Source organism: Salmo salar, chromosome ssa29, assembly GCF_905237065.1.
Source record: "Salmo salar chromosome ssa29, Ssal_v3.1, whole genome shotgun sequence".
NCBI lineage: Eukaryota > Metazoa > Chordata > Actinopteri > Salmoniformes > Salmonidae > Salmo > Salmo salar.
In genome coordinates this window covers 28,852,645-28,924,733 of record NC_059470.1, presented here as the reverse complement: position 1 = coordinate 28,924,733, position 72,089 = coordinate 28,852,645, and the positions used below count along the sequence as shown (strand labels likewise).

At 42.4% G+C, this 72,089-nt stretch overlaps 1 protein-coding gene, 1 long non-coding RNA gene and 1 pseudogene across 4 annotated transcripts; 1 reads left to right on the top strand and 2 right to left on the bottom strand.

The window, feature by feature from the left end:
- Positions 1–14,076: 14,076 nt before the first annotated feature.
- On the top strand, positions 14,077–22,734 carry LOC106590555 (protein transport protein Sec61 subunit gamma). Of its 3 annotated transcripts, none has more exons than XM_014181666.2 (4): positions 14,077–14,233; positions 21,447–21,550; positions 22,066–22,168; positions 22,577–22,734. In XM_014181666.2, the coding sequence occupies exons 2-4, from the start codon at positions 21,457–21,459 to the stop codon at positions 22,584–22,586; spliced, it is 207 nt and encodes a 68-aa protein (XP_014037141.1). In that variant the 5' UTR covers positions 14,077–14,233; positions 21,447–21,456; the 3' UTR covers positions 22,587–22,734. The 3 variants fall into 3 exon arrangements, with proteins under 3 accessions (XP_014037141.1, XP_014037140.1, XP_014037138.1); XM_014181665.2 differs by lacking the exon at positions 14,077–14,233 and adding an exon at positions 20,634–20,657; XM_014181663.2 differs by lacking the exon at positions 14,077–14,233 and adding an exon at positions 20,646–20,930.
- Positions 22,735–22,803: 69 nt separating this feature from the next.
- Positions 22,804–70,787, bottom strand: LOC106590551 (thiamin pyrophosphokinase 1-like; annotated as a pseudogene).
- Positions 39,334–43,008, bottom strand: LOC106590553 (uncharacterized). Its single transcript, XR_006762725.1, has 5 exons — positions 42,938–43,008; positions 40,968–42,147; positions 40,751–40,813; positions 40,105–40,236; positions 39,334–39,998 (listed from the first exon to the last, which is right to left on the bottom strand). It is a non-coding gene; the product is annotated as an uncharacterized lncRNA (long non-coding RNA).
- Positions 70,788–72,089: the final 1,302 nt, after the last annotated feature.

Here is a 72,089-nt window from a genome sequence, read left to right as displayed (position 1 = left end):
CATTGAACAAGCATGGAAAACATGCAGACAATTACACTGATGGAAGCGACAATCTAGCCGCAATATTAAAGCAATATTAAAGCCCCCCCAATTAAAAAAATAGAAAAAAAAGAGAGACACCACAACACTACATAAAGAGAGACCTAAGACAACAACATAGCATGGCAGCAACACAACATGATAACAACAGAGTAGCAAAACAACATGGCAGCTGTACAAAACATGGTACAAACATTATTGGGCACAGACAACAGCACGAAGGCCAAGAAGGTAGAGACAACAATACATCACGCGAAGCAGCCACAACTGTCAGTAAGATTGTCCATGATTTAATCTTTGACTGAAGAGATGGAGACAAAACATTCCTGTTTGAGTGTTTTTTCCAGTCGCTAGATGCAGCGAACTGAAAAGAGGAGCAATCCAGGGATGTGTGTGCTTTGGGGACCTTTAACATAATGTGACTGGCAGAATGGGTGTTGTATGTGGAGGATGAGGGCTGCTATAAGTATCTCAGATAGGGGGAGTGAGACCTAAGGATTCTCTTGTCATCCATGAATACACGCCACTGACGATGCAATAAGACATATAAAAATTCCATAGATGCTGTTGCACCTCTAAAAACAAAAAACATTTGTCACAAGAAATTTACTAACTGGTATAAAAAAAATATCCGAGCCCTGAAGCAAGTCTCCAGAAAATTGGAACAGAAATGGCTGTCCACCAAACTGTAAGTCTTCCGACTAGCTTGGAAAAACAGTACCATGCAATATTGAAGAGCCCTCACTGCTGGTCTATCAGCCTACTTTTCCACCCCTCCCCCAACTGGAGACAATTCATTTTGATGGTTGTACAGTCATCTCAAATAAAACTGCGAAGGACCACAGCGTTACTCTGGACCCTGGTCTCTCGTTTGACGAACCTATCAAGAATATTTCAAGGGCAGTTTTTTTCAATCTTCGTAACATTGCAAAAATCTTTAACCTTTTGTCCAAAAATGAAGCAGATAAGCTTATCCACCCTTTAGTCACTTCTAGATTAGACTACTGCAATGCTCTACTCTCTGGCTACGTGGATAAAGCACTAAATAAACTTCAGTTAGTGCTAAATATGGCTGATAGAATCTTGACTAGAACCAAAAAATATGATCATTACTCCAGTGCTAGCCTCTCTACACTGGTGTCCTGTTAAGGCTAGGGCTGTTTTCAAGGTTTTACTGCTAACCTACAAAGCATTACATGTACTTGCTCCTACCCATCGCTCCGATTTGGTACTCCAGTATATACAGTGCAATTAGAAAGTATTCAGACCTCTTGACTTTTTACACATTTTGTTACGTTACAGCGTTATTCTAAAAATGGATTGAATTCGTTTTTTCCTCATCAATCTGCACACAATGCCTCATAATGACAAAGCAAAAACAGTTTGGAACCACCAAGACTCTTCCTAGAGCTGGCCGCCCGGCCAAACTGAGCAATTGGGGGCCAGGAAGGTGACCAAGAACACTATGGTCACTCTAACAGAGCTCCAGAGTTCCTCTGCGAAGGACAACCATATCTGCAGCACTCCACCAATCATGCCTTTATGGTAGAGTGGCCAGACAGAAGCCAGTCCTCAGTAAAAGGCACATGACAGCCCGCTTGGAGTTTGCCAAAAGGAATCTAAAGGACTCTCAGACCATGAGAAACAAGATTCTCAGGTCTGATGAAACCAAGATTGAACTCTTTGGCCTGAAGGCCAAGTGTCACGTCTGAAGGAAACCAGTCACTGCTCATCACCTGGCCAATACTATCCCTACGGTGAAGCATGGTGGTGGCAGCATCATGCTGTGGGGATGTTTTTCAGCTACAGGGACTGGGAGACGAGTCAGAATCGAGGGAAAGATGAACGGAGCAAAGTACAGAGAGATCCCTGATGAAAACCTGTTCTGGAGTCATCAGGACCTGAGACTGAGGTGAAGTTCACATTCCAACAGGAGAACGACCCTAAGCACACAGCCAAGACAATGCAGGAGAGACCTGAAGATAGCTGTTCAGTGATGATCCCCATCAAACCTTCAAATCAAATGTTATTTGTCACATACACATGGTTAGCAGATGTTAATGCGAGTGTAGCGAAACGCTTGTGCTTCTAGTTCCAACAGTGCAGTAATATCTAAGTAATCTAACAATACCCCAACAACTACCTAATACACACAAATCTAGAGGGGCAAATGAGAATATGTACACATAAGTATATGGATGAGCGATGGCCGAGCGGCATAGGCAAGGTGCAATAGATAGTATAAAATACAGTATATACATGTGATATGAGTAATGTAAGATATGTAAACATTATTAAAATGGCATTATTTAGAGTGCATTGTATAAAGTTACTAGTGATCCATTTATTAAAGTGGCTAGTGATTGGGTCTCATTGTAGGCAGCAGCCTCTTTGAGTTAATGATTGCTGTTTAGCAGTCTGATGGCCTTGAGATAAAAGCTGTTTTTCAGTCTCTCGGTGCGGTGATACAGCCCGACAGGATGCTCTCGATTGTGCATCTGTAAAAGTTTGTCAGGGTTTTGGGTGACAAGCCAAATTTCTTCAGCCTCCTGAGGTTGAAGAGGTGCTGTTGCGCTTTCTTCAGCACACTGTCTGTGTGGGTGGACCATTTCAGTTTGTCTGTGATGTGTATGCCGAGGAACTTAAAATTTTCCACCTCCACTGATGTCCCTTCGATGTGGATAGGGGGTGCTCCCTCAGCTGTTTCCTGAAGTCCACGATCATCTCCTTTGTTTTGTTGACGTTGAGTGAGAGGTAGTTTTCCTGACACCACACTCCGAGGGCCCTCACCTCCTCCCTGTAGGCTGTTTCGTCATTGTTGGTAATCAAGCCCACTACTGTTGTGTCGTCTGCAAACTTGATGATTGAGTTGGAGGCGTGCTTGGCCATGTAGTCGTGGGTGAACAGGGAGTACAGGAGAGGGCTGGGCATGCACCCTTGTGGTGCCCCAGTGTTGAGGGTCAGCGAAGTGGAGATGTTGTTTCCTACCGTCACCACCCACATTTAGCTACCTCCTATAAGTGTTTATCATACCAAAACATAACCCAGAGACATGGACATTAATGAAAATTGTCATTAGACTTTGCCACACCAAAGTGGGAAAATGTGTGAAATTTGGGATGCATACTGTGTCTTCAATCATTATGTAATCCATATTTTGCTCTTATTGTATTTTTTTATGCTATTTTTATTATGTTAATTCAGAATGTATTATTTTATTTTTTACTGTGAGCGATAAAACCAAATTCTGTTGTCATTGTCACTCCCTGTGATGACAAACAAATGCCATTCTAGAGCTCAATGCCACGAATACAGTTGATATTTTTTTATTTCTATACATCAACAATTTTGCCTCTGAAGTAACAAGCTACAAATTCATGTGAAAACAAATCCGTTTCCATCGTTTATTCATTATTTTATACATTTACATTTACATTTACGTCATTTAGCAGACGCTCTTATCCAGAGCGACTTACAAATTGATGCATTCACCTTATGATATCCAGTGGGTGGGGGGGTGGGTAGAAGGATTACTTTATCCTATCCCAGGTATTCCTTAAAGAGGTGGGATTTCAGGTGTCTCCGGAAGGTGGTGATTGATAATATGTTCCTCCAGCCTTAATATCAAGAACACTAATGCTAAGCAAAGGGATCTAATAAAGGTAGAGGAGCTAGAATACAAAAGGAGGAAAGGAAATGGAGAGGAGCTATAATAGGAAAGAAGGAAATGAAAGGGAGAGGAGCTAGAATAGGAAAGGAGGAAAGGAAAGGTAGGTGGCAAAGAAAAGAAAGAAAGGGAGCTAGGATATGAGGAAAATAAATAATTAAATGAACCAGGAAAGTAGAAAAGGAAAGGAAACAAAAAAAGAAAGCAAGGAAAAGGAGTAGTAGAGGAAAGGGAGTTAAGAACAAAACGGAACTGAACAGCATTTGCAGTAAACGGTTTCTGTTACAAAATGTTTTGGACTGGACAACTCTATTTCCTGGGGCACTTTCACTAGGCAAACGTTGTGGAACGTTGAAGATAGAAAAGTTATGAATAGAGCATTAATAATGTCGTTGGCATTATTAAATTGAAGACTATTATTTTATCAAATAAATTCTCTGTAATTATTATTACGTGATTAAACTAATCATATAAATATAATTAACTAGGAAGTCAGGGCACCAAGGACAATCTTCAGATTACAAAGTTATAATTTTCCTAATATAACTCTTCAGATATTTCAATCTGATCAATTAGTCTTCTAATTAATGAATTATTCTTTACCTCACGTTAGTCTCATTCCGGACGTCGTAAATTGCTGGTTATCTGCACGAACCCAGCCTTCACTACGAATCATCAATTGTCTTAATCATTTATTTACTAACTAAATAATCACAGAAATGCATAAACAAACAAACAGTAGATATGGTTACAAGGAAATGATAAGGGAGGTTCCCTATTGGGCTAAGCCGATATGGTGGCTTGGTGGACAAAGGGAAGTGGGTGTGGACTGAGAAGGGCGGGAATTACAAGAGTCACTACACAGTTAATAATTATATTGATTGAAATGCTAATCCTTTGCACATGAACGCTCACTCATTCGGGAATAATTGCAATCAATATATATTTATGCTCAGTGTGTCGTCGTGATCTCTGTTGGAATCGTCTGTCTTTCTGTTGGAAAGTTCATCTGATGCTCTCTACTTCCATGAAGTCTCTCGTGGTCAGAGTAACATTCAGAAATGTTCTTGTAGAATAGATGTTTCGGCAGTTGTCGGTCTTCGCATTCCATGGTACATAATTCCTAGCGCAGACTAGTAATTAGTATAGAAGATTTGCTCTTATTCTGTTGGTATCGATAGTCTCAGAGTTTCAACAACCATTACAACCTTAGCTTATACTGAGGGTTTTTGTGGTCTCTACTCAAACCTTTGCCCTCTTGGTGACCGCATTACGCATGGTCTGAAGAGGATTTCTTCAGGTGGGGGTTTTATTCGTAACAGCAGAAAGGGGCTGTCCCATGATGCCAGATCAATGTCTGTGCACATGGGGCGGGCCAATGACTTAGTTCAACTTTGAAGGGAATACAATTTTCTCACATTAATGGTTCAACATCCCCTTACATAATTTCATTCATTTTATACAATAATTAGATGCAAACCTCATAACGGAGGCTCCTGTATAAACAGAGTTATGGTAATGTGGCCGTATTGTCTTTCCTGAGGTCACAATCATAAAACAAAACAGACCGGGTCGTAGCTGGCTTCTCCACCGACCGTTTACACATTCTCCAAAACATGGATATTGTTCAGTTCTCAAGTTCTGTGATGTAGAAGAAGTTCCTTTGTTCTACTGTGAAACTCTCTCTATATATACTGCCTGGCCATGAGGAGAGAGTCCCCTCTAGGAATTTACGATCTGAGATAACAGAGCCTGGGTGTAGGGGGAAGAGAGAGGTGGTGAGAGAGAGAGGGAGGGTACTCGCTATACCCAAAGAGGGCCACGTCATGACAGCTGACATTTGTTATTCTATAGTCAGCGAGGCATGTTTGTTCCACACAATACATGTCTATCTAAAGGTTCCACAAAAAGTGTCAGGATAAGTTAAGGAAAATGGATTTCAAGACAAAGCAATTCATAATGCTGATTCTGGTACAGAATATGGTTGTGACTGAATACCGCAGTTTCACTCTAAAAGTGTTGGCTTGTGTGAACTGCCCATTTGTGTTTCCCAGGTGAGGCTGCTTCCCAACTTCAGACAAACCCCAGGTCAGGGCATACTGCATGGTGACTATTCATGTATTTCCCTGTGAAAAGAGCAACACAAAAAACACAGGAACGTTTAGAATAATTACTGCTTTTCAGTAGTAGATGTTAATTATGTAACGTAAAATAGTAAGAGAAATCATTCTTTGTACTCTACATTCTCTCATCTTATATTACTGAATGGCATGTTAGTGGGAAGACAAATAATCCATATTGAACAACAGTGTTTGGCAGCACTGGACGAGCCTGAGGCTGCAGGGGAAACTCACTGCTGGACTATGCTGACCACTGTCTCCCATCCCATTTCCCAGAATGTTGTGTAAACTTTGAACATTGAGATATTAAAGACATGATAGATCAGACGCATAGTATATAAAGTAGTGAGAAGTTAATGGTTCTCTGAAGTAAGACCGAGTGGCTGTGGAATGTGCTGAGTGGACGGGAGGGAGTCACGGGAGTGCGATAGGTGATACAAGAGGACATCTGTGGATTAGGCGAAGGAGGGGTTGAGGTCTGGAGGTCGGGTCAGATCCCCTGAAGGGAGAAATAATGGTTTATTATCCTGTTGCCCTCTTCCTGTGGAACCATAAGATGTAAGGATTGTGTCTTAAGTGGAGTATATATACTTGTGATGGTGAGAACGTCTTTGTCTGAATTAAAGCTGTAACGACCCTTTGGGAAGAATTGAACTTGGTTCAGCTTCTCTAGTATCAGTGAGTTATTTACTCAAAATTAGAACCTGACAGATGGCGAGCTTGCCAGGAGTACACCACGATTTGTAGTCAAACCAAAGAGTCCAGATCAGTGGAGCAGAGCTGGCAAAAAACAAGGTACGCAAGTTCCTATATCTGTTTCCACTCATTTTGACATCTTGGGGAGATGAGAATCGTAGGTTGAACATTATAGGATACGGACCTGGCGAGCCTGAGATTAATTCAGTAGGCCCATTGTGTAATGACCGGTCGTAGCTTTATGGTAGATAGTAAATCCCTAGTAGGTTGGTTCCTGCTAGTACTATAAAGTAAATGGTAAATCCCTAGTAGGTTGGTTCCTGCTAGTACTATAAAGTAAATGGTAAATCCCTAGTAGGTTGGTTCCTGCTAGTACTATAAAGTAAATGGTAAATCCCTAGTAGGTTTGTTCCTGCTAGTACTATAAAGTAAATGGTAAATCCCTAGTAGGTTGGTTCCTGTTAGTACTATAAAGTTTAGAGTAAGTCCCAGAAGGTAAACTCGAGCAGGCTAGTACCTGTAGGGTGAGTCCTAGGGGGTAAATTTTGATTGGGATAGTTCATGTGACTACTATAAGAATAGGCTGGAACCTGCAAAGAGTAAGTCCTATTGGGTCAATTCTGGGTGGGGTTGGTTCCCTGTAAATCTGTAACGAAAGGGTAGAAGCCCAGTCGCAGTGGCCGTGTGTCACGCCCTGACCTGAGAGAGACGGTTTGTTTCTCTATGTGGTTAGGTCAGGGTGTGGGGTGGGGTGGGCATTCTATGGTGTCTATTTCTTTGTGTTGAGCTGAGTATGGTTCCTAATCAGAGGCAGCTGTCTATCGTTGTCTCTGATTAGGAATCATACTTAGGCAGCCTTTCCCCACCTGTAGTTGTGGGATGTAGTTTTTGTACGGCTTGTTAAGCCTGCAAGACGTGATGGTCGTTATCATTGTTTCATATTTTGTGTTTAGTGTTCTGATTTAAAATAAATACAAGGATGAACACTTACCACGCTGCACCTTGGTCTACTCCTTTTGACGATCGTGACACCGTGAGAGCGCAGTGTGTGCGTGAAAAGGAGGTTAGTTTTGTGCCCTGTTGGGGTGGTGAACCATGGCAGATTATGTGGAAATAGGAAGACAAGTGTGAATCATTTTGGTGATGTGTGTTATCAATAATAGGGATATTGGAGGCAATACGGGAAAACGCCATTAAGTCGTCCGTATTCTCCAGTAATACATTTGCAGACGTTACGGTATCGGTTCTAATACAAGGTATTAGATGCCGTGACCAATTAATTATTATCCGGGGAAGTGTGTAGTGCTATCTTAGAAAATAGTTAATAGAATGTGTATTATAGAAGGGAGTGAAGAAAGCTAACATACTCTGAACACCATTGGGAGAGTTTAGGGAATAATAGCTATTGATATGGTGACAAACGGCTCCGATTTTCCCTGTAGAACGGAGCTAGAGGATTTTAATGAAGCCATGGAGGCTCTGAATGTCACGATTACCAGGATCAGTAGAAAGGCAGAGTCAATTGCGGGAGACAGAGGTCCGGTAGATCGTACTATTTAATAATAATCCGGAAAACGCAAGAAGCCGAAAGGCACAGGGCGCACACAATAATCAAAAAGGGAAACACGTTCCCAAAACAAATGATGCACGGGGCGCAGCCCGGTCAATAATAGAAAATAGGGAGCAGTGCTCACTAACGTCTATCCTGAAATGACATCTAACAATCCCGCACGAAATCCTGAACTGAAAAGACACACTAAATACCACCCCCACTAATGACAGACAAGAAACAGGTGCGGAACAGACAGACAAAACCAAAAGACACAGAAACATGGATCGGTGGCAGCTAGTAGGCCGGCGACGACGACCGCCGCCCAAACAGGGAGAGGAGCCACCTTTTGTGGATACTGTGACACTGAAAGAAGCGCATCAGCATTCTACCAATTCGGCTGGAATAATCAAAAGCTCAATTTTGATGCCAGCATTCAATCAACAAAAAATGCATCACGATAAACCCAGAATGAGTACCAGTACGCTGCAACAGAAAGACTGGGAACGGGAGTGTATTGATAAAATGTGCACTTCTGCTTTGATGACAGGTTTGAACCCCGTGATCAAAACGTAATTACGGGGGTAGTGGATTTAATTCAAGAGGTTGTTTTGAGAGTGGAATATAACTCCGCTCACTTCGCAGACGTGCGAGGGGTTAATAAGGTCACAGGGAAAAGCACTAACTATAGTTTCAATGGCCAAGATAAGACAAAGAAACGTAGCGGAAAAGCATCAAGGCGTAGGGAGACAGAGTCCTGTTTTAGGTGTGGGGCTATTGGTCATTGGAAAAGGGAGTGTAAAGTGGATATGGAGCCTGCTGTATTCGGAGAAAATGCTGCCAGGCAAGCGTTTGCATCGTTTTCAAAAGGGCAACAACAAAGTAGAAGGAATGGAACTTTCACCTAGAGGTGTACAGTCTCTGTTTGATCGATAAGTGGTTCATAGAGATTACAGTTTCTATGTGAAGGAAGGCGTATGAGATCACGTTTTAGCTAACTTTTTAGTAGAGGCCGGGGATTAAATATTGCGGCTTCCTTACGATGAGAAATTGTCTAAATTTGCCACAGGAAAACGTATTTTGGGTTGAAGAATCTAGGCAAAATGCCAGGGGAATGGATTCTAAAGGTAACACATGTAAATTAGATGGCCAAACTCAGAAAGCCTTGTTTTTTTTTGTTATCATGAGACATTTTATGTGATTTTATTTTTAAATAGATTTACGTTTTATGTTGTCTAATTCTGTAATAGAATTCTAGTGTAAGGGCTGTCTTCAGGAATGGACCAAAATGCAGCGGAGTTAGTATTCATCTTTCAATTTAACCTGTTATGGCTAGGGGGCAGTATTTTCACGACTGGATAAAAAACGTACCCGATTTAATCTGGTTACTACTCCTGCCCAGTAACTAGAATATGCATATAATTATTGGCTTTGGATAGAAAACACCCTAAAGTTTCTAAAACTGTTTGAATGGTGTCTGTGAGTATAACAGAACTCATATGGCAAGCAAAAACCTGAGAAGATTTCATGCAGGAAGTGGCATGTCTGACAAGGTGTCGTTCTTCTTGTCTCTGTTTATTGAAGAGTGAGGATCTTAGCTGTCCCGTGACACTTCCTACGGCTGCCATAGGTTCTCAGAAGGCGGCAAAAAGCTGAATCGTGGCTTTGCAGGCTCTGGCTGAAACAAAGTAGCGCGTTTGGGTAGTGGCTGGTTACAGTACTGTGAGACTCAGGCTCGTGCCCGCGTCGACCGAAAGCTTTGTTTTCTTTCCTCTGTTTAGCTAAATGGACATTCCCGGTCGGAATATTATCGCTTTTTTACGAGAAAAATGGCATAAAAATGGATTTTAAACAGCGGTTGACATGCTTCGAAGTACGGTAATGGAATATTTAGATTTTTTTTGTCACGAATTGCGCCATGCGCACGACCCTTCTTTACCATTCGGATAGTGTCTGGGACGCACAAACAAAACGCCGCTATTCGGATATAACGATGGATTATTTTGGACCAAACCAACATTTGTTATTGAAGTAGCAGTCCTGGGAGTGCATTCTGACGAAGACAACAAAAGGTAATCAAACTTTTATAATAGTAAATCTGATATTGGTGAGTGCTAAACTTGCCGGGTGTCTAAATAGCTAGCCCGTGATGCCTGGGCTATGTACTTAGAATATTGCAAAATGTGCTTTCACCAAAAAGCTATTTTAAAATCGGACATATCGAGTGCATAGAGGAGTTCTGTATCTATAATTCTTAAAATAATTGTTATGCTTTTTGTGAACGTTTATCGTGAGTAATTTAGTAAATTGTTAGCAAATTCCCCGGAAGTTTGCGGGGGGTATGCTAGTTCTGAACGTCACATGCACATGTTTTTTGATATAAATATGAACTTGATTGAACAAAACATGCATGTATTGTATAACATAATGTCCTAGGTGTGTCATCTGATGAAGATCATCAAAGGTTAGTGCTGCATTTAGCTGTCTTCTGGGTTTTTGTGACATTATATGCTAGCTTGAAAAATGGGTGTCTGATTATTTCTGGCTTGGTACTTTGCTGACAATCTAATGTTTTGCTTTCGCTGTAAAGCCTTTTTGAAATCGGACAGTGTGTTTAGATAAAGGAGAGTCTTGTCTTTAAAATGCTGTGTAATAGTCATATGTTTGAAAAATTGAAGTTTTTGTATTTTTGAGGAATTTGTAATTCGTGCCACGCCTATCATTGGATATTGGAGCAGGTGTTCCGCTAGCGGAACGTCTAGATGTAAGAGGTTAATTAGAAAGAACACTATAACAAACAAAACAAGGAAACTGACAGCCAACAGTCCTGTCAGGTGCAAACACACTAAACAAGAAACAATTACCCACAACCCCAAGGAAAAACACACACTACTATATAGGACTCACAATCAAAGGCAACTCAACACACCTGCCTTCAATTGGGAGTCCAACCCCAATTAACTAACACATAACACAAAACTTCTGCCACGTCCTGACCAAAACTAATACAATTATGCCCTCTGCTGGTCAGGACGTGACAGTACCCCCCTCCTCAAGGTGCAGACCCCGGAATGCACCTTAAAAAAAGAAAACACAAAAATCCCCAATACCCCAACAAAACCAATAAACAATACCCCTAAACAATAAGGGAGGGAAGGGAGGGTGGCTGCCGTCAACGACGGCACTGTGCTACACCCTCCCTCCCCCAACCCACCTATCCTGGAGGTGGCTCAGGTGCGGGACGTGAACCTCGCTCCACCTTCGGCGTCGTCCACTTCGGTGGCGCCGATAGCTGCGCCGGGAAAACGGGCCACTCGAGCTGACCCTGGCAGACGGGCCACTCGGGCTGGGCCGGAGGACAGGCGGGCCACTCGGGCTGGGCCGGAGGACAGGCGGGCCACTCGGGCTGGGCCGGAGGACAGGCGGGCCACTCGGGCTGGGCCGGAGGACAGGCGGGCCACTCTGGCAGACCCGGGCAGTCGGGCCACTCTGGCAGACCCGGGCAGTCGGGCCACTCTGGCAGACCCGGGCAGTCGGGCCACTCTGGCAGACCCGGGCAGTCGGGCCACTCTGGCAGCTCCGGGCAGTCGGGCCACTCTGGCAGCTCCGGGCAGTCGGGCCACTCTTGACTGGCGGACAGCTCTGGCGACTCTTGACTGGCGGACAGCTCTGGCGACTCTTGACTGGCGGGCAGCTCCGGCGACTCTTGACTGGTGGGCAGCTCCGGCGACTCTTGACTGGCGAGCAGCTCCGGCGACTTGACTGGCGAGCAGCTCTGGCGACTCTTGACTGGCGAGCAGCTCTGGCGACTCTTGACTGGCGGGCAGCTCTGGCGACTCTTGACTGGCGGACAGCCCTGGCGACTCTTGACTGGCGGACAGCTCTGGCGACTCTTGACTGGCGGACAGCTCTAGCGACTCTTGACTGGCGGGAAGCTCTGCCAGCTCCTGACTGGCGAGGCTGGGCTGGCACACTAGACGCCTGATGCGTGGGGCTGGTACTGGACGTGCCAGCCTGGAGACACGCACCTCAGTGCTAGTGCGGGGAGCGGGCCTGGGGCTCCATCCTTGCCCCGCAAAACTGACCTTGTGCCCCCCCCAAAAAAAATTGTTGGGGCTGCCTCTCGAGTTTACTTAAATCTTCCATAGCCCTGGAAACGCTCATCCTTATCTCCGCCCACATCTATCCTTCTTCCTCGTTCCTCCGCTGCTTGGTCCTGGTTTGGTGGGTAATTCTGTAAGGGCTGTCTTCAGGAATGGACCAAAATGCAGCGGAGTTGGTATTAATCTTTCAATTTAATTAGAAAGAACACTATAACAAACAAAACAAGGAAACTGACAGCCAACAGTCCTAGTCCTGTCAGGTGCAAACACACTAAACAAGAAACAATTACCCACAACCCCAAGGAAAAACACACACTACTATATAGGACTCCCAATCAAAGGCAACTCAACACACCTGCCTTCAATTGGGAGTCCAACCCCAATTAACTAACACATAACACAAAACTTCTGCCACGTCCTGACCAAAACTAATACAATTACGCCATCTGCTGGTCAGGACGTGACATCTAGAATGGACGAAAGGGTGGAGGGGCCACGAGGAATTAGTATAGGGATTACCAAACCTAAAATGAACTTTTAATTAGGGGTCACGAGGAATTAGTACAGGGGTTACCAAACCTAAAATTAACTTTAAAATGTTTTATGTGGTGCGGTGGTGAGATAATGTCACTATGTCTAATGGTAGTACATGCTAAATAAAGGAATGTGGATTTACAATTAACAGGTTTGGTTTATAATTAATACTTTTGGATTGCTGATTAAAATGTAGCATAGTTAATGCTAACGAAATGTACACTCTCTTTTCCAAGAGGGGGTTTCATTATTTTTCGTTGGAAGGTCCCCGGAGACTGTGGGGGGGGAGCAGTTAGTGATATTCGGCAGTTTTAAGTATAAAAGTATCTGGATTAGGCCATAAATGAGTTCCAGATAATAAGTGAGGCCTGTTCATGTGTGTTCTGGACCTACGCTTCACCAGCACGCACGCACCATTTACTGGTTACGAATGTGCGTTAGTGGTGTGTTGATACTGTGGGATTTATTGGATGAGGTCTTTTCAATTCAGTTAAATTGTGTATGCAGAAGGATGGAAATGTTTTGAAAAGGTATTTAAATGGTTTCTGAAGGACAGGGGAAGAAAAGGGAGAGGAAATATTTTAATGGCATCGAATGCTCTGTATCTGACTTTTCCTGGTGAGGACTGACCAATCTCACTACAAATTATCGGAACAGGGGGATTTAATTATAAAATGAATGACAAACACCAGTCTCTATCCAAATTGTACCATTACTTTAGGAGATTATTATTATTTCCGTAGGGAGTTGTAAATAGTTGTAATTCTAAATTGATTAGTTATTCGAATTTGTTTCTTTTTGATTTAACATGTTGTTTGTGAATCACGTGTTTGATGGGGTAAATGACCAGTTCCCTGAGGTCCTGGTCTTTGGGTAAATATACAGAGGTATTGTGTTCAGTCTGCATTTAGAAGGGAAAATATATGTTAATAAGGGATGACTGTTACTTCAAATGGATTGTGATATATGTATTGCTGATTTCATTTTGTGTTTTTGTTTCGATACAAATTTCCCCAGATTGGGATACTGGAGTGTGGGATTCTGCAAGGGGTTAGGGTGCTAACTTCATGATCTGGTAACTCTTCCTAGAGGTCGACAGTAGAATAGGGGAGTGTGGACTAATTTTGAAAATGGTTTTAGCAGTAACAGTATGTTATGCTTTTTGACATTTGTCGTAGAGATAATGTTATTAAGAAAAGGTTAATGTAATAATTTGTCATATAGTCAATGCTTGTCTGGATTTCCTGAAACAGAAATGAAATGAACTAAACTGATGTTATGATCTGTGTTGTTTTAGGTTGTCATGGAAGGTGACGTCAGATCATGTCTTAATGCATGGTAGGAATAATTTGACCACAAACAGTGTGTGTGAGCCTCAAAACCCTCCCTAACCAGCTGAAGGAAGAAGACAAAGGTGTGCAATGCGACAGTGACTTTTAACACTTCAATCTGAGTCCGAGCCATAAACGGGGACATAGTGCTTTGAGCGTGTGTGGAATGAGCATGGCGTGAGAGAACGGCTCAGGTGAGAGACTCGTGTACATGAGAGAAACGGATGTATCTACTTGGATATTAAAATCAGGACATTATCAAGTACCATGATTTGTGACAAGCAAAAGATACATGTGCCGTTGGGAAGATGAACTGTAAACGATATCTGAAAAAGACACGCTAGAATGATAAGTGCCGGGGAGGGGGGGGGGGGGGGTGGTTGGTCTACACATTGTGAACAATTTAGACTAAGGATGCATTGAGATACTGATCTTTCATTACCAGGCCCCTCGTGACAGGACAACAGGGACAAAGGGGGGCTGTAATGAGAAGAGTTATTACCGGCAATAAAAGGTTGTTTATAAATGAATGTTCTAACAGGGATGATGTGTGCTAAATTGAGAAGCTGGAATTTGAGTCCTAGACTCAAAGTAAGCACTAACGGCTGTCATTCTAAATTTGGGTTGGATAATTTTATAAAATGCTTCAGTTGTGATTTGGATACAGCGAGAGAGAGTTGCTACCGAACGGTGAGGGGTGGGGACGCTGCTAAAATGTATTTGGCCGAGAGAGTCAGCAGAAACCTCCTAAAGGGAGGTGGTTTGTTAGGGAAATCAAAGCATGATAGCTTGGGATAACCACAAACGTTTTTTTTGTCTCTTTTGTTTCACCATGTAATTAGAATAATAATGTTAGTCACATTAATGAGTGGGGCTAAGTTATTAAACATGTACTTTTTTTCTCTTTCCTTTTCAAGTCAGTATGTTCAAGTCAGTATGGAACATAAGAGTGATCATTGTTCCAGAGGAGGGACAGATGTATATTGACTAATTGATTTGAGAAGGTGAAAGTATGTTTATAAATGTAGAAAATGCATTAAGAATAGTAACTAGTGTGTTATGAGTTAGATGTAATGATAGGAGTATTATTTCTATTGCAGAAATCTCACAATGAAAGCAGTGTGTGTGTGTTCCCTCTGATACAATATGTCAGAGGTCGGCAAACCTGTTCCTGAGTGCTGCAGGCACTTCATGTTTTTGATTAACTTTAAGGTATTATTATTTTCATTTTCGGATGAAAAGCGTGCCCAGAGTAAACTGCCTAATACTCAGGCCCAGAGTCAAAAATGTGCATATTATTAGTAGATTTGAATAGAAAACACTCTGCAGTTTCAAAAACTGTTTGAATGATGTCTGTGAGTATAACAAAACTCAAATGGCAGGCAAAAACCTGAGAAATCCAACCAGGAAGTGGGAAATCTGAGAATTGTAGTTCTTCTTTTGAATCCCTGTGGGGTCACGTTGCACTTCCTAAGGCTTCCATTGGCTGTCAACAGCCTTTAGAAACGTGTTTCATCCTTCTCCTGTTACTGGGCAGAAAATAGGAGCTCAGTCAATGAGTTGACTGCCTGAGGACAAAGGACTTGGTTATGCGCGAGCCCGCCAGCACGCCCCTCCTTCTTTTTCTTCTTGAATGAATACGCTATTGTCCGGGTTGGAATATTATCAACGTTTTATATTAAAAAGACCCTAAGGATTGATTGTAAACAACGTTTGACATGTTTCTACGAACGGTAATGGAACTATTTGACTTTGTCTCTGGTACTGCCTTTGGATACTGATCTGAACGCACAAACAAAACGGAGGTATTTGGACATAAATATGGAGTATTTCGAACAAAAATAACATTTCTTGTCGAAGTAGGATTCCTGGTAGTGCATTCTGATGAAGATCAGCAAAGGTAAGAGAATATTTATAATACTAATTCTGAGTTTAGTTGATCCCAGAACTTGGCGGGTATCTGTATAGCTTGCTTTGATGGTTGAGCTATTTTAAAATCTGACACAGCGGTTGCATTAAGGAGAATTATATCTATAATTCTTTCAATAACTGTTGCAAATTTTATCAACGTTTATGAGTATTTTTGTAAATTGATGTGCACATTCACCGGAGTTTTGGTGGGAATACATTTTCTGAACATCACGCGCCAATGTAAAATGGGGTTTTTGGATATAAATATGAACTTTATCGAGCAAAACATGCATGTATTGTGTAACATGAAGTCCTATGAGTGCCATCTGATGAAGATCATCAAAGGTTAGTGAATATTCTAGCTGTATTTTTGGTTTTTGTGATGCATGTCCTTGCTTGGAAAATGGCTGTGTGGTTTTTCTTGTGAAGTTTATGTCCTAACATAATCTAATTTTATGCTTTCGCCGTAAAGCCTTTTTGAAATCGGACAATGTGGTTAGATTAACGAGAAGTTTATCTTTAAAATGGTGTAAAATACTTGATTGTTTGAGAAAATGAAATTATGAGATTTTTGCTGTTTTTTATTTCGCGCCATGCTATTTCAATGGCTGTTGAATAATGTGTCCCGCAGGTGGGACGGTCACGTCCCACCTAGCCCATAGAAGTTAACCAACCTGGTAGACCAGGTGTGTTGAATTAAGGCAATAACTGAACTGATCAAATAGCTCAGTAGTTCAGGATTTGGGGGAGAAAAATGAGGATAGGGGAAAGAGAAACAAGGGTTAGGGGAAAGACTGTGGCGAGCATAGGCAACTAGGCCAAACACTTTATACAAAGAGCTGTGGCAAAGTAATGTATGGCAAGTTGTGATGCCTTGAAGAAGCTTCTGTCTTCCTTTTATACTCAACAATGTCTGTGTTTATGCATACCCGTGAAAGGCCTGTTGTGGTAATCATATAATTACCTGATACTCAACTGTACATCAAAATCCCACAATTGGAACTTCAGGTTGTTGTACGTCGCTGTCTCCACGTTGAAGACGATTGCTGTAAAACACAATGACAGAGATGAAACACCTTGAAATATGAGCACACAAGAAAGGAATGCCCTTTAATAATGATCCACTCTATTTTTGACATGTGGTTTGACTGAAACTTGACCTTTCATCACAAGTATAAGGTCATAACAAGGTGAACGAGTCCAAGCATCTTCTGAAGACGAGACCTTACAGTTTATCATAACACAATTTATTAACCCTTTAAAAGGTATGAGGCCTTAGTTTAACCCCTTCAGACTAAACACCTCCCTCTGCAACTGGATCCTGGACTTCCTGATGGGCCGCTCCCAGGTGATAAGGGTAGGGAACAACACATCCGCCACTCTGATCCTCAACACGGGGCCTCTCAGGGGTGCTTGCTCAGTCCCCTCCTGTACTCCCTGTTCACTCATGACTGCATGGCCAGGCACGACTCCAACACCATCATCAAGTTTGCCGATGACACAACAGTGGTAGGCCTGATCACTGACAACGATAAGACAGCCTATAGGGAGGAGGTCAGACACCTGGTCGTGTGGTGCCAGGACAACATCCTCTCCCTCAACATGATCAAGACAAAGGAGATGATTGTGGACCACAGGAAAAAGAGGACCAAGAACACCCCCATTCTCATCAACGGGGCTGTAGTGAAACAGGTTGAGAGCTTCAAGTTCCTTGGTGTCCACATCACCAACAAACTAACACTGTCCAAACACACTAAAACAGTCGTAAAGAGGGCACGACAAAACCTATTCCCCCTCAGGAGACTGAAAAGATTTGGCATAGGTCCTCAGATCTTCAAAAGGTTCTACAGTTGCACCATCGAGAGCATCCTGACTGGTTGCATCACTGCCTGGTATGGCAACTGCTCGGCCCCGACTGCAAGACACTATAGAGGGTAGTGCGTACGGCCCAGTACATCACTGGGGCCACGCTTCCTGCCATCCAGGACCTCTATATCAGGCGGTGTCAGAGGAAGGCCCTACAAATTGTCAAAGACTCCAGCCACCCTAGTCATGGACTGTTCTCTCTGTTACCGCACGGCAAGCGGTACCGGAGCGCCAAGTTGAGGTCCAAAAGGCTTCTTAACAGCTTCTACCCCCAAGCCATATGACTCCTGAACAGCTAATCAAATGGCTACCCAGACCACTCTTTTGTGCTGCTGCTACTCTCTGTTTATAATATACACTACCGTTCAAAAGTTTGGGGTCACTTAGAAATGTCCTTGTTTTTTAAAGACGCCTTTAACCTCTCTAGGGTAGGAGGCAGTATTTTCACGGCCGGATAAAAAACGTACCCGATTTAAACTAGTTACTACTCTTTTCCAGAAATGAGAATATGCATATAATTGGTCGATTTGGATAGAAAACACTCTAAAGTTTATAAAACTGTTTGAATGGTGTCTGTGAGTATAACAGAACTCATATGGCAGGCCAAAACCTGAGAAGATTCCATACAGGAAGTGCCCTCTCTGACCATTTCTTGTGCTTCTGTGGCATCTCTGTCGAAAATACAGGATCTCTGCTGTAACGTGACAATTTCTAAGGCTCCCATAGGCTCTCTGAAGGCGCCAGAAAGTGGAATGAGATCTCTGCTGTCTCTGGGCTAGGTACAGGAGCGCTGTTTGTGAGTGGTCAGGCTGGTGGCTCAGAGACAGGAGATGCGCGGCCCCGAGAAGTGGCCATGTTTTTCTTTCAGCCTTTGAACGAAAACATCTCCACGAGGTGAGGTCTTGCATGGAGCCCCAGGCCGAGGGAGATTGACAGTTATTTTGTGTTTCTTCCATTTGCGAATAATCGCACCAACTGTTGTCACCTTCTCACCAAGCTGCTTGGCGATGGTCTTGTAGCCCATTTCAGCCTTGTGTAGGTCTACAATCTTGTCCCTGACATCCTTGGAGAGCTCTTTGGTCTTGGCCATGGTAGAGAGTTTGGAATCTGATTGATTGCTTCTGGACAGGTGTCTTTTATACAGGTAACAAACTGAGATTAGGAGCACTCCCTTTAAGAGTGTGCTCCTAATCTCAGCTCGTTACCTGTATAAAAGACACCTGGGAGCCAGAAATCTTTCTGATTGAGAGGGGGTCAAATACTTATTTCCCTCATTAAAATGCAAATCAATTTATAACATTTTTGACATGCGTTTTTCTGGATTTTGTTGTTGTTATTCTGTCTCTCACTGTTCTAATAAACCTACCATTAAAATTATAGACTGATCATTTCTTGTCAGTGGGCAAACGTACAAAATCAGCAGGGGATCAAATACTTTTTCCCCCTCACTGTAGAACTGTTTGGCCATAATGACCATTGTTATGTTTGGAGGAAAAAGGGGGAGGCTTGCAAGCCGAAGAACACCATCCCAACCATGAAGCACGGGGGTGGCAACATCATGTTGTGGGGGTGCTTTGCTGCAGGAGGGACTGGTGCACTTCACAAAATAGATGGCATCATGAGGGACGAAAATTATGTGGATATATTGAAGCAACATCTCAAGACATCAGTTAGGAAGTTAAAGCTTGGTCGCTAATGGGTCTTCCAAATGGACAATGACCCCAAGCACATTTCCAAAGTTGTTGCAAAAGGGCTTAAGGATAACAAAGTCAAGGTATTGGAGTGGCCATCACAAGCAAGGAGGCCTACAAACCTGACTCAGTTACACCAGCTCTGACAGGAGGAATGGGCCAAAATTCACCCAACTTATTGTGGGAAGCTTGTGGAAGGCTACCTGAAATTTTTTTTCACCCAAGTTAAACAATTTAAAGGCAATGCTACCAAATACTAATTGAGTGTATGTAAACTTCTGACCCACTGGGAATGCGATGAAAGAAATAAAAGCTGAAATAAATCATTCTCTCTACTGTTATTCTAACATTTCACATTCTTAAAATAAAGTGGTGATCGTAACTGACCTAAAACAGGGAATTTTTGCTAGGATTAAATGTCAGGAATTGTGAAAAACTGAGTTTAAATGTGTTGGCTAAGGTGTATGTAAACTGTAGAACAAAACTATTTTTTTTATTTTGTATTTACCAAATAAGTCATTTTCGGCAATAATAAAAAATAATACAAAAACGCCATTTATTACCCTATAGGCTCTTTAACGAACCATGGCGGAGTTAGTGCCTGCTGACCTGGGATTGGCTCCGCCTCCCTGGGTTGGTCCCAGTCCTCTCTGGGTGAGTTTAGTAGTACCCCCTGGTGGCCACGGGCAGGGGACGGGCCCTCTCTCCGGCGGTCGGCCCCGCCTCCCTGGGTTTGTCCCATCCCTCTCTGTCTACCCCCTCTCTTCCTGGTGAAGAGAGCAGGGTGGATGTAGTGGAGCCGCCTGGGTGTTGAGGGCAGGAGGTTGGCCCCCCTCTCCGGGAGACACCCCCACCCTCCATGGGGCGGCCCCAGCCCTCTTTGGCCATCTCCCCCATCTCCCTGGTGCAGGGAGCCTGCTGGATGTAGTGGCACCCCCTTTTGGACGTGGGTGGGGGTCGGCACCCCTCTCCGGGTGTAGGCCCCCTTTCCCTGAGTTGGCCCCATCCCTCTCTGGCCCTCTGTAGGGAGCTAGCTGGATGTACTGGTGCCCCCTGGTGGCCGTGGGTGGTGAGGTAGGCACCCCTCTACGGGGGTCTGGCCCCCCTCTCTGGGCCTCAGCTGACCCCCCCCTCCCCCCTCTCTTTCACTGTAAGTTCTACACCTGTTGTATTCGGCGCATGTGATAAATACACTTTGATTTGATCTTATTTTCGTGGCCAGATTTTGGGCGGAGTAAAACCTCTCACTTTGCCTCTTGCTCTCTGCACTCACGCATGTGCATCAGAATTGTACGTCTTCTAGATTCTATCAAAAGCTTCCGAAAGCGACGTGGCTTTTCTTAGCTACGTCGGTGCCTAGCTACTTCATCTATTTATTCTCAGAGATATTCGTTTGGACACGTTCATATAGTAACATAGCTAGGTAAGAAACTACATGTTAAAGAATTATTCTAGTTTAGTAGCCAAACTGTTATAACGGTATATACCTACGTCTTCATTCATTGTGGCGCCTGACTACTGTAGCTAGCAGGATTGTTTGCTGGTAAATAAACAAACAATCTTGAGGCGTCCAGTGCAACGTTGACGTTGAAATTAGAAAGCAATGTCTGTCTTGATTGCTCAACGTAGTGTTTCGTTGTGAAATCTTCTTAGTCTATGGTTGACATCGACACCAGTTAACTAGCTAATGTAGCTAACTAGCTAGTTAACGTTAGCTACAGTATCAGGTTTATTCGTGCACCCATACAGAAAATGGACCAAAATCTCAGCGAACACATTATAGGCCAGGCCTAAATGTTTAATAATTTACGGACAGACCCGTAACTGAACCCTTTATTATACATAAGAAATTGTGAGGGATGAAGAGATGTGTAGCTAGTGACACTTTGATGGACCTAGCTAGCTAACCCTAGGCTGTCGGATACTTGTTTGCCCCCAGCCGAACCATCATGGACCAGGTTATGCAGTTCGTTGAGCCCAGCCGGCAGTTCGTCAAGGACTCCATAAGGCTCGTTAAGAGGTGCACAAAACCAGACAGGAAAGGTATGGTTATCAGTCACCCAGCTCTTTCTTTATATGTCAGTGGTTTACTTATACACTTGAATGTGTGTTTAGGTTACACGATCTGCTATCCTGATTTAGGATCTTGTCTTTTGTCAGTTCACTGTCTGCTGAGTGAGTTTACACTCTGAAGCATAACATCATTGCACAGTAGATTGTCAAAAGGGTTACTTGGGTAGCAAGTTAACTGACTGCAACCTTGCATAGCTGAGCAGCTACAAAGCATTATTAGGAGATGGATAACACTGATGATTAATCACTGATTGAATCTTCAGTGTTGACTTCACAAGACCACAATCACAGCTTCAGATATAACCAATCTCTTTTAGCATGACATTAAGTGAATGGAGCAGGCCTGTTTCTATTTTAAACCCCTTGATGTAGAAAAACAACAAAAAAACACATTGATCAAGAAGACTCTTGCGAAGCTCTGTCTGTTTTTTCTGCCGTTGTCTGTGAAAGATTCTAATTGTACCATCTCTTCTGATCATTTCTAGAATTCCAGAAGATCGCCATGGCAACGGCGATTGGGTTTGCCATTATGGGCTTCATTGGGTTCTTTGTCAAGCTCATCCACATCCCCATCAACAACATCATTGTGTAAGTAGGACCACACCTTCAACATAGGACTAGACTGCATGACAACACCAGGAGTCAAACAGTAGTCAGTACATTATTGGAAGAAAACACCCTTTAAGTCCATTTGGCTTTGTAGGTTAGTGTAGAAATTGGGTGATTTAGCTAAGGTGCGCTTGTGTTACCAATCTACAAGCATCCAATATGTGTAATGTAATCAAGGTATGATGTGCATAGATGCATGTAGTAATGCCTTGGAAGATATATCTGCATTAATATCAAACATACTGCTGTTTTCCAGCACTTTGATGTGATTGAATGCAGTACACATGCTCTATTTCAAATCATAAGGAATAGTGGAGGACTGTAGACTTGGGTGAGAAACTTAATTAGCCTATGTGGCCCTGTTCATGTGTTGTTCTTCTCTCTCAGGGGCGGCTGAACATCTGGAGGTGTGATACAACTACGACTACAGAACTACAATACCCAGTGACCTGAGACAGTGGGGCAACATGGGATAGTGGTGGGGGGGTGAAGGGATGTGATTTTTGTTTTTACATTGCACTGTGTTAATAAATTAAAGAAAAATCTGCGTGTTACAATGATGATGATTATTATGTATGAGATGTATATTGTGTGTACATCACAGGAGGCTGCTGAGGGGATGGCTCATAATGTCTGGAATGGAGTGGTATTAAACACATGGAAACAATGTTTCATGTGTTTCATACCATTCAATTTATTCTGTTCCAGCCATTACTATGAGTCCATCCTCCCCAATTTAAGGTGCTGGGTTCCAAACCGTATACTTGCACCCTACAATCCACCATTGAGAGTATGCCCCCCCCCCGTGCTGGCAGAGGGTGGAGCACGCTGGTCGGTTATGTAATTTCTTGTCCCTGCAGATGCCCATGCTCCAGAGCAACGGCTGGTCCGTAGTCACGGTTACAGGCTTCCTCTGGTCTCCCTGGCTGACGGGCTCGTAGGTGTTGTATGTGCTCACCAGGCTCCCGAACTGCAGAACCTGGTTGTCTATAACACAGTCAGTAAGACATGTTCAGCCTGCAGAACCTACATGGAAAGGTAATAGAGGAAAACACCACTGTTTACAAACAAACAGTTACACTGTAACCCCAGGGTGGTCCGGTCAGACCACTCCATGCTGTGTATTAAAGCACTCAGCTGGGACCAAGGGAACGGTGGTGGGAGGGTGTTCACACACACAAGGACTAGCATTGTGCTTGACCACTGCATAAGAGAACTGAGAACTGGTATGCCTCAAATCCAACCCTCTGGCCCGGACAGAAGAGACTTCCACCATAGAGCTAGCTGCATTAAGTTGAGGATTTTCAGGTTCTCTTTTCATGTGTCCATTGGTATTAATAAAATAATATTCTTCACTACATAAGTGTAGACTTCATTACAATAGAAAGGTGACACGTCAAAATAAAGTGAGAGGACTGTAGCTAGGGTGATGATGATGTCGGTCTTGGAGGTTACTGAAGACGTTAATAGATGAGGTGGTCCTGAGACTAGGTTGACAGTGACCTCGTTTGGCAAAATCAGGCATTGCAGGATGTTGCGTTTCTCCTTCCATCAGAACTCAAAGAATGTACTACTAACTTATTGTCATGTCTATTTAATATGAAGGATATGTTTAGCATCTTTGTGCACCTCAAGGGTTGATGTAAAAATGGGTTATACATGGACTGTCTGGATTATGCCATTGTGTAACATTGTCTTGTGATTTTAATAACCACACCTCACATTCCCTTGGGGACAAAGTTATTCTACCTTATAACCCCATTCTACTGGCAGACAGGCTGAAACTGCATCCTATTCTACTACATCAACACTGACATCTCAGAATTACTTTGTTTGAAAAGTCTATTGGGACAGGAGAACAAAACATATGTAGAATATTAAATTAGGTTATTGAATGTGTATAAAAAAAATAGTCCACCATAATCACGTTTCCTGGATGGTACTAAACAAACACCGAGAACAAATCAAATGTCAGGTGGCTGAATGCACATCAGCCTGACAAAACGCCATCCTGCTTCAAAAAACAGAACATCCATGATGTTACATTGTGTTTGTGTGGGTGTTGTAAACATCCATGATGTTACACTGTGTTTGTGTGTGTGTTGTAAACATCCATGATGTTACACTGTGTTTGTGTGTGTGTTGTAAACATCCATGATGTTACACTGTGTTTGTGTGTGTGTTGTAAACATCCATGATGTTACACTGTGTTTGTGTGTGTGTTGTAAACATCCATGATGTTACACTGTGTTTGTGTGTGTGTTGTAAACATCCATGATGTTACACTGTGTTTGTGTGTGTGTGTTGTAAACATCCATGATGTTACACTGTGTTTGTGTGTGTGTTGTAAACATCCATGATGGTACACTGTGTTTGTGTGTGTGTTGTAAACATCCATGATGTTACACTGTGTTTGTGTGTGTGTTGTAAACATCCATGATGTTACACTGTGTTTGTGTGTGTGTTGTAAACATCCATGATGTTACACTGTGTTTGTGTGGGTGTTGTAAACATCCACAATGTTACAGTGTGTTTGTGTGGGTGTTGTAAACATCCACGATGTTACTGTGTTTTGTGTGTGTGTTGTAAACATCCATGATGTTACACTAGCAATAGGAGGAATGGGGAGTGAAAACAGTCATGAAAAGAATGAAAGGAAGTAATTGGCCATAGAGGACATTGAGGCAGAGGCATACCGTATGTTGTGTGAATGACGTGAGTCCTCCAAACCGTTCCTCTGCAGAACCTATGCTGAAGACACTAGTTGTAGTTAATTTAACCACTAGGGGCAGTACTCCACTGTGGAAAGAGGAACAGTGGATTGTTGGGGAAAGATTTTTTTTAGATACAACATTTTTTGATACATAGGCATGCACGTACGCAGCCCATCAAACATGTAATGGGCAGCCCTATCAATGCCTAGCACTACATGACCAAAAGTATGTGGACACCTGCTTGTCGAGCATCTCATTCCCAAATCATGGGTATTAATATGGAGTTGGTCCCCCCTTTGCTGCTATAACAGCCTCCACTAGACGGCAAGCTTTACATCACTCCAGCCGACGCTTGGCATTGAGCTGCTCGACCATCGAAACCCATTTCATGAAGCTCTCAACGAACAGTTATTGTGCTGACTTTGCTTCCAGAGGCAGTTTGGAATTCCCTAATGAATGTTACAGAAGATTTTTACGCGCTTCAGCACTCGGCGGTCCCATTCTGTGAGCAGCCACTTCGCGGCTGAGCCGTTGTTGCTCCTAGATGTTTCCACTTCACAATAACAGCATTTAGTTGACCGGGGCAGCTCTAGCAGGGCAGAAATTTGACAAACTGACTTGTTGGAAAGGTGGCATCCTATGAAGGTGCCACGTTGAAGGTCACTGAGCTCTTCAGTAAGGCCATTCTAATATTTGTCTATGGAGATTTCATGGCTGTGTGCTTGATTTTATACACTTGTCAGCAACGGGTTTGGCTGAAATAGCCGAATCCACTAATTTGAAGGGGTGTCCACATACTTTTGTGTATATGTAGTGTAGGTTGGGGCTAATTAAGCTAGCTCAAGTCACGGCTCCACACCTGATAAGATTTTAAACAGAAGGGGGGAGAGAGCAAGAGACACAGTTCCATTTCAGCCCAAATGCCATTCCGCTAGAGCCGCCCCCAAAGACTATTTGGAGTCATCACCCCCCCCCCTCTCTCCTCCTCACCTCTCTCTCCAGAGTAATTTGTAGTGTAAATATGGGTATTTAAAGCGGTCACCTTCTCTGGTCTCAGGGCTGAAAAGGCAATTACAGCCAGCAAACAGCTTCATTGTTATCAGTGGAGGTGCGGCGCTCATTCCGGTCCCTGGAGCAACACTGGCTGCCATCGATCGTTATCAGGGCTGAGGAGAGGATTACTAATGAAGCTATCCTGAGGCTCCGTAGTCTGTTTGTGTGTGTGTGTGTGTGTGTGTGTGTGTGTGTGTGTGTGTGTGTGTGTGTGTGTGTGTGTGTGTGTGTGTGTGTGTGTGTGTGTGTGTGTGTGTGTGTGTGTGTGTGTGTGTGGTTCTTCACATTAGGTATCTTTCTGTTCATTTCCTCTCCCAGCATGACTCTCTGTATAGCTCAGATCTAAAAGGACATAAAACTGTACAACAGCAGTTTCCCTCCCTGCCTCATCTTGACACAGCACGGCTGGAGAATACTTTGAGGATACTTCACCTCCCTTATTTGTTCTCTTTCTTCAGACCTTGAGCAGGAGATGGAATGAGAGAGAGAGCGAGACTATGCCAAGGTCAGACGGTGAGATAGTTCAGCAACATCTGATTTAGTCCAGGAGAAAACAGAAAAAAAATGCTCTCTCCCACTCCCTCGCTCTTTTCCTGCAGAGAATAAACCCAGACAGTCATTAGTACATACTGCAGCTTTAGATACAATACAAATAGGTATTCATTCACCTGTGTGTGTGTGTGTGTGTGTGTGTGTGTGTGTGTGTGTGTGTGTGTGTGTGTGTGTGTGTGTGTGTGTGTGTGTGTGTGTGTGTGTGTGTGTGTGTGTGTGTGTGCAAGAGAGAGAAAGAAAAAGTGCATAATAACATCCATTTCTCTTAAATATAAAAAGACAGCAAGGAGACAGAGAAAGCAAAGAAGAAGTCAGAGAAGGAGAATTAGAGAAATGTCCTGCTTGACTTCAGCAGTTAGGAGGACATGTTTATACCTTTCTGAACAGGTCTGACACATGTCTAGACGGATGAAGAACAACACTGTTCTATTATTACTTCTGTCTGATGTTACTTACGCTTACACCTCTCTCTCTTGCTAGGTGTGTGTACTGCGTATCTGGAGGCGAAAGAAACGCACACCTGTTTAGGCGAGGTGCTGGCTAGCGGAGTAGAGCACTTGAAAAAGAAAAGGAGAGCCGCACACTTTCGGAGCTCAGATGCAACAATTTAATAACCAACATTTCGACAGACAAGCTGTCTTCATCAGGGTGAATTTAGTCAGGTTGCCCAAAAAGGTACATATTTTAGCTTTAACCAATCCAAACACACACCGGCTCTGACCCTCGTTGGATGTGGCAGGGCTTGCAAACCATTACAGACTACAAAAGGAAGCACAGCTGAGAGCTGCCCAGTGACACGAGCCTACTAGACGAGTTAAACTACTTCTATGCTCGCTTCGAGGCAAATAACACTGAAACATGCATGAGAACACCAGCTGTTCCGGATGACTGTGTGATCACGCTCTCCGCAGCCGATGAAAGTAAAACCTTTAAACAGGTCAACATTCTCAAGGCTGCAGGGCCAGACAGATTACCAGGACATGTACTGCAAGCATGCGCTGACCAACTAGCAAGTGTCTTCACTGACATTTTTAACCTCTCCCTGTCCACGTCTGTAATACCAACATGTTTTAAGCAGACTACCATAGTGTTCTTGGGCACAGGGACAAAGAACACTAAGGTACCGCCCTATCAGATCCACAGATGATGCAATCTCTATTGCACTCCACACTGCCCTTTTCCACCTGGACAAAAGGAACACCTATGTGAGAATGCTATTCAATGACTACAGCTCAGCATTCAACACCATAGTGCCCTCAAAGCTCATCAATAAGTTAAGGTCCCTGGGACTAAACACCTCCCTCTGCAACTGGATCCTGGACTTCATGACGGGCCACCCCCAGGTGGTAACGTTAGGTAACAACACATCCGCCACACTGATCCTCAACACAGGGGCCCCTCAGGGGTGCGTGCTCAGTCCCCTCCTGTACTCCCTGTTCACTTATGACTGCACGGCCAGGCATGACTCTAAAACCATCATTAAGTTTGCCGATGACACAACAGTGACGAGACAACCAATAGGGAGGAGGTCAGAGACCTGGCCGTATGGTGCCAGGACAACAACCTCTCCCTCAATGTGATGAAGACAAAGGAGATGATTGTGGACTACAAGAAAAAGAGGACCGAGTACGCCCCCATTCTCATCGACGGGGCTGTAGTGGAGCAGGTTGAGAGCTTCAAGTTCCTTGCTGTCCACATCACATAAAAACGAATATGGTCCAAGCACACCAAGACAGTCGTGAAGAGGGCACGACAAAACCTATTCCCCCTCTGGAGACTGAAAAGATTTGGCATGGGTCCTCAGATCCTCAAAAGGTTCTACAGTTGCACCATCGAGAGCATCCTGACTGGTTGCATCACTACCTGGTATGGCAACTGCTCGGCCACCGACCGGCCCAGTACATCACTGGGGCCAAGCTTCCTGCCATCCAGGACCTCTATACCAGGCGGTGTCAGAGGAAGGCCCTAAAAATTGTCAAAGACTCCAGCCACCCTAGTCATAGACTGTTCTCTCTGCTAGTGGTACCGGAGCGCCAAGTCAGCTTCTACCCCCAAACCATGAGACTCGTGAACATCTAATCGAATGGCTATCCAGACTATTTGCATTACACCGCTGCCACTCTGTTATTACCTATGCATAGTCACTTTAATAATTCTACCTACATGTACATATTACCTCAATTACCTTGACTAACCGGTGCCCCCGCACATTGACTCTGTACCGGTACCCCCTGTATATACAGTGCCTTGCGAAAGTATTCGGCCCCCTTGAACTTTTCGACCTTTTGCCACATTTCAGGCTTCAAACATAAAGATATAAAACTGTAATTTTTTGTGAAGAATCAACAACAAGTGGGACACAATCATGAAGTGGAACGAAATTTATTAGATATTTCAAACTTTTTTAACAAATAAAAACTGAAAAATTGGGCGTGCAAAATTATTCAGCCCCCTTAAGTTAATACTTTGTAGCGCCACCTTTTGCTGCGATTACAGCTGTAAGTCGCTTGGGGTATGTCTCTATCAGTTTTGCACATCGAGAGACTGACATTTTTGCCCATTCGTCCTTGCAAAACAGCTCGAGCTCAGTGAGGTTGGATGGAGAGCGTTTGTGAACAGCAGTTTTCAGTTCTTTCCACAGATTCTCGATTGGATTCAGGTCTGGACTTTGACTTGGCCATTCTAACACCTGGATATGTTTATTTGTGAACCATTCCATTGTAGATTTTGCTTTATGTTTTGGATCATTGTCTTGTTGGAAGACAAATCTCCGTCCCAGTCTCAGGTCTTTTGCAGACTCCATCAGGTTTTCTTCCAGAATGGTCCTGTATTTGGCTCCATCCATCTTCCCATCAATTTTAACCATCTTCCCTGCCCCTGCTGAAGAAAAGCAGGCCCAAACCATGATGCTGCCACCACCATGTTTGACAGTGGGGATGGTGTGTTCAGGGTGATGAGCTGTGTTGCTTTTACGCCAAACATAACGTTTTGCATTGTTGCCAAAAAGTTCGATTTTGGTTTCATCTGACCCGAACACCTTCTTCCACATGTTTGGTGTGTCTCCCAGGTGGCTAGTGGCAAACTTTAAACGACACTTTTTATGGATATCTTTAAGAAATGGCTTTCTTCTTGCCACTCTTCCATAAAGGCCAGATTTGTGCAGTATACGACTGATTGTTGTCCTATGGACAGAGTCTCCCACCTCAGCTGTAGATATCTGCAGTTCATCCAGAGTGATCATGGGCCTCTTGGCTGCATCTCTGATCAGTCTTCTCCTTGTATGAGCTGAAAGTTTAGAGGGACGGCCGGGTCTTCGTAGATTTGCAGTGGTCTGATACTCCTTCCATTTCAATATTATCGCTTGCACAGTGCTCCTTGGGATGTTTAAAGCTTGGGAAATCTTTTTGTATCCAAATCCGGCTTTAAACTTCTCCACAACAGTATCTCGGACCTGCCTGGTGTGTTCCTTGTTCTTCATGATGCTCTCTGCGCTTTAAACGGACCTCTGAGACTATCACAGAGCAGGTGCATTTATACGGAGACTTGATTACACACAGGTGGATTCTATTTATCATCATTAGTCATTTAGGTCAACATTGGATCATTCAGAGATCCTCACTGAACTTCTGGAGAGAGTTTGCTGCACTGAAAGTAAAGGGGCTGAATCATTTTGCACCGCCAATTTTTCAGTTTTTTATTTGTTAAAAAAGTTTGAAATATCCAATAAATTTCGTTCCACTTCATAATTGTGTCCCACTTGTTGTTGATTCTTCACAAAAAATTACAGTTTTATATCTTTATGTTTGAAGCCTGAAATGTGGCAAAAGGTCGAAAAGTTCAAGGGGGCCGAATACTTTCGCAAGGCACTGTAGACTCGCTATTGTTATTTTACTGCTTCTCTTTAACTACTTGTTACTTTAATTTCTTATTCTTATTTTTTTAACTGCATTGTTGGTTAGAGGCTAGTAAGTAAGCATTTAACTGTAAGGTCTTGTATTCGGCACGTGACTAATAAACGTTTATTTCATTTGACACTTCAGTAAGAACATTTACAGCTTCAACTAATCCTCCAAACACATTAGCACCCTGCATTAGCTCCTTCTGATCTCTTACTGAGCCTCACACACAATGTTCTCTCTCCCCAAATCCTGTCTTCCTCTTTCCAAAACTCAGGAGAGAGATCCACTGTGTGATGTCATTAATTACAACACAAGTAAGATTGTTTTCTAGTATTCACATTTCACACACAAACTGAAATGGTCGATGACATCACATAGCTCTGCCACATACGCGTACATACACGTACCTTATTGAACATTCATTCTCTATAAAACTGCAGCTCCTACATTGCCCTCCATTAACTTAATGTGATCTTTTTGGAGGGTTGAAGCTTTGCTCAACAGACCCATTAAAGTTAACGGGGGTCAGAGTCTACTCTTTTTAAGCTTCTACCCAGCGGCCATTTTGGGGCCCTTGCCATGTTTTGAATGCCAAATGGCTACCCAGACTATTTGCATTGTCCCCCCCCCTCCACTCCACACCACGGCCACTCTCTGTTGTCATCTATGCATAGTCACCCTCTCCACACCACTGCCACTCTCTGTTATCTATGCATAGTCACTTTAATAACTCTACCTACATGTACATATTACCTCAACTAACCGGTGCCCCCGCACATTGACTCTGTACTGGCACCCCCCTGTATATATTGTTATTGTTTACTGCTGCTCTTTAATTTCTTGTTACTTTTATCTCTTATTCTTATCCATATATTTTTTTTAACTGCACTGTTGGTTAGGGGCTCGTAAGTTAGCATTTCACTGTATGTGACTAATAACATTTTCTTTTATTTGGAAAACTTTATTCAATCACACTCACCACCCGACATACACAATGCAGGAGCATTAGGGATGGAGGGCTGCGGCCAATGTTAGTCAGTTCTTGCCTACTGGCTGTTTGTATAGCCAATAGAACAGCAGAGGGAGAGAGGGATGTGTTCTATAGCAGGGCTGACAAGTAAAGATAGAAGGTAACTCTTCTGCAGCCGTCATCACCATCGGAGAATGGATGGGCACAGTTAGACTTAGTGCTGAGGAGAATGGATAGGCACAGTTAGACTTAGTGCTGAGGAGAATGGATGGGCGAATGGATGGGCACAGTTAGACTTAGTGCTGAGGAGAATGGATAGGCACAGTTAGACTTAGTGCTGAGGAGAATGGATGGGCACAGTTAGACTTAGTGCTGAGGAGAATGGATGGGCACAGTTAAGACTTAGTGCTGAGGAGAATGGATGGGCACAGTTAGACTTAGTGCTGAGGAGAATGGATGGGCACAGTTAGACTTAGTGCTGAGGAGAATGGATGGGCACAGTTAGACTTAGTGCTGAGGAGAATGGATGGGCACAGTTAGACTTAGTGCTGAGGAGAATGGATAGGCACAGTTAGACTTAGTGCTGAGGAGAATGGATGGGCACAGTTAGACTTAGTGCTGAGGAGAATGGATAGGCACAGTTAGACTTAGTGCTGAGGAGAATGGATGGGCACAGTTAGACTTAGTGCTGAGGAGAATGGATGGGCACAGTTAGACTTAGTGCTGAGGAGAATGGATGGGCACAGTTAGACTTAGTGCTGAGGAGAATGGATGGGCACAGTTAGACTTAGTGCTGAGGAGAATGGATGGGCACAGTTAGACTTAGTGCTGAGGAGAATGCTGCGTGTGCGTGTGTTTGGGGGTTGATCAACCACTGATCTGAGATGTTGAAGAACATTAAGTATTTTCTCTGATGATTTATTTATCTACCCTCCTCTTCCTCCGCTGAGCTCCAACTCTTAAACTCCCTCAGTCAACACTCAGACGACATTATTATTCAAACAGTACCCTGCCAAACAGAACACTCAACTAAAACAAGCAATATACCATCAGGGCTCTCCTTTAGAAAAATAAAGTATAATATCCATATATACAGTATGCACAATAAGTATGTTTAACATTGTAGAATAGGGTTCAAATGAGCTAACTTGTACAGTAAACTTGTAATCCAGACATGGATCTACAGTGGTTGAAACGTTGCCACACTACAGATCTGTATGCCTTGTAGTGCAGTCCTCTCTGTGATTCTCTCTAATGTGCAGGACTTCAAACTGAGCCAAAGCCCTGACAGTCTCTTTAGGCCAGACAGCCGCTAACAGCACAGGTCTCTCTTTATAATACACCATATATGATTCATTAGAATAAGTCTTTAAACAGTGATAGTCATTTATAACACGCACACACACTTTAAAATCATACGAACTCCTAATCTGTCCACTAGTTTCTCTAAAATACTGTTGCCAGGTTACTCAGTCAAACACACATTTATGGAAACATGGAGACATTTGCATATGCGCACACACACAAAAGCTGAGGGTCCAATACTTTTCTTATCTTCATCCATCCGATCCCAGGAGAAATATTCCACTGCCTTCTTTTTTAATTGTGTGATGAATTATTCATTTTATTATGCCTTGTTAATCTGAAGGAGCCTCTCACGCATAATCCCACCCTTATTATCAATCAGGTGCCAAGGTAACAGGTGGGAAAGTAACACACACGCATGCACAAACGCGCTCACGGATGGACGCACGCACACACACACAGGTAACAAAATAAAGGAATCACTTGAGTAAATGAGGAATACAAAGAATATTGAAAGCATGTGCTTACACACAGGTGTGGTTCCTAATTTAATTAAGTAATTAACATCTCATCATGCTTAGGGTCATGTATAAAAATGCCCAGCTGCCCATTATTTTGGCTACCATGACTAGAAGAAAAGGTCTCAGTGACATTGAAAACGGGGTTTCAAATGAGCATAGGGGGTTTAAAGGGTGTGTGTGTGTCTCAGTCACCAGATCTCAACCCAATTGAACTCTTACGGGAGATTCTGGAGCGGTATCCGAGACATCGTTTTCCACCACCATTAACAAGACACCAAATTATGGAATTTCTTGTGGAAGAATGGTGTCACATCCCTCCAATAGAGTTCCAGAATGTTGTAAAATCAATGCCAAGGTGCAGTGAAGCTGTTCTGGCAGCTCGTGGTGGTCCAACGCCCTATTAAGACACTTTATGTTGGTGTTTCCTTTATTTTAGCAGTTACCTGTATATTCACTGGCAAGGAGCCAAGAAGCAAGCTCGCATGCACACACACACACACGCACATATACCATGAATGCTCCTGCCTGGATTCCCCTTGACACTGAGTTATACAACCAACCATAACAGATTGTTGAGGTCTCCCCCACCCCCTGTACCGGTGGTACTGTGGTCTGCACTAACTCATTAACAACACAGCTGGCCACTGGGCCTAGGACTGGGACAAACCACAGGGGGACAGAGGACGGGGGGACAGACAGACGGGGTGATTTTGTGAACAAAGAGGAGGGAAAAGGAGTTGGTGTGTGTGTGTGTATTCACCCAGTTTCCATTTGAGTCCAGTGGTGTGTGTTCTGCACGGTCCTCCTATAGCTATTAGACTGCACCATCTCCCCTCCAGTGCTGGATTCACTCCCAACCTGTGTCTCCTGCCCTAAAACACACACACACACACACACACACACACACACACACACACACACACACACACACACACACACACACACACACACACACACACACACACACACACACACACACACACACACACACACACACACACACACACACACACACACACACACACAGAGAAAGAGAGAAAAGGGAGAGCGCCATCAGAAGCAACAACATAAAAAACTACAAAACAGGCAGGTGTTTCTTTATTGTTTTCTGTAAGGTTTGACTTTGGATTGATACACACAGACACACAGAGACATTCAGACGCACACAGACACATAGGGACAGACACACACAGACACACAGGAACACTCAGACACATAGGGACACTCACAGACACACACACAGACACTCACAGACACTAACACATTTATCTTTCCCAGAACCTCTCACCCATAATGTTCAATTAAAAACATCACAGTTAAACCTGTTGATTACAATTAGCACTTCACTGAGAGATGACGCATGAATGCACACACACACACACACACACACACACACACACACACACACACACACACACACACACACACACACACACACACACACACACGAGAAGTCAGAATGAGCTTGCAGAATAACTCTGGATCTAATACTGCTATAGTGCTGGCTGGTTAGAAGCCAATAGCCAATTACCACCTACTGTACATAATAACACTGTATGAAAAGAAATCAGATATTCTATATTCCCATGAAATTTGAGGTGTGTATATATATATAGTGGCTTGCGAAAGTATTCACCCCCTTGGCATTTTTCCTATTTTGTTGCCTTACAACCTGCAATTAAAATAGATTTTTGGGGTGATTGTATCATTTCATTTACAGAAATGCCTACCACTTTGAAGATACAAAATATGATTTTATTGTGAAACAAACAAATAAGAATAAAAAACAGAAAACTTGAGCGTGCAAAACTATTCACCCCCCCCCCAAAAAAAAAAAGTCAATACTTTGTAGAACCACCTTTTGCAGCAATTACAGCTGCAAGTCTCTTGGGGTATGTCTCTATAAGCTTGGCACATCTAGCCACTGGGATTTTTGCCCATTCTTCTAGGTAAACTGCTCCAGCTCCTTCAAGTTGGATGCGTTCTGCTGGTGTACAGCAATCTTTAAGTCATACCACAGATTCTCAATTGGATTGAGCTCTGGGCTTTGACTAGGCATTTCCAAGACATTTAAATCTTTCCCCTTAAACCACACGAGTGTTGCTTTAGCAGTATGCTTAGGGTCATTGTCCTGCTGGAAGGGGAACCTCCATCCCAGTCGCAAATCTCTGGAAGGCTGAAACAGGTTTCCCTCAAGGAATTCCCTGTATTTAGCACCATCCATCATTTCTTCAATTCTGACCAGTTTCCCAGTCCCTGCCAATGAAAAACATCCCCACAGCATGATGCTGCCACCACCATGCTTCACTGTGGGGATGATGTTCTCGGGGTAATGAGAGGTGTTGGGTTTGCGCCAGACATAGCGTTTTCCTTGATGGCCAAAAAGCTCAATTTTAGTCTCATCTGACCAGAGTACCATCTTCCATATGTTTGGGGAGTCTCCCACATGCCTTTTGGCGAACACCAAACGTGTTTGCTTATTTTTTTTATTTAAGCAAAGGCTTTTTTCTGGCCATTCTTCCGTAAAGCCCAGCTCTGTGGAGTGTACGGTTTAAAGTGGTCCTATGGACAGATACTCAAATCTCTACTGTAGAGCTTTGCAGCTCCTTCAGGGTTATTGTTGGTATCTTTGTTGCCTGTTTGATTAATGCCCTCATTGCCTGGTCTGTGAGTTTTGGTGGGCGGCCCTCTCTTGGCAGGTTTGTTGTGGTGCCATATTCCTTCAATTTTTAATAATGGATTTAATGGTGCTCTGTGGCATGTTCAAAGTTTCAGATATTTTTTTATAACCGAGCCCTGATCTGTACTTCTTAACAACTTTGTCCCTGACCTGTTTGGAGAGCTTCTTGGTCTTCATGGTGCCGCTTGCTTGGTGGTGGTGCATACTGTGGGGCCTTTCAGAACAGGTGTATATATACTGAGATCATGTGACAGATCATGTGACACTTAGATTGCACACAGGTGGACTTTATTTAACTAATTATATGACTTCTGAAGGTAATTGGTTGCACCGGATCTTATTTAGAGGCTTCACAGCAAAGGGGGTGAATACATATGCACGCACCACTTTTCATTTTTTAACATTTTTTAAACAAGGTATTGTTTTCATTTCACTTCACCAATTTAGACTATTTTGTGTATGTCCATTACATGAAATCCAAATAAAAATCAATTTCAATTACAGGTTGTAATGTAACAAAATAGGAAAAAATGCCAAGGGGGATGAATACTTTTGCAAGGCACTGTATATGTATGTATGTATGTATGTATGTATGTATGTATGTATGTATGTATGTATGTATGTATGTATGTATGTATGAATGAATGTGTGTGTGTATGTATGTATGTATGTATGTATGTATGTATGTATGTATGTATGTATGAATGTGTGTGTATGTACACTATACAGTGGGGGGAAAAAGTATTTGATCCCCTGCTGATTTTGTACGTTTGGGCTCGTAAGTAAGCATTTCACAGTAATGACTACACCTGTTGTATTTGCCGCATGTGACAAATAAAATTAGATTTTGATGTGATTTAATTGAAAAGCCTTTATTTTTACAAAGCCAATGATGATGAAAGTTGGAGTTTCCAAAACTCCATTTGGATTACGTTCCTTGAAACATTCCAGTTATTTTTGGGTATGGGTATGTTCTACAGAGCAGCAGAACAATGTTTCAAATGTCAAGGACATCTCTAGTGTATCTGGTTTCTACATTCCATTTTATTGTCCCATAAAACATAGAATGTCAAACTAATCTGGGTCTGTCTGTATTTCGGGCTTTGGTCTGAACAGCACATCTTTCCATGTTCTGAAGCTAAAATTCACCACAGTACAATCCTCCATCATGTAAATCACCTCTGTTCCTCACACAAGACTTCACTACTCAAAGGGCATCGCATATATTTTCCAACCAAATCTCTATTTGTAGAACATACGCCCAGCCAGGTCACCTGTGATACAAGTCAGTGTTCGACGTCCGTCCGTTTCTGAGGACGTCGGGAGATGATGCGGAAACTGGCCACTAGGGGCAACAATGAGGGCTGTTACCTTCAAGTAGCCTTTGGTTTTGCTAAGGCGTTGTGGACGGGGTTGGTGGATGGGCGTAAGCATCTGCCATAACATAAATTGTGACCTTATTTGACCTTTTCTGTTGCTTTTGAGACACGGTTCAATCCCACTTTGAGACAATACTTGTTGAGTAATTAAAACACTAAATAATCACAACTATTGGTCACTTATGTATTGTTCTAATATGTATACATTATAGAATTGTCAGTTAATGATAATATTAATGAAAAATATTTTTTTTACTGCACTCTAGAGTTGTAGACCTTGATACCTTACAGTGTATTTACATATGTACAGACTCTGTGTGTGTGTGTGTGTGTGTGTGTGTGTGTGTGTGTGTGTGTGTGTGTGTGTGTGTGTGTGTGTGTGTGTGTGTGTGTGTGTGTGTGTGTGTGTGTGTGTGTGTGTGTGTGTGTGTGTGAGAGAGAGAGAGAGGAGAGAATGTGTGTGTATGTTTATTATTTTTTCCTTGTCAGCCACCCTGCACCCTCCTTGTCTGCTATTCTGCTTCATAAAAACTGAGGTCTGGAACTCCCTTCAGGTCACCTCTCTCTCCATTCATTGGCCTTGGTTGCCTGATGACTCACCCTGAATTTTAATCACCACATACATTCAGTTTGGCCGGAGCGGTGTGGATGGGTAGCCAGGGAATGGTCTTGGTACTTAAGAAATACTTTTGCATGACAAACATATTTGCCTGCCACCCTGTACCTACGGTGCCTTCGGAAAGTATTCAGACCCCTTTGACTTTTTCCACATTGTTACATTACAGGCTGATTCTAAAATTGATTAAATCATTTTTTCCCCTCATCTACACACAATACCCTATAATGACAAAGCAAAAACTGGTAAAAAAAATATTGTGCCAATTAAAAAAATATGATAATAATAATGAAATGTCACATTTACATAAGTATTCAGACACTTTACTCAGTACTTTGTTGAAGCACCTTTGGCAGCAATTACAGCATCGAGTCTTCTTTGGTATGACGCTACAAGCTTGGCACAATTGTATGTGGGGAGTTTCTCCCATTCTTCCCTGCAGATCCTCTCAAGCTCTGTCAGGTTGGATGCGGAGTGTCGCTGCACAGCTATTTTCAGGTCTCTCCAGAGATGTTCAAATCGGGTTCAATTCCGGGCTCTGTCTAGGCCACTCAAGGACATTCAAAGATCTATCCTGAAGCCTCTCCTGCGTTGTCTTGGCTGTGTGCTTAGGGCCGTTGTCCTGTTGGAAGGTGAACCTTCGCCCCAGTCTGAGAACCTGCTCCAGAGCACTCAGGACTTCATCAAGGATCTCTGTGCTTTGCTCCATTCATCTTTTCCTCGATCCTGACTAGTCTCCCAGTCCCTGCTGCTGTAAATCATCCCCACAGCTACCTTTTACTGAGGAGCGGCTTCCGTCTGGCCCCTCTACCATAAAGGCCAGATTGATGGAGTGCTGCAGAGATGGTTGCCCTTCTGGAAGGTTCTCCCATCTCCACAGAGGAACTCTAGAGCTCTGTGACCATGGTCCTTCTCCCCCGATTGCTCAGTTTGGCTGGGCTGCCAGCTCTAGGAATAGTATTGGTGGTTACAAACGTCTTTCATTTAAGAATGATGGAGGCCACTGTGTTCTTGGGGATCTTAAATGCTGCAGAAATTTTTTGGTACCCTTCCCCAGATCTGTGCCTCGACACAATCCTGTCTCGGAGCTCTACGGACCGTTCCTTCGACCTTATGGCTTGGTTTTGCTGACATGCACTCTCAACTGTGGGACCTTATATAAAATGTGTGTGCCTTTCCAAATCATGTCCAATGAATTGAATTTACCACAGGTGGACTCCAATCAAGTTGTAGAAACATCAAGGATAATCAATGGAAACAGGATGCACCTGAGCTCAATTTCAAGTTTCATAGCAACGGGTCTGAATACTTTTGTAAATAAGGATTTTTTTTTTTTATTTGTATTAAATTTGCAACAATTTCTGAAAACATGTTTTTGCTTTGTCATTATGGGGCATTGTGTGTAGATTGCTGACATTAATTTTAAAAAAAATCCATTTTAGAATAAGGCTGTAACATAACAAAATGTGGGAAAAGTCAAGGGATCTGAATAGTTTCCGAAGGCACAGTATGAGGGTTGTTGGGGCCCTGTTTCAGTGCCAGATGACAAAATCTGCACACTCCCAGAGGTTTACAGGTCTGCTGACTTCCTTTTGATCATTCATTTTAAAATCTGAGAAATATCCAATACACCAAACCGTTGCTTTAACTGTGAATGTAATTTTTTGCACACAATCCTCAAATAAAATGTAGCATACATAAAATAAACAATGTATCTACATTGGGTCTAATGTGTGTGTGTGTCTCAGAGTGAGCTACGTTTTTCAACTCAAAAAGAGCACACAGAATTTCCTCAGACTGTACACATTAAGCAATACTGTTTTACAATATTATCAATATCACTTTGATTTCATAGATATTTAGATGAATTATGTAGATATTGATAATGGAAATGTAGGCATACAGTAGATATCTTCAATCCTAAAATAAAATGGAATATTCATCAAATAAATAAGTTATTACAATTTATTTATATTGGGGATAATGTGTGTGTGAGATAGAGACACAGAGAGACAGCGTGTGTGTGCATGTTTTATGTTTCCTTGTCAGCCACCCATCTCTGCTTCGTCAGTCTTGATATGCCCGATGTATGCACTTCTGGGCGAGGCTGCTTGGCCAATCTGAAAGAGAGATGCACAAAGTGACAGGAAGTATACACCTCAACATGTCTGTGTGTACATCTGTTGGTGTGAGTGAGTGAGCGTATGTAATATAATTATGAATTACTTGTATCCATCTGGGAATCCTCAAAAGTTTCTCCCTTCACGGCCAGTGTAGTAGGAACTGGTGCAGCTGGTAAATGAAATACCACAGCAGAGGACTGCTGTGACTGCAGCTGAACTGCTGGGGCTGGCAGATCTAAAAGAGAAAGGCCTAGATTCAATCAGATCAAGAGTTAACGGCCGAAAGCCGACACCCGCATAGCTGAGGTGTAACTGCCTCAGAACTGTCAAATCGGTGAGCAGCTGCTCTTGATCATTGTCACAAAGGTGGCCATCCTACTCGCATTACAAGTTCAGAACGAGAAAGTGTAGGTTATATAGACATATTGACGCTCAAATTCAAAATAATTAAATAAAATAATGAGGATTTCTATCAGACTACTCAAGGTGTAGATTAAATCTCACATTCCAGTGTTCTAACTAAACAGGGCTGCATGAGTTCTGATAATGCGACTCCGTGCAGCCAATGGCAATGTCCGCTTTAGGTATAATGCCAGGAGCCGCTTGTGAATTTGCCAGCTCTAACACAGTTCCACCTCAGACACCGCCAAAACAACCGCTATGTGGACGTCGGCTAAAGCGGATGTGATTGAATAGAGCCCCAAGTGAGGGAGAGGGTGCATGTGTGTATACATGGATGTGATAATCACCTGTCACAGCCGGTGTAGCAGGTGCAGGGGCAGATGAATGCAGCTGTGAGGACTGTGGTTGAGCTAATAGGGGTGTCAGAGTTAAAAAAGAAAGGTACAATTTTCTTAAGTGAAAATAATTATACAACAAAACCGAGTGAGTGAGTGAGTGAGTGAGTGAGTGAGTGAGTGAGTGAGTGAGTGAGTGAGTGAGTGAGTATATGTGTGTGATAATTACCTGGACCACATCACATGGCTTCAGGTCTCCAAGCCTCTGGAAGTTCCAGCATGCCACTCCAGGCCACGAACAGCTTGGTGGAAACATGGTTACCTGTCACCCACCCAGCAGGTTGGCAGATCTTAAAGCTGGGCACAATGTTATTTTAATGACAAAACCTTGACTACACACTAACCTAAACGAAGTGTGTGTGTAGGAACCACGAAGCTGACTTCATTTTCTCTACTGCTCATTGTACTTCCCCTCGCAATCTGTGGTGTGTGTGATCTGTTTTATTGTGACTCAAGCCTGAGTCAACCTTACCACATCCTTGTCGTAGGACATTCAGTGATTAGCTTTGGGGGGAAAAAAACTATGTACAGTAAAAATTATATCAAAAATTCTGATCTGGATTGACAAGTACACTAAATCATGTGAAGTTACAAAACCTCTAGGGCTTAGTCTACACAAATTAAATAAAGGATGCAGGACTTGAGCCCTAGGCCCATGCCTCAGGACTACCTGGCCTGATGACTCCTGGCTGTCCCTGTCTCCAGTCCACCTGGTCGTGCTGCTGATCCAGTCTCTGCTGATATGGAACCCTGACCTGTTTAGGACTCATCGGAAGTGCTACCTTGTCCCAGACCTGCTGTTTGATCCTGTCGCTCTCTACCGGACCTACTGTTTGATCCTGTCTCTCTCTACCGGACTTACTGTCTCAACCTCTAAATGTTCAGCTATGAAAAACCAACTGGCATTTACTCCTGAAGTACTGAACCATTTCACCCTCTATAACCACTGTGATTATTATTTGACCCTGCTGGTCATCTATGAACGTTTAAATTCCTTGAAGAACGATCTAGCCAAAATGGCTGTACTCTTTTATAATTTCCACCAGCACAGCCAGAAGAAGACTGGCCACCCCTCAGAGCCTGGCTCCTCTCTAGGTTTCTGCCTTTCTAGAGAGTTTTTCCTTCCTGCTTCTACACCTGCATTGCTTGCTCTTTGGGGTTATAGGCTGGGTATCTGTATAAGCACTTTGTGACAACTGCTGATGTAAAAGGGCTTTATAAAATACATTTAATTGATTGCTTGTATATGCTTCTATTCATTAACTCTACATCTCTACCTTATTAAGCCAACACTTTTTCCTGGTCTTTCCTGGTATGGACTGGGGGCTTCAGGTTTGGGATTGGACGGCCTAGAGAATAGGAATATTAACTATTAGTGTCCACATTTATGAAATTCAATTTTGGGTTAGCTGTTTATCTCATCTGATTGAAAATTGCTGATGATATACTGTATATGTCCATTTTCTTTCTACAAATCTGCCACTGAACCATAGAATTCTATCTAGTGAGTGTACACAACCGTTAGCTTATTTTACCAGGTCAAAAATAACAGATTTTCTTCAAGGGAGACCTGGCAAAGAGGGCAGAGTTCTCAAGTAAAATGCATATTTCATAGCAGCAGCTATGGTATGGATAAAGACAATGTGACAACACCACAGCTGCATGAATGTGTGATCTCTATAATATTAGCTAATTTAACCATTTCCAGACCCAACGAATACCAGAACAGTAGGAAGACTACTGTTGCTGTTTTGTACCCTACTGTACCCCACCCCGTCAACCAACTAGTATCTAGTGACAAGGCTACGTTGTTATCGTTTAGTAATGTTGTACTGTAGCCTACTGTACCCCATAATCGACCTTCTGCCAACTAGTAATGACAAAGCTATAGTGTTGTCATTCAGTAATACTATAACAGTATTGTAGCCTGCTGTGCACCACATTAACCAGCTACTTTACTTATCTAGCTAATGTTAGCTACAAAGATGGAGGCATCCACATAGGAGATTAGCTGGCGTTGTTAGCATTAGCTAGCTAGCATGTTAGCTATCAAACTATGTTAAGCTATGCTTATTTAGTAAGATAAGGCCAATCAAACTGAAATAATTAACAGGCTGAATGTACATATATGTGACTCACTAGATACAACTTTAACTTGCTAGCTCAGTGACTGCTGCTGGGCGAATAAATATGCACCTCTTCCTGTTTACAGTTCAATGTGCAAAATCAGACGAGCGCCACAAAACCAACCAGTGGCCAGACGTATATTACACCCGGGTTGGTTTAGAATCCCTGCCGCATCGCGCCAACCACGCCAAAGGTTACAAGTTTGAATCTAGCGACAGAAAGTTGTTTTTGAGGTTTTTGTTTTCAGCCTACCCCAAACCTTAACCATTCGGAGTTAATGCCTAAACATAACCTTAAACACATAGAAATTTGACATTTGGAACAATTTAGAAAATTGATGTTTGACAAACATGGATGAGCGTCTAATTCTCACGTGAGACAATGACAGCTGGAAGCACACGCATGCGTGTGCACACACACACACGCAGAGAGACACGCACACACACCTCCCTCTCCTATTATCGTAATAATTTGCTGTGAGGGTGTTTAATTTGCATCTCCAAAATTATTTTACCTGGTCCCCAAATCAATCCCTTTACTCCCTCCCTCTTCTCAGATGAATGAGTTTACAAGGAGCCTGAGTTTTTGCTCAAGCAATATTACCACCCACATACCCCATTCTCTCCCTCCCTCTCTCTCTCTCTCTTTCCCTCCTCTCTTCCCTCCCCCTCTCTCACCCCCCCCCCCCTCTTTGTTGTTTGTCATTATGCCAAAGACATCTTGTCATTTGCTGCTTCATACCTCAACACCTCCAATTAATCTAACTCCTATGAGTCACACACAAACACAGACACTTAATCAAGCTCGTTTGTCACCGCAGTACTGATGTAATGAACTGACTGACAGACTGAACGTATGGGGTTTAACACAAAGGTGAACACAACCTTGTCAAGGACCCGTATATTAACATTTGTAACTAAAGTGTTTTGAAGACTTGACTGGGTGCATGTGTGTTGCATCATGACATGCCAGTACCACGGTAATATCACGGTACCAAAACGTCATTCATACCAACATTAGAAAACTGTACAGTCGTGGCCAAAAGTTTTTAGAATGACACAAATATTAATTTTCACAAAGTCTGCTGCCTCAGTTTGTATGATGGCAATTTGCATATACTCCAGAATGTTATGAAGAGTGATCAGATGAACTGCAATTAATTGCAAAGTCCCTCTTTGCCATGCAAATTAACTGAATCCCCCAAAAACATTTCCACTGCATTTCAGCCCTGCCACAAAAGGACCAGCTGACATGTCAGTGATTCTCTCGTTATCACAGGTGTGAGTGTTGACGAGGACAAGGCTGGAGATCACTGTCATGCTGATTGAGTTCGAATAACAGACTGGAAGCTTCAAAAGGAGGGTGGTGCTTGGAATCATTGTTCTTCCTCTGTCAACCATGGTTACCTGCAAGGAAACACGTTCCGTCATCATTGCTTTGCACAAAAAGGGCAAGGATATTGCTGCCAGTAAGATCGCACCTAAATCAACCATTTATCGGATCATCAAGAACTTCAAGGAGAGTGGTTCAATTGTTGTGAAGAAGGCTTCATGGCGCCCAAGAAAGTCCCAGCAAGCACCAGGACGTCTCCTAAAGTGAGGCGAAGACTTTTGAAGGGTGGCCTGGTGTTAAGAAGGGCAGCAAAGAAGCCACTTCTCTCCAGGAAAACATCAGGGACAGACTGATATTCTGCAAAAGGTACAGGGATTGGACTGCTGAGGACTGGGGTAAAGTCATTTTCTCTGATGAATCTCCTTTCTGATTGTTTGGGAAAAAAGCTTGTCCGGAGAAGACAAGGTGAGCGCTACCATCAGTCCTGTGTTATGCCAACAGTAAAGCATCCTGAGACCATTCATGTGTGGGGTTGCTTCTCAGCCAAGGGAGTGGGCTCACTCACAATTTTGCCTAAGAACACAGCCATGAATAAAGAATGGTACCAACACATCCTCCAAAAGCAACTTCTCCCAACCATCCAGGAACAGTTTGGTGACGAACAATGCCTTTTCCAGCATGATGGAGCACCTTGCCATAAGGCAAAAGTGATAACTAAGTGGCTCGGGGAACAAAACATCGATATTTTGGGTCCATGGCCAGGAAAATCCCCAGACCTTAATCCCAATGACAACTTGTGGTCAATCCTCAAGAGGCGGGTGGACAAACAAAAACCTACAAATTCTGACAAACTCCAAGCCTTGATTATGCAAGAATGGGCTGCCATCAGTCAGGATGTGGCCCAGAAATTAATTGACAGCATGCCAGGGCGGATTGCAGAGGTCTTGAAAAAGAAGGGTCAACACTGCAAATATTGACTCTTTGCATCAACATCATGTAATTGTCAATAAAAGCCTTTGACACTTATGAAATGCTTGTAACTATACTTCAGTATTCCATTGTAACATCTGACAAAAATATCTAAAGACACTGAAGCAGCAGACTTTGTGAAAATTAATAATTCTGTCATTCTCAAAACTTTTGTCCACGACTATAGTACCGTTTCATATGATACTACAGAGTTTTTCAGCCCTACCGATCTAAAGAACCTGCTGGATCCTGTTATAAAATATTATAAAGTCCGTTTTGTTTACAAATTCACTTGAATTTAAGCAACAGCCACTAGTCTCTTGTATGCCCTGGTCCAATAATATTCACTTCACTTTCATGCGCATTTCATGTGTGTCAGCTGTAATCAGCCAGCCGCTTCCCCGACCAGCCCGCCCCTGACTCACATGCTTTTCTCTGTCCACTCTTCATGCGCTTCTATTCCTCCATCAGTTTAAAAAATATATATTTTAGCCGTGATGGCGAGCGGAGATGCAGACCCAGCCCCTGATAAGTTTTCTGTTGTCAGAGTTGTACATTTGTTACATTGGATTAGCGAGCAATATTGATAGCCTACATTGTATAATTTCATTGCCTGTTATAACCAAGAGCACAGACCAGTCTGAACAGACTTTGAAAGTTCACTGTCATGCAGCCTCTGGGTGTCAGAGGTAAAATGCCAGCACCACTTTGCAACAGGCATGCTTGCAGATTTACAGCAAAGAAAACGTCTTGTCTCTAGCCTAAACGGGTAAAAACATATGACCCATATTACCGGAGATGACTTGTTTTCTTTCTAACGGGATTTGCACACATTTTATATAATTTCACATATGTCACAGACGTTTTAATCTAATCCGGGTCGCAAATTATTGGTTTGATAACAATAACAAACAACATTGTTCAGTCATGTTACCTAGCTAGCAAACAACCTGGTAACTTGACAATAGGTTTAGGCACATCTGATTGGCCCAGGAATAAAGGAAAAAGGTCTGCTACTCATGAGATGTGGTTCAAAAGGTAGGATTCATATAGGCCTAATGTCAGCCTGAACTATTTCAAAAATCTATGTATTTCTGGTGCGTCTTAAATTCTGTTTGTTGCCTAACGTTTTAAAAGTTGGGAGAAGTGTGTTTGTTTGTGGGAGAGAGAGTAGTGTGTGTTTATGAGAGTGAGGGAGACAGAGTGTGTGTCTCTGTTAACTGAAGAGTAAACAAGGTTTAATGCAGTGTTTTCCCCTTACTGACACATTGACATTCAGATCATTATGCATGTATATTCCTTACATCCATTCCTTCAGCCAAATTACAGGTAGGCATTTGCAAATGTGAACAAATCAGCCATTCTATGCAGTATTCTATTAATAAACACTGAACAGTGTGTTGTTATTCAATGTGTTGTATTGAGTAGAAGTGTGAATTTCAGTGGCAGGTTTTTGGAGAACGTTTTAGAAAACAGGAACAAGCTCCCTGGGGACGGCACGTAACTACTTGGTATCGTGATACTTGGCCTGGTATTGTATGTAAAATGTTAGTTTGTGAAAACACTAGTGTGTACGTATAGTTACCGGCCGTAGCAGGTAGGCCAGACTGCATCCCTGTAGAAACACCAGAGGTAGTTGTGTCATGTTGAGGGCGTGGTACAGTCTCTACTGAAGCCATGGCCTGGTCAAACCTTTCTGCCAGCCAGACCACCAAGGGTCACTATAGTATCCGCTTGGAGGGAGAGAGAGAAAGAATAATTATCATCTGAAGGTCTTACCCTGGGGCATCGGGGTCTTCTTCGGACCATGGGAAAGAGTCCCCCATACTGACCCCCCAACACTACCTCCAGCAGCATTTGGTCTCCAACTCAACTTAAGACCACTTTTGAAGTCTGAAAATATCCTACAAACTGTGATTGCCATTTTAAGTCAGGAAAGAGAAAAGTGTAGTCTTTAGACGGAAAGGTTGACATATTTTCAGCTTTTCAAACACCTGGAGAGACATCGAAATAACTATAATTTAACCAAATCCCTCCCTCTCTCTCTCCCCCTCTCTGACCTCACACTTCTATCTGTCCACCTGCTCTCCCTTACTCTCTACCTCTATTTTTCCAGTCTCTCGGGTAAATACATTTGATTTCAATCACTTTTTCACAGCATCCCATCTGATTTAAACAAAACTTTCCATACATGTTTGCCTCACAAGTCCTCAACTGGCAGCTTCATTAAATAGTACCGGCAAAACACCAGTCTCAACGTCAACAGTGAAGAGGCAACTCCGAGATGCTGGCCTTCTAGGCAGAGTGGCAAAGAGAAAGCCATCTCAGACTGGCCAATAAAAAGAAAAGTTTAAGATGGGCAAAAGAACAGACACTGGACAGAGGAACTGTGCCTAGAAGGCCAGCATCCCGGAGTCGCCTCTTCACTGTTGACGTTGAGACTGGTGTTTTGCCGGTACTATTTAATGAAGCTGCCAGTTGAGGACTTATGAGGCATCTGTTTCTCAAACTAGACACTCTAATGTACTTGTCCTCTTGCTCAGTTATGCAGTTAGGACCTCCCACTCCTCTTTCTATTCTGGTTAGAGCCAGTTAGCGCTGTTCTGTGAAGGGAGTAGTACACAGCGTTGTACGAGATCTTCAGTTTCTTGGCAATTTCACGCATGGAATAGCCTTCATTTCTCAGAACAAAAATAGACTGACGAGTTTCAGAAGAAAGTTCTTTGTTTCTGGGCATTTTGAGCCTGTAATCAAACCCACAAATGCTGATGCTCCAGAAACTCAACTAGTCTAAAGAAGGTCAGTTTAATTGCTTCTTTAAATCAGCACAACAGTTTTCAGCTGTGCTAACATAATTGCAAACCTTCTAATGATCAATTAGCCTTTTAAAATGATAAACCTGGATTAGCTAACACAACGTGCCATTGGAACACAGGAGTGATGGTTACTGATAATGGGCCTCTGTACGCCTATGTAGATATTACATTAAAAATCAGCCATTGCCAGCTACAATAGTCATTTACAACATTGTCTACACTTTATTTCTGATCAATTTTATTTGAATGGACAAAAAAATAGCTTTTCTTTCAAAAACCAGGACATTTCTAACTGACCCCAAACTTTTGAACAGTACTGTATATTTTTTCCATATTCACATACATTGTAGCTTAGACCCTATTACACATCTGAAGTTTTTGTGTTGTGCCCACAGTTGGTTGATACACAACATGCTCCTGGTGTGTGTCATTTTAATCATATAAATAATAGAAGGTACATATCCCTTCAGACCACTGTAATTAGCGGGTACACCATTGAAATGTTAATTTAATTGAAATTTTATGTTCTAATTACTACCATAAAGATGGCCACCCACCATCGAATATCAACTTAAATGGTCATGTCTTTTCTATTATCTATATTTCAATAGGTTTCCTATGGAGGTTTGACATTATAATAAATAAAAAAAATACCATTCAAGTCAACATTCTCTGATGTCAGGACAGGCAACCATCTTTCTGATACCATTTGAAAGTTGCAATTTAAATGCTATTCCCATTTTAGTACATTTATCAGCCAAAACATGACACCCATCCTGTAGGCCTGATCACCAACAACGACGAGACAGCATATAGGGAGGAGGTCAGAGACCTGGCCGTGTGGTGCCAGGACAAATCAAATCAAAGTTTATTTGTCACGTGCGCCGAATACAACAGGTTTAGACCTTACCGTGAAATGCTTACTTACAGGCTCTAACCAATAGTGCAAAAAAGGTGTTAGGTGAACAACAGGTAAGTCAAGAAATAATACAACAGTAAAAAGACAGGCTATATACAGTAGTGAGGCTATAATAGTAGTGAGGCTACATACAGACACCGGTTAGTCAGGCTGATTGAGGTAGTATGTACATGTAGATATGGTTAAAGTGACTATGCATATATGATGAACAGAGACAACAACCTCTCCCTCAATGTGATCAAGACAAAGGAGTTGATCATGGACTACAGGAAAAGGAGGACCGAGTACGCCCCCATTCTCATCGACGGGGCTGTAGTGGAGCAGGTTGGGAGCTTCAAGTTCCTTGGTGTTCACATCACCAACAAACTAACATGGTCCAAGCACACCAAGACAGTTGAAGAGGGCATGACAAAACCTATTCCACCCCTGGAGACTGAAAAGATTTGGCAATGGTCCTCAGATACTCAAAAGGTTCTACAGCTGCACCATCAAGAGTATACTGACTGGTTGCATCACTGCCTGGTATGGCAACTGCTCGGCCTCCGACCGCAAGGCACTACAGAGGGTAGTGTGTACGGCCCAGTACATCACTGGGGCCAAGCTTCCTGCTACCCAGGTCCTCTATACCAGGCTGTGTCAGAGGAAGGCACTAAAAATTGTCAAAGACTCCAGCCACCCCAGTCATAGACTGTTCTCTCTGTTACCGCACGGCAAGCGGTACCTGAGCCCCAAGTCTAGGTCCAAGAGGCTTCTAAACAGCTTCTACCCCCAAGCCATAAGACTCCTGAACATCTAATCGAATGGCTACCCAGACTATTTGCATTGTCCCCCCTCCCCTCTTTTACGCTGCTGCTATTCTCTGTTATCTTCTATGCATAAGTCACTTTAATAACTACCTACATGTATATACATGTTACCTCAACTAACCGGTGCCCCCGCTCATTGACTCTGTATCGGTACCCCCTGTATATAGCCTCGCTATTGTTATTTTGCTCTTAATTATTTGTTCCTTTATTTCTTTCTTATATTTCTTTCTATTTCTTTTTTAGGTATTTTTCTTAAAGCTGCATTGTTGGTTAAGGGCTTGTAAGTATTCATGTCGCTGTAAGCTCTACACCTGTTATATTCAGCATGTTACCAATAACATTTGATTGATTTTGTTGTTTCTCAACCAATGGAAGTCACAACACAGAAACTTCAGATGATGTAAAATAGTCTACGCTACAACATATGTGAATAGGGAAAAATATGTGTTCACACGTTTTTTGAAAATTGACATTAAATGTACCAAAAATGACTACGTTTTTTTAGAAATTATAAAATAGTTTGCCAACCCTGTTTGTAAGATTTTAAATGATATCAACCTTTTATCTTTTAAAGTGATGAAGACATGGATGTCTCATGGTATGGTGGGGTAAAATGGGTCAACTTTCAGCACCTTTATCTCTTTAATGTTCTGGCATTCAGTTCCCTAAAAGTCACATTCTGAGAATTTCTACAATGGGCAAATATGTATGGAAGGTAAGTGATTCAATTCAAATGGATTTACCCTCTCTTCAATATAGCACTCCCGCTCTGCCTCTCGCCATCCCTCTCGTTCACTAGCTCTTCTCCCTGAGAGTGATCTGAAGGACACAATGCAGCAGAGAGAATCCACGGTGTGCAACCGTTTTACATATATTATATACACACATATATGCTGTTCTAGTTCATGTTCTCCATGGAACTGTAAACCATAGGGGGGCAGGTAGCCTAGCGGTTAAGAGCTTTTGGGCCCGAGCCGACTAGGTGAAAAATATGTCGATGTGCCCTTGAGCAAGGCACTTAACCATTATTGCTCCTGTAAGTGGCTCTGGATAAGAGCGTCTGTTAAATGATTCAAATGTAAAAATGTAAATGAGCACAAACACTACCATACTGGCTGACACTCCACGGCACCTTGACCCTGGTTACGGCACCTTGACCCTGGTTACGGTATGATAATGACTTAGAGACAGGGATCGTCTTTATTTACATCTTTCGTCTATGCCTTTGGCCACAAATAAACACATTTAGAACTGTGACTATTGAGGTAAAAATCCACATCTGTCAAACAACCACACACAGAGGACAGCTTTAGAAAAATAATTTTCTCTTATAAAGCTGCTCGCACACCAAACTGCTTCAGAAAATAATTTATCTGAATGACAGTGTTCTGTAAACAAGCGTTGCTGAGCTACGGTCCTTGGAGACAGAGAAAGATTATAAAACAGAAAGAAAGTATTATGTTAAATCTTTGTTGCAACTTCAGCGCCTTTAACCACAGCCTAGAATAAGACAAACAAACAGGTACCAGCACAGACAGACTCAAATGGAAACAGGACAAACCAATGGCCTATATTATACAACTTATGTAACCTCCGAAGAAGTACTAGCCTGATCCCAGATCTTCATGTGCTTTAGCCAACCGCTCTGACTGCTGTTGTCATGGTTGATGTACAGGTCTGGGACCAGGCTACTGAAGTACATTATGTAGCACTACCTACTTTAAATCAAATCAAATCAAATGTATTTATATAGCCCTTCGTACATCACCTGATATCTCAAAGTGCTGTACAGAAACCCAGCCTAAAACCCCAAACAGCAAGCAATGCATGTGAAAGAAGCACGGTGGCTAGGAAAAACTCCCTAGGAAAAACTCCCTAGAAAGGCCAAAAACCTAGGAAGAAACCTAGAGAGGAACCAGCCAGTCCTCTTCTGGCTGTGCCGGGTGGATATTATAACAGAACATGGTCAAGATGTTAAAATGTTCATAAATGACCAGCATGGTCAAATAATAATAATCATAGTAGTTGTCGAGGGTGCAACAAGCACGTCCGGTGAACAGGTCAGGGTTCCATAGCCGCAGGCAGAACAGTTGAAACTGAAGCAGCAGCACGGCCAGGTGGACTGGGAACAGCAAGGAGTCATCATGCCAGGTAGTCCTGAGGCATGGTCCTAGGGCTCAGGTCCTCCGAGAGAAAGAAAGAAAGAGAGAAAGAGAGAATTAGAGAGAGCATATTTAAATTCACACAGGACACCGGATAAGACTAAGAAATACTCCAGATGTAAAAGACTGAACCTAGCCCCCCGACACATAAACTACTGCAGCATAAATACTGGAGGCTGAGACAGGAGGGATCAGAAGACACTGTGGCCCCATCCGATGATACCCCCGGACAGGGCCAAACAGGCAGGATATAACCCCACCCACTTTGCCAAAGCACAGCCCCCACACCACTAGAGGGATGTCTCCAACCACCAACTTACCGTCCTAAGACAAGGCCGAGTATAGCCCACAAAGATCTCCGCCACGGCACAACCCAAGGGGGGGGAGGCGCCAACCCAGACAGGAAGACCACGTCAGTGACTCAACCCACTCAAGTGACGCACCCCTCCTAGGGACGGCATGGAAGAACACCAGTAAGCCAGTGACTCAGCCCCTGTAATAGGGTTAGAGGCAGAGAATCCCAGTGGAGAGAGGGGAACCGGCAAGGCAGAGACAGCAAGGTCGGTTCGTTGCTCCAGCCTTTCCGTTCACCTTCATACCCCTGGGCCAGACTATACTTAATCATAGGACCTACTGAAGAGATAAGTCTTCAGTAAAGACTTAAAGGTTGAGACTGAGTCTGCGTCTCTCACATGGGTAGGCAGACCATTCCATAAAAATGGAGCTCTATAAGAGAAAGCCCTACCTCCAGCCGTTTGCTTAGACATTCTAGGGACAATTAGGAGGCCTGCGTCTTGTGACCGTAGCGTACGTGTAGGTATGTACGGCAGGACCAAATCGGAAAGATAGGTAGGAGCAAGCCCATGTAATGCTTTGTAGGTTAGCAGTAAAACCTTGAAATCAGCCCTTGCCTTAACAGGAAGCCAGTGTAGGGAGGCTAGCACTACAAATCTACAGACAGCGCTCTGTCTCTCACTATTGAGCGATTATACAAATAATCAGGGGTGCAATTTTCACTGGGGACGGGGGGGACATGACCTCCTCACATTCTGAATTTGCATATCTGCCCCCCCCCAAAGTTTTATCATTGCACTGTGATACACAATGCGGCTTTAGGACCATGCTGACTCCTCAGAGCGGTCAGGTAGGCTGTTCTCCGGTTTCAGCTGGCAGAATTTAGGACCACTCAGACACCACAGAGCGTGCAGACAGGCTGTGTGAAGGCAAAGTATCTGAAAGGCTGGCATATAGGACCAGGACTGAGGCATCTAGTGTCTGTATTGAGATTTTTCTCAGATTTGTTAAAGCGAGCAATGCAGAAACTGGCTACTACTTTTCACATTGACACGGTATAAACATGTGTCCCAGCAGGGTCAGACAGCCAGGGAAGACCAGTCTACGGAGCTCAGCTTTATTTAGCAGTATATTATAAGAATCAGTGAATTGATACAAAGTTCCATCTTGAGTTGATGGGTAGGATACAGTCTGGGATCTGGGAATAATGGTCATTTCAATTATTGAACAATTGATTCTATCCATGGATAATATAATGTATAAATGTACACCAAGGTAATTCTTTGTCATGAGCAGGATCAGATGGGAAGCAAGTCTGTGACAGAGCAGAAGTGATATTTTGCTGATGCAACACTATTCTCTCTGTGCAGCAAACACTGGACAAGCCAGAAGCTTCAAAGACTGGAACTATTTTAAGGCAGTCTGACAAACCTCTACAGTTGATTTCCAAACTGTATCAAGGGTTGATGGAGGCTTTTCCTGATAAACCAAAATGTGAGGAAGAACTGGGAGACACTATTGATGATGATGAATGGATACAGATATGTTAGAATGCCCAGTCATGTTCATATCATCTCAGACATAAACTAATACAGTTTAAGACCATTCATAGAACGTACTATAAGCCAGTGAAACTGAATATCATGAACTCAGAAATGTCATTCTTATGCTGGAGGTGTAAAACACAAAAGGGGACATATTTGCATATGTTATGCTGTTGTGAAGGCTAATACATTCTGACAAAGAGTATGTTATTTTATCTCAGCATATCTACAGATTCTCCCTGTCTTTGGTTGCTTGGAAATGTTGATACTGGAGACTGTTATCAGAAGAAACGGTGTAACCTAGCATTTATAGCAGCTAAGAAATGTTGATACTGAAGACTATTATCAGAAGAAACTGTGTAACCTAGCATTTATAGCAGCTAAGAAATGGAGTGCCATTAATTGGAAGGTTGGCCATCCTCCCACAATGTCAAGTTATGTATCACTAGATTTGATTTATTACCAGATTTAAGGGTAACCTGGGTAACTTTCATAAGGTCTGGATGCCTTATACGGAATACTGTATGACAAAAGGAGTCTATATTGAAAACATGCCCACGTCAAGGGAGATACCTATTTAGGCAATCCCACGCTGCTGGGCTGCTCAGTCCTGGCCCTGGTGGTCTGCTGTACTGTTGTCATTCTGGCCTTGACCTAACACACCTGAAACCAATAATGAATGTTTCACTAAGATCCTAAAGCTGAGTGGGGTGTGTTGGGTTGGGGCGCTGCAGGGCCGTGGACCCCTAGGGGCAGGACAGGGTGACCCAGCTATATTGTGCAAGTAAAAAGAGCTCTACAATACTATTAGTCCTATGATGTGAATTACACTGAACAAAAATATAGTTCAGTCTTATCAATCACTTAAACATATTTAATAATGATCTCTTACCTAGCTTGATGACTGTGGGCTAAGTAGAGACGGCTAGAAGGGCCATATTAGATTGTGTAGAAATGCAGGAAATTAAGATTGCCCAAAAAACGGGAGGACCTCCAGATCACCCGTCAAGTTATGTCCCCCCCCACCGCTAAAACCAAAGTTGAGCCCCCTGCAAATAATAATGCTCTGTCTGATATTCTGGAATTGAGAATGTTATGCGATAATGTAATAATGTAATAGTGTGACAATGTAATGACGTGACATTGTGATAATGTGCTAATGTGATAATGTGATAATGTGCTCATTTGATAATGTGCTAATGTGCTAATGTGCTAATGTTATAATGTGATAATATGATGTAATAATTTCGTGATGACTGTCAGAGGGATGAATCTTATGATGATCATTAGTCTAGTTCCCATAAATCTGTCTGTCTGGAAACCTGCCAGATATGGACTGTTACAGTACATTGTGGTTGCTCACTATACTGTCTACTTCATCGTAGTCAAGCTCAATCTTTCAACACTGCTACAGATGATTTGTATACCTTCGGAACAGGGAGGTTAGATAATACTCAAGAGAAGAACAAACAGAAGGTTAAAAGGGATGTTTTGGCACAAAGCTCAGAGTTCGAGGATAGATGGACTGATTCTGTCTCAGTGATTAACTAGACAGACTGTTTGAGGACACTGGTTCGCTGGCTGAGTGACAGTTCATCAGGGACCCCTGTCTGTGTGTGTGTGTGTGTGTGTGTGTGTGTGTGTGTGTGTGTGTGCGTGTGTGTGTGTGTGCGCGTCTCTCAACTGTCAGAGAGAATGTGTGTTTGTCCGAGTGTTATTCTCCCCAAATCCCTCACTGCACATACGGACCTTTCACTCTTAACCACCATCACACACACAGAGAAACAGAAAGGTGTAAATAACCTGACAGAGAGGAAGGAGAGGGGGAGGACATGGGAGGGAGAAGAGGATTACCTGAAGCGGTTGTCTTCTGATCTCCTCCACCATGATGACCGGACATTTAGTGAAGTCAGTCAGCGGCTGATCTGCTGTCTCAATCAACTGACACTTCTAGAGAGGGGGGGGGGGGGGGGGGAACAGACAAACAGAGAGATACAGAGGCAGGCAAAAATAGCAAAACTCCCTCCTCTTTATTCTGTGAATAATGTACGTCTCTGAGCGCTCTCAAACACACACTATGTTCCAGTGAATGCCCTTAAAAGGTAGTTCATTCCAGGTGAGGTAGGCTCCATCTTATGCCCCCTTCATCCCCTGAAGAACCCCTTTCCCTCCCTGCTCGCTCTTTCATTTATGTAGAGTTATGCACATCTCCTGAAACACCTCAAAGCCCCTAGATGTCTTACACAATTCTCAAAGATGAACATTACCATAGCTTGTGATTCTCTCTGATTAGAATAAATATGACCCTATTCTCTCTAGCATCACCATAACATTATGCAGAGAGATACCTGGAATGTGTTTTCGTTGGTTTTTCTGATAGTTTCTCTACTTAGTGATTGTCCAGATGTCCAGGTCTAAATCCGTCTCTGATTAGAAGGAAAAGATGACTGTGGGTCTTATCACCCAGAGCGATGTACCTCTAATATCATTACCATAATGCAGAGAATAACGGCTGATCAGTGTTAAACTGGTTCATTCTACTGGAGGACAGAGAACACTGCTATTAACTGGTACATTCTCCTGGAGGACAGAACACTCCTATAAACTGGTTCATTCTACTGGAGGACAGAACACTGATATTAACTGGTTCATTCTACTGGAGGACAGAACACTGATATTAACTGGTTTATTCTACTGGAGGACAGAGAACACTGATATTAACTGGTTCATTCTCCTGGAGGACAGAACACTGCTATTAACTGGTTCATTCTACTGGAGGACAGAACACTGATATTAACTGGTTCATTCTCCTGGAGGACAGAGAACACTGATATTAACTGGTTCATTCTCCTGGAGGACAGAACACTGCTATTAACTGGTTCATTCTACTGGAGGACAGAACACTGATATTAACTGTTTCATTCTACTGGAGGACAGAACACTGATATTAACTGGTTCATTCTACTGGAGGACAGAACACTGATATTAACTGGTTCATTCTACTGGAGGACAGAGAACACTGATATTAACTGGTTCATTCTCCTGGAGGACAGAACACTCCTATTAACTGGATCATTCTACTGAAGGACAGAACACTGATATTAACTGGTTCATTCTACTGGAGGACAGAGAACACTGATATTAACTGGTTCATTCTCCTGGAGGACAGAACACTGATATTAACTGGTTCATTCTACTGGAGGACAGAACACTGATATTAACTGGTTCATTCTACTGGAGGACAGAGAACACTGATATTAACTGGTTCATTCTCCTGGAGGACAGAACACTGATATTAACTGGTTCATTCAACTGGAGGACAGAACACTGATATTAACTGGTTCATTCTACTGGAGGACAGAGAACACTGATATTAACTGGTTCATTCTCCTGGAGGACAGAACACTCCTATTAACTGGATCATTCTACTGAAGGACAGAACAGTGATATTAACTGGTTCATTCTACTGGAGGACAGAACACTGATATTAACTGGTTCATTCTCCTGGAGGACAGAGAACACTGATATTAACTGGTTCATTCTACTGGAGGACAGAACACTGATATTAACTGGTTCATTCTCCTGGAGGTCAGAACACTGATATTAACTGGTTCATTCTACTGGAGGACAGAACACTGATATTAACTGGTTCATTCTACTGGAGGACAGAACACTGATATTAACTGGTTCATTCTACTGGAGGACAGAACACTGATATTAACTGGTTCATTCTACTGGAGGACAGAACACTGATATTAACTGGTTCATTGTACTGGAGAACAAAACACTGCTATTAACTGGTTCATTCTACTGGAGGACAGAGAACACTGCTATTAACTGGTACATTCTCCTGGAGGACAGAACATTCCTATTAACTGGTTCATTCTACTGGAGGACAGAACACTGATATTAACTGGTTCATTCTCCTGGAGGACAGAACACTGATATTAACTGGTTCATTCTACTGGAGGACAGAACACTGATATTAACTGGTTCATTCTACTGGAGGACAGAACACTGATATTAACTGGTTCATTCTACTGGAGGACAGAACACTGATATTAACTGGTTCATTCTACTGGAGGACAGAGAACACTGATATTAACTGGTTCATTCTCCTGGAGGACAGAACACTGCTACTAACTGGTTCATTCTACTGGAGGACAGAACACTGATATTAACTGGTTCATTCTACTGGAGGACAGAACACTGATATTAACTGGTTCATTCTACTGGAGGACAGAACACTGATATTAACTGGTTCATTCTACTGGAGGACAGAACACTGATATTAACTGGTTCATTCTACTGGAGGACAGAGAACACTGATATTAACTGGTTCATTCTCCTGGAGGACAGAACACTGCTATTAACTGGTTCATTCTACTGGAGGACAGAGAACACTGATATTAACTTGTTCATTCTCCTGGAGGACAGAACACTGATATTAACTGGTTCATTCTACTGGAGGACAGAACACTGATATTAACTGGTTCATTCTACTGGAGGACAGAACACTGATATTAACTGGTTCATTCTACTGGAGGACAGAACACTGATATTAACTGGTTCATTGTACTGGAGAACAAAACACTGCTATTAACTGGTTCATTCTACTGGAGGACAGAGAACACTGCTATTAACTGGTACATTCTCCTGGAGGACAGAACACTCCTATTAACTGGTTCATTCTACTGGAGGACAGAACACTGATATTAACTGGTTCATTCTCCTGGAGGACAGAACACTGATATTAACTGGTTCATTCTACTGGAGGACAAACACTGATATTAACTGGTTCATTCTACTGGAGGACAGAACACTGATATTAACTGGTTCATTCTACTGGAGGACAGAACACTGATATTAACTGGTTCATTCTACTGGAGGACAGAGAACACTGATATTAACTGGTTCATTCTCCTGGAGGACAGAACACTGCTATTAACTGGTTCATTCTACTGGAGGACAGAACACTGATATTAACTGGTTCATTCTACTGGAGGACAGAACACTGATATTAACTGGTTCATTCTACTGGAGGACAGAACACTGATATTAACTGGTTCATTCTACTGGAGGACAGAACACTGATATTAACTGGTTCATTCTACTGGAGGACAGAGAACACTGATATTAACTGGTTCATTCTCCTGGAGGACAGAACACTGCTATTAACTGGTTCATTCTACTGGAGGACAGAGAACACTGATATTAACTTGTTCATTCTCCTGGAGGACAGAACACTGATATTAACTGGTTCATTCTACTGGAGGACAGAACACTCCTATTAACTGGTTCATTCTACTGGAGGACTGAGAACACTGATATTAACCGGTTCATTCTACTGGAGGACAGAGAACACTGATATTAACTGGTTCATTCTACTGGAGGACAGAACACTCCTATTAACTGGTTCATTCTACTGGAGGACAGAACACTGATATTAACTGGTTCATTCTACTGGAGGACAGAACACTGATATTAACTGGTTCATTGTACTGGAGAACAAAACACTGCTATTAACTGGTTCATTCTACTGGAGGACAGAGAACACTGCTATTAACTGGTACATTCTCCTGGAGGACAGAACACTCCTATTAACTGGTTCATTCTACTGGAGGACAGAACACTGATATTAACTGGTTCATTCTCCTGGAGGACAGAACACTGATATTAACTGGTTCATTCTACTGGAGGACAGAACACTGATATTAACTGGTTCATTCTACTGGAGGACAGAACACTGATATTAACTGGTTCATTCTACTGGAGGACAGAACACTGATATTAACTGGTTCATTCTACTGGAGGACTGAGAACACTGATATTAACTGGTTCATTCTCCTGGAGGACAGAACACTGCTATTAACTGGTTCATTCTACTGGAGGACAGAACACTGATATTAACTGGTTCATTCTACTGGAGGACAGAACACTGATATTAACTGGTTCATTCTACTGGAGGACAGAACACTGCTATTAACTGGTTCATTCTACTGGAGGACAGAGAACACTGATATTAACTGGTTCATTCTCCTGGAGGACAGAACACTTATATTAACTGGTTCATTCTCCTGGAGGACAGAACACTGATATTAACTGGTTCATTCTACTGGAGGACAGAACACTGATATTAACTGGTTCATTCTCCTGGAGGACAGAACACTCCTATTAACTGGATCATTCTACTGAAGGACAGAACACTGATATTAACTGGTTCATTCTACTGGAGGACAGAGAACACTGATATTAACTGGTTCATTCTCCTGGAGGACAGAACACTGATATTAACTGGTTCATTCTACTGGAGGACAGAACACTGATATTAACTGGTTCATTCTACTGGAGGAAAGAGAACACTGATATTAACTGGTTCATTCTCCTGGAGGACAGAAGACTGATATTAACTGGTTCATTCTACTGGAGGACAGAACACTGATATTAACTGGTTCATTCTACTGGAGGACAGAGAACACTGATATTAACTGGTTCATTCTACTGGAGGACAGAACACTGATATTAACTGGTTCATTCTCCTGGAGGACAGAGAACACTGATATTAACTGGTTCATTCTACTGGAGGACAGAACACTGATATTAACTGGTTCATTCTCCTGGAGGTCAGAACACTGATATTAACTGGTTCATTCTACTGGAGGACAGAACACTGATATTAACTGGTTCATTCTACTGGAGGACAGAGAACACTGATATTAACTGGTTCATTCTCCTGGAGGACAGAACACTGATATTAACTGGTTCATTCTACTGGAGGACAGAACACTGATATTAACTGGTTCATTCTACTGGAGGAAAGAGAACACTGATATTAACTGGTTCATTCTCCTGGAGGACAGAAGACTGATATTAACTGGTTCATTCTCCTGGAGGACAGAACACTCCTATTAACTGGATCATTCTACTGAAGGACAGAACACTGATATTAACTGGTTCATTCTACTGGAGGACAGAACACTGATATTAACTGGTTCATTGTACTGGAGAACAAAACACTGCTATTAACTGGTTCATTCTACTGGAGGACAGAGAACACTGCTATTAACTGGTACATTCTCCTGGAGGACAGAACATTCCTATTAACTGGTTCATTCTACTGGAGGACAGAACACTGATATTAACTGGTTCATTCTCCTGGAGGACAGAACACTGATATTAACTGGTTCATTCTACTGGAGGACAGAACACTGATATTAACTGGTTCATTCTACTGGAGGACAGAACACTGATATTAACTGGTTCATTCTACTGGAGGACAGAACACTGATATTAACTGGTTCATTCTACTGGAGGACAGAGAACACTGATATTAACTGGTTCATTCTCCTGGAGGACAGAACACTGCTATTAACTGGTTCATTCTACTGGAGGACAGAACACTGATATTAACTGGTTCATTCTACTGGAGGACAGAACACTGATATTAACTGGTTCATTCTACTGGAGGACAGAACACTGATATTAACTGGTTCATTCTCCTGGAGGACAGAACACTGCTATTAACTGGTTCATTCTACTGGAGGACAGAGAACACTGATATTAACTGGTTCATTCTCCTGGAGGACAGAACACTGCTATTAACTGGTTCATTCTACTGGAGGACAGAGAACACTGATATTAACTTGTTCATTCTCCTGGAGGACAGAACACTGATATTAACTGGTTCATTCTACTGGAGGACAGAACACTCCTATTAACTGGTTCATTCTACTGGAGGACTGAGAACACTGATATTAACCGGTTCATTCTACTGGAGGACAGAGAACACTGATATTAACTGGTTCATTCTACTGGAGGACAGAACACTCCTATTAACTGGTTCATTCTACTGGAGGACAGAACACTGATATTAACTGGTTCATTCTACTGGAGGACAGAACACTGATATTAACTGGTTCATTGTACTGGAGAACAAAACACTGCTATTAACTGGTTCATTCTACTGGAGGACAGAGAACACTGCTATTAACTGGTACATTCTCCTGGAGGACAGAACACTCCTATTAACTGGTTCATTCTACTGGAGGACAGAACACTGATATTAACTGGTTCATTCTCCTGGAGGACAGAACACTGATATTAACTGGTTCATTCTACTGGAGGACAGAACACTGATATTAACTGGTTCATTCTACTGGAGGACAGAACACTGATATTAACTGGTTCATTCTACTGGAGGACAGAACACTCATATTAACTGGTTCATTGTACTGGAGAACAAAACACTGCTATTAACTGGTTCATTCTACTGGAGGACAGAGAACACTGCTATTAACTGGTACATTCTCCTGGAGGACAGAACACTGATATTAACTGGTTCATTCTCCTGGAGGACAGAACACTGATATTAACTGGTTCATTCTACTGGAGGACAGAACACTGATATTAACTGGTTCATTCTACTGGAGGACAGAACACTGATATTAACTGGTTCATTCTACTGGAGGACAGAACACTGATATTAACTGGTTCATTCTACTGGAGGACAGAACACTGATATTAACTGGTTCATTCTACTGGAGGACAGAGAACACTGATATTAACTGGTTCATTCTCCTGGAGGACAGAACACTGCTATTAACTGGTTCATTCTACTGGAGGACAGAACACTGATATTAACTGGTTCATTCTACTGGAGGACAGAACACTGATATTAACTGGTTCATTCTACTGGAGGACAGAACACTGATATTAACTGGTTCATTCTACTGGAGGACAGAACACTGATATTAACTGGTTCATTCTACTGGAGGACAGAGAACACTGATATTAACTGGTTCATTCTCCTGGAGGACAGAACACTGCTATTAACTGGTTCATTCTACTGGAGGACAGAGAACACTGATATTAACTTGTTCATTCTCCTGGAGGACAGAACACTGATATTAACTGGTTCATTCTACTGGAGGACAGAACACTCCTATTAACTGGTTCATTCTACTGGAGGACTGAGAACACTGATATTAACCGGTTCATTCTACTGGAGGACAGAGAACACTGATATTAACTGGTTCATTCTACTGGAGGACAGAACACTCCTATTAACTGGTTCATTCTACTGGAGGACAGAACACTGATATTAACTGGTTCATTCTACTGGAGGACAGAACACTGATATTAACTGGTTCATTGTACTGGAGAACAAAACACTGCTATTAACTGGTTCATTCTACTGGAGGACAGAGAACACTGCTATTAACTGGTACATTCTCCTGGAGGACAGAACACTCCTATTAACTGGTTCATTCTACTGGAGGACAGAACACTGATATTAACTGGTTCATTCTCCTGGAGGACAGAACACTGATATTAACTGGTTCATTCTACTGGAGGACAGAACACTGATATTAACTGGTTCATTCTACTGGAGGACAGAACACTGATATTAACTGGTTCATTCTACTGGAGGACAGAACACTCATATTAACTGGTTCATTGTACTGAAGAACAAAACACTGCTATTAACTGGTTCATTGTACTGGAGGACAGAGAACACTGCTATTAACTGGTACATTCTCCTGGAGGACAGAACACTCCTATTAACTGGTTCATTCTACTGGAGGACAGAACACTGATATTAACTGGTTCATTCTCCTGGAGGACAGAACACTGATATTAACTGGTTCATTCTACTGGAGGACAGAACACTGATATTAACTGGTTCATTCTACTGGAGGACAGAACACTGATATTAACTGGTTCATTCTACTGGAGGACAGAACACTGATATTAACTGGTTCATTCTACTGGAGGACAGAGAACACTGATATTAACTGGTTCATTCTCCTGGAGGACAGAACACTGCTATTAACTGGTTCATTCTACTGGAGGACAGAACACTGATATTAACTGGTTCATTCTACTGGAGGACAGAACACTGATATTAACTGGTTCATTCTACTGGAGGACAGAACACTGATATTAACTGGTTCATTCTACTGGAGGACAGAACACTGATATTAACTGGTTCATTCTACTGGAGGACAGAGAACACTGATATTAACTGGTTCATTCTCCTGGAGGACAGAACACTGCTATTAACTGGTTCATTCTACTGGAGGACAGAACACTGATATTAACTGGTTCATTCTACTGGAGGACAGAGAACACTGATATTAACTGGTTCATTCTACTGGAGGACAGAGAACACTGATATTAACTGGTTCATTCTACTGGAGGACAGAACACTGATATTAACTGGTTCATTCTACTAGAGGACAGAGAACACTGATATTAACTGGTTCATTCTCCTGGAGGACAGAGAACACTGATATTAACTGGTTCATTCTACTGGAGGACAGAACACTGATATTAACTGGTTCATTCTACTGGAGGACAGAGAACACTGATATTAACTGGTTCATTCTAATGGAGGACAGAGAACACTGATATTAACTGGTTCATTCTACTGGAGGACAGAACACTGATATTAACTGGTTCATTCTACTGGAGGACAGAGAACACTGATATTAACTGGTTCATTCTCCTGGAGGACAGAACACTGATATTAACTGGTTCATTCTACTGGAGGACAGAACACTGATATTAACTGGTTCATTCTCCTGGAGGACAGAGAACACTGATATTTACTGGTTCATTCTACTGGAGGACAGAACACTGATATTAACTGGTTCATTCTACTGGAGGACAGAACACTGATATTAACTGGTTCATTCTACTGGAGGACAGAACACTGCTATTAACAGGTTCATTCTACTGGAGGACAGAGAACACTGATATTAACTGGTTCATTCTACTGGAGGACAGAACACTGATATTAACTGGTTCATTCTCCTGGAGGACAGAACACTCCTATTAACTGGTTCATTCTACTGGAGGACAGAACACTGATATTAACTGGTTCATTCTACTGGAGGACAGAACACTGATATTAACTGGTTCATTCTCCTGGAGGACAGAACACTCCTATTAACTGGTTCATTCTACTGGATGACAGAACACTGATATTAACTGGTTCATTCTACTGGAGGACAGAACACTGATATTAACTGGTTCATTCTACTGGAGGACAGAACACTCCTATTAACTGGTTCATTCTACTGGAGGACAGAACACTGATATTAACTGGTTCATTCTACTGGAGGACAGAGAACACTGATATTAACTGGTTCATTCTACTGGAGGACAGAACACTGCTATTAACTGGTTCATTCTACTGGAGGACAGAACACTGATATTAACTGGTTCATTCTACTGGAGGACAGAACACTGATATTAACTGGTTCATTCTCCTGGAGGACAGAGAACACTGATATTAACTGGGTCATTCTACTGGAGGACAGAACACTGATATTAACTGGTTCATTCTACTGGAGGACAGAGAACACTGATATTAACTGGTTCATTCTACTGGAGGACAGAACACTGATATTAACTGGTTCATTCTACTGGAGGACAGAACACTGATATTAACTGGTTCATTCTACTGGAGGATAGAGAACACTGATATTAACTGGTTCATTCTACTGGAGGACAGAACACTGATATTAACTGGTTCATTCTACTGGAGGACAGAGAACACTGATATTAACTGGTTCATTCTACTGGAGGACAGTGAACACTGATATTAACTGGTTCATTATTCTGGAGGACAGAACACTGATATTAACTGGTTCATTCTACTGGAGGACAGAACACTGATATTAACTGGTTCATTCTCCTGGAGGACAGAAAACTGATATTAACTGGTTCTGTCATAAGCTTCGTCTTCAGATGAGGAGTACGAAATATCAGACCAATACGCAGCGTGGTAAGTGTCCATACTTATATTTTTATTTAACCATGAACACTTGACAAGACTTGACAAGACTTGACAAGACTTGACAAGACTTGACAAGACTTGACAAGACTTGACAAGACTTGACAAGACCACGAACGACAGTCCTGTAAGGTACTACGACTATACAAAGAAAGAACCACCCACAAACACAAGAGAAAATAACCCCACTTAAATATGGCCTCCAATTAGAAGCAACAACAACCAGCTGCTTCTAACTGGAGGTCGTTCCCAAAACTAACATAGAAATAGACAAACTAGAAAACCCACATAGAAATAGAAAACATAGAACATAAACCAAAAACCCCGAAACACACAAAACAAACACACCCCTGCCACGTCCTGACCAACTACAATAACAAAATGACCCCTTTACTGGTCAGGACGTGACAGGTTCATTCTACTGGAGGACAGAACACTGCTATTAACTGGTTCATTCTCCTGGAGGACAGAGAACACTGCTATTAACTGGTTCATTCTACTGGAGGACAGAACACTGATATTAACTGGTTCATTCTACTGGAGGACAGAGAACACTGATATTAACTGGTTCATTCTACTGGAGGACAGAACACTGCTATTAACTGGTTCATTCTACTGGAGGACAGAGAACACTTATTTACACTCGTCATCATGGCGGAGTCCTCATGGTGGGGTCACCATGGCTGGGTCACCATGTACCGGTCTCGTTGTCTAGTGGTGATGTTATACAGGTGGTTGGCCGCCCCATCTGCACACGCCTGCAGTCGACCTACAGAGAGACCTTCATTAGCTGAAACAGGTGGTTGAATCTAGATGAGATTAATCTTTGAGTATTTGCCTGTTGGGTGCAAAATCTTTTATATTTTATTTACCATTGCTCCAAAACATAATGCAAGTGTTATAATATATATTTTTTAAATTCACCCAACAAAATATGCGGTTCCCCAGTTGCCAATTTTAAATGCTATTCATGTTTTATGGAATTTGAAGCATACTGTTTGCAAACATCACAACTTACTAATGCTATACATATTGAACAGGATGCTTTCAGAAGTCTGTTTTTGTGTCGTAAGGAAAGACTTCAAAGGAGCGACAGAAGCATTCTCTAAGCACCTTGTTTAATAGAACTAATGCATTCAGCAGAGAGGGAGAGAGATTCTGTTTTGAACAAGCGCACGTGTCACAAGAGGGGTGTGTACTAGCAAACACATTGCAATAAAGAATGTACAGCTTCTTTCTCTCAATGACCCTTCCCACTCAAGAACAGCTTCAAAAGATGCCCCCCCAACAAACAGCTGTGTTTGTGTAGAACTGGAACAGCCGCCTGCACCCCCAGTAACACTCCAAGAGGACGGTTGGTTTAGAGAGAGCCAATACCATATCAGTACACACTTAATGCAGTCTTATCTTTAGGATAGATTTCATTTCCTTTGATTAATAATAGCGATGGTCACCGATATGGACATTCTATAGCAATATTGGTTGCATTTTTTGATACGATATCGATAAATATTGAAATAAAACTCCCCCACTACCATTTCAATGTTCACTTTGCTCTTTACCCCCACAGCTCTGTGGAGTCCACAACTGTTTGGCTGATTAGCTAAAGGGCCAGTTGTGAATGTTCTGGAAGCCAACCAGTCTGAATTCAACAGGAAGCCCATACACCTCTGATGGGCCATCAGAGGGCCAATTATGTATGCTGACTTGATAACCTGTACGAAGGGTTTTGGGGAACGCTCATGTATGCTTAGGGCTAGGGTTAGTTTCACAAGCCAAGAGGAAAGATACATCGATATCATCATGATATACCATGCTCAATGATATCGATATGATAAAGAATGATAGATATTGGTACAAACCACTAATAAAGGAAAAAGATGAATACCTTTACTATAGTGTGTGCAGGTAGTCTTTTTCCAAAGGCTGGTTGAGAATGATCACACATATTTTCTGTGTGCCTGGGGAAAGCCAGAGAGAGAGTGGAGAGGGAGATAGAGAACATTACTTTAATTTGTTACACAATACCAGATCTATTCTGAAACAGAAATGATGGTTTACTCCCAGGTGATGTTATTGTTATGTTTCCACCCTTATGTTTTCCTCAGGCATCCATATCCCAGGAGATGTTATTGTTAAGTTTCCACCCTTATGTCTTCCTCAGGCATCCATATCCCAGGAGATGTTATTGTTATGTTTCCACCCTTATGTCTTCCTCAGGCATCCATATCCCAGGAGATGTTATTGTTATGTTTCCACCCTTAGGTCTTCCTCAGGCATCCATATCCCAGGAGATGTTATTGTTATGTTTCCACCCTTATGTCTTCCTCCGGCATCCATATCCCAGGAGATGTTATTGTTATGTTTCCACCCTTATGTCTTCCTCAGGCATCCATATCCCAGGTGATGTTATTGTTATGTTTCCACCCTTAGGTCTTCCTCAGGCATCCATATCCCAGGAGATGTTATTGTTATGTTTCCACCCTTAGGTCTTCCTCAGGCATCCATATCCCAGGTGAGGGTGGAATGTCTTCTTAACAAAGACAGAATTTAGCTGGGACTGTCTGGGATAGAGGTCTTCAAGGGTCCACCCGAACTCAATTACCCAGGACCGACCAGGTCGGGTCTGAAATTCTTTAGTTGACCCTCAGATCCGGGTTGGATCTGATGGTCACAGGTCTTGGGTATGTATAATTAAAACTGATTTGCAAGTAAGGACCCGTACAGACACGAAAGTGACTGCTGCAGTAGAGAGGGTGAGAAATTGTCTCGTTTATGCTGCTGCAGCTTTTCATGGGAGAGGCGCGTGTAGCTTGTTGTTTTTGTCGGCCAATCACAAGTCACAGCGGAACTAGCCTCTGCCTCCTAATAATTTGAATGGAGTTGTTGTTCTTGTTATTGTTATTGTGTAGGATGGGGGAAAGTGCTTTGATTAGCAAACCCAGCTAGCTAGCTAGCTTGCTTAACTTGCTTTTCATCTCGGTTTTATGCAGTCAAAACAGGTACTATGTAATCAGATTGGACAATAAATAACTTAGCTTTGGCAGCTAGAAGTTAGTAACTACTGCGAGTCAGCTTGATTGCTGCTGGCTCTCTCCTCCTCGCACCACTCAGCAACACAGTCAAACACACAGCACGGCCCTTCCCCCTGCTAGCTCCATTCTGTCTCTCTAACACCTTCAGTTAATAACATAGCTAAAAATATACCTTGGCAAGAAAATGTATGTGAACCCTTTGGAATTACCTAGAGTTCTGCATAATATTTGATCTGATCTTCATTAAAGGAGCGGCAGGTAGCCTAGTGGTTAGAGCATTTGGCCAGTAACAGGAAGGTTGCTAGATCGAATCCCTGAGCTGACAAGGTAAAAATCTGTCGTTCTTCCCCTGAACAAGGCTGTTAACACACTGTTCCCCAGTAGGCCGTCAGTGTACATAAGAATTTGTTCTTAACTGACTTGCCTAGTTAAATGTATAAATAAATGAAATTAAGTCACAACAACAGACAAACAGTCTACTTAAACACAAAAACAATTATACATTTTCATGTCTTTATTGAACACACCATGTAAACATTCACAGTGCAGGGTGGAAAAAGTATGTGAACCCTTGGATTTAATAACTGGTTGACCCTCCTTTGGCAGCAATAACCTCAACCAAATGTTTTCTGTAGTTGCGGATCAGACCTGCACAACGGTCAGGAGGAATTTTGGACCATTCATCTTCACAAAACTGTTTCTGTTCAGCAATATTCTTAGGATGTCTGGTGTGAACTGTTCTTGAGGTCATGCCACAGCATTTTAAAAATCGGGTTGAGGTCAGGACTGGGCCACTCCAGAAGGTGTATTTTCTTCTGCTGAAGCCATTCTGTTGTTGATTTACTTCTGTGTTTTGGGTCGTTGTCCTGTTGCATCACCCAACTTCTGTTGAGCTTCAATTTGGCGGACAGAAAGCCTAACATTTTCTTGCAAACTGTCTTGATAAACTTCGGAATTCCTTTTTCCGTCGATGATAGCAAGCTGTCCAGGCCCTGAGGCAGCAAAGCAGCCCCAAACCATGATGCTCCCTCCACCATACATTACAGCTGGGATGAGGTTTTGATGTTGGTGTGCTGTGCCTTTTCTTCTCCACACACAGTGTTGTGTGTTCCTTCCAAACAACTCAACTGTAGTTTCATCTGTCCTCAGAATATTTTGCCAGTAGAGCTGTGGAACATCCAGGTGCACTTTTGCAAACTTCAGACGTGCAGCAATGTTTTTTTTGGACAGCAGTGGCTTCTTCCGTTGTGTCCTCCCATGAACACCAATCTTGTTCAGTGTTTTACGGATTGTAGACTCGTCAACAGAGATGTTAGCATGTTCCAGAGATTTCTGTAAGTCTTTAGCTGACACTTCATGATTCTTCTTAACCTCATTGAACATTCTGCGCTGTGCTCTTGTAGTCATCTTTACAGGATGGCCACTCCTAGGGAGAGTAGCAACAGTGCTGAACCTTCTCCAATTAGACAATTTGTCTTACCGTGGACTGATGAACATCAAGGCTTTTTGAGATACTTTTGTAACCCTTTCCAGCTTTATGCAAGTCAACAATTCTTAATATTAGGTCTTCTGAGATCTCTTTTGTAAAAGAGAGAAGGTTCACATCAGGCAATGCTTCTTGTGAATAGCAAACTCATATTTTGTGAGTGTTTTTTTATAGGGCAAGGCTGCTCTAACCAACATCTCCAATCTCATCTCATTGATTGGACTCCAGGTTAGCTGACTCCTGACTCCAATTAGCTTTTGGAGAATCCATTAGCCTAGGGGTTCACATACTTTTTCCAACCTACACTGTAAATATATAAATGATGTATTCAATATAGACAAGAAAAATACAATAATTTGTGTGTTATTAGTTTGTCTATTGTTGTGACTAAGATGAAGATCAGATCAAATTTCATTACAAATTTATGCAGAAATCCAGGTAATTCCAAAGGGTTCACATACTTTCTCTTGTCACTGTATATATATTTTCTGCTGCTTCCCTCACACAGATCGAATCAGACTGGGTCTGGATCCGACCGGGTCTACACGGGGCCAGGTCTAGTTGTCCTCGGATCCAGGTCTCCATATTTAAAACATTAAGTTATTCGGGTCCTGGGTCCATTTCAGAACAGCGTCAACTTTTTGGATCCCAGAAGACCTCTAGTCTGGGAGTGGTTTGAGTGGAGGGGAAAATTAGCTGTTATTGGCAGATAGATTTAAAACCATATAGAACCATATAGATAATATTAAATTACTAGAGGGGCTATGTCATAAACCCTCAAAGTTCCAGAATGTGGCGAAAATGGCAGCCATCTTGGTCAAAGGGAAATCCAAAACCAGTAAAATTGGAGGCATAGGTGACGCATTTCCTGCTTTTACTTAGGTCACGCAGGAAAATAAAAGGCATGCGATATCAGAAATTGTGTAAGGGAATTATAGTCAACCTAAAATATTGTCATACTGTATACACTGAAGAAAAAGATAAAACTCAATATGTAACAATTTCAAGAAATTAACATTCAATTAACTGACAACAGCTCTGGTGGACATTCCTGCAGTCAGCATGCCAATTGCACACTCCCTCAAAACATCTGTGGCATTGTGTGGAGTGACAAAACTGCACATTTTAGAGTGGCCTTTTATTGTCCCAAGCACAAGGTGCACCTTTGTAATGATCATGCCGTTTAATCAGCTTCTTGATATGCTGCACCTGTCTGTTGGCTGGATTATCTTGGCAAAGGAGAAATGCTCACTAACAGGGATGTAAACAAATGAATGCACAAAATGTGAGCAAAATAAGCTATTTGTGCATATTGAACATTTCTGGGATATTTTATTTCAGCTCATGAAATGTGGGACCAACACTTACATGTTGCATTTACATTTTTGTTCAGTATAATTATAGTTTATATGTGTTTTGTACACTTTCTGTATAAATAGCCTCAAATATACACACACAGACCATAAATCGAAATCAGATTTATGGAGAGCTGTGAGCGATATGATACAATATCAGTACTTGTTGCATTTACTTGTCTAAGTCCTATCATCAACTGATTACAGCTGTGGACTGACTGCATTGTTTGAATGGAATGTTGGCATATTGGCAGTTAAATTGAAAAAAGTATGGAATCATTCCTGTCAAAGTGTATGCTAGTGAGCTAACACACATACAATACAGATAAAGTATTCACTACACTGTTTTATCTTATCACAGCACTGGAAAACAATTCTTGACCAACTCCCTGACCAACACGGCTGACCTTTGGACCATCGTAAAGAAGGTTCATGGCCATTCTAGTATTCTAACTATGTGTGGAACTATTTCTTATTGGTCATGGTAGGCCAAATGGAAGGCCAAAACCCCCTCCCTCCAAAACACACATTTTCAGGTGGTCCTTTTAAAACTTTATCATTATTTTCACAATTTCACAGTATTATTCCAACCTCATAGTGTGGAAATATAAAAACACAGGAAAATCATGTTTGACTACACTGGGCC

Excerpts from the sequence above, each read along its gene's own strand:
- LOC106590555 (XM_014181666.2), top strand. The coding sequence starts at position 21,457 with ATGGACCAGGTTATGCAGTTCGTTGAGCCCAGCCGGCAGTTCGTCAAG. Across the intron at positions 21,551-22,065 it reads CACAAAACCAGACAGGAAAG|AATTCCAGAAGATCGCCATG; the intron begins GTATGGTTATCA and ends GATCATTTCTAG.